At 32.7% G+C, this 60,948-nt stretch overlaps 3 protein-coding genes across 3 annotated transcripts; 1 reads left to right on the top strand and 2 right to left on the bottom strand.

Moving 5' to 3' along the window:
* Positions 1-1,058: 1,058 nt before the first annotated feature.
* Positions 1,059-2,873, bottom strand: LOC129899773 (uncharacterized). Its single transcript, XM_055974792.1, has 2 exons — positions 2,723-2,873; positions 1,059-1,435 (listed from the first exon to the last, which is right to left on the bottom strand). The coding sequence occupies exons 1-2, from the start codon at positions 2,871-2,873 to the stop codon at positions 1,059-1,061; spliced, it is 528 nt and encodes a 175-aa protein (XP_055830767.1).
* Positions 2,874-22,050: 19,177 nt separating this feature from the next.
* On the top strand, positions 22,051-23,381 carry LOC129899772 (uncharacterized). Its single transcript, XM_055974791.1, has 3 exons — positions 22,051-22,397; positions 22,445-22,687; positions 23,270-23,381. The coding sequence occupies exons 1-3, from the start codon at positions 22,051-22,053 to the stop codon at positions 23,379-23,381; spliced, it is 702 nt and encodes a 233-aa protein (XP_055830766.1).
* A 14,749-nt stretch (positions 23,382-38,130) lies between these two features.
* On the bottom strand, positions 38,131-39,876 carry LOC129899316 (transcription factor MYB48-like). Its single transcript, XM_055974241.1, has 3 exons — positions 39,586-39,876; positions 39,361-39,490; positions 38,131-38,973 (listed from the first exon to the last, which is right to left on the bottom strand). Exons 2-3 carry the CDS (start codon positions 39,414-39,416, stop codon positions 38,526-38,528), a joined length of 504 nt encoding a protein of 167 aa, XP_055830216.1. The 5' UTR covers positions 39,417-39,490; positions 39,586-39,876; the 3' UTR covers positions 38,131-38,525.
* Between the last annotated feature and the right edge of the window lie 21,072 nt (positions 39,877-60,948).

Raw genomic sequence — 60,948 nt, 5'->3', positions numbered from 1 at the left:
ACATGATAGTCATTTCATAGTCATTTGGTAGCTCATATTATTTATGTTGTGTCAAATTTAGATCCCTCTAACTAAAGATGTACTAAAGATTCTGATGATCACAATGCATACCATACAAGTAATGATGTCATAGATTTAACACAAATACTACTGCTGCTAATTCTAGATCATGGGTAGGGTAGTTCTTCTCACGAGTCTTCAACTGTCTAGACACATAGGCAACTAACTTTCTTTTTTGCATTAAAACTCCACCCAAACCAATACTGGAAGTATCATAATACACGGTAAAGTCTATACCTTCCTCAAGTAAGGTCAAAATAGGAGCTGAAGTCAACAAGGGCTTGAGCTTTTGAAAGCTCGCCTCACACTCATCGGACAAATAAAAATCTACCACTTTCTGAGTCAGTCTAGTCAATGGGGATGCAATAGTAGAGAACCCCTGCACGAAGCATCGGTAATATCCATCCAAACCCATAAAACTCTAAATCTCGGTAGGGATAGTAGACTTGGGCTAGCCTCTAACTGCCTTAATCTTGGTTGGATCCACCCTAATACCCTCCTTGGACACCACGTGTCTTAGAAATGCCATAGAATCAAGTTAAAACTCACATTTAGAGAACTTTGCATACAACTTCTGCTCCCTCAACTTCTAAACACCAACCTCAAATGATCATCATGATCTTCCTCTGTCATGGATCATATCAAGATATCATCAATGGAAGCAATCATACAGAAGTCCAGATACAGCCTAAATACCCCATTTATCAACTCCATAAATGTTGTTGGGGCGTTGGTCAACCCAAATAACATAACCAGAAACTCATAATGGCCATAACGAATCCAAAAATCAGTCTTAGGAATATCTGATGGTCTAATCCTCAACTGATGGTACCCAAATCAGAATTTGATCTTAGAGAACAAGGCCGCTCCCTGAAGATAATCAAGCAAATCATCAATACGAGGAAAAGTATATTTGTTCTTGACCGTCACCTTATTTAATTGCCTATAATCGATATACATCCTCATAGACCCATTATTCTTTTTCACAAGCAGAAACCCTAAGGTGACACACTAGGGCGAATAAACCCCTTACTCAACAGATCCTGCAACTGGTCCTTTAATTCCTTCAACTCTGCCGAGGTCATGCGATAAGGTGGAATAGAAATGGGCTTAGTGCCTGGCTTTAAGTCAATAGCAAAATCAATATCCCTATTCGAAGGAACTCCCGAAAGATCATTAGAAAACACATCGGCGAACTCCTTTACTATGAGAATAGACTCCATGGGAGGTAACTCAACACTCGTATCCCGAATAAAAGCCAAATAGGACATACACACTATATCAATCAATCTCTGAGCATGTATATAGGAGATAGACTTACTAGGATAGGAACCATTAGTGCCCATCCAATCGATCCTTGGAACACCCGGTATCGCTAAAGTCACAGTTTTAGCATAACAATCAAGAATAGCACAATAAGGAGAAAGTCAATCCATACCCAATATCACATCAAAGTTTACTATCCCTAATATAATCATGTCTACCCAAGTATCATATCCAACTAAGGAAACAAGACAGGATCGATACACTCGATCTACCACTAAAGGCTTACCCACCGGTGTAATGACATGATTAGGCATAAGCATGTGATCATAAGTCAAATCAAATCCAGATGTAAAATAGGTAGACATGTAGGAGAATGTAGATCCAGGGTCAAATAACATAGATGTAAGTCGATGGAAAACTGGAACGATACCTGTAATAACTGCATCGGAAGCCTTAACCTTGGGTCTTCCCGGAAAAGCATAACACTGAGATCATTTACCACCACCTAATTAAACCATACCCTACCTCGCGGAACCACAATACCACCATCTCTAACTATCTGAGCTTTACACCAACCTCTAGTCGGAGGTACCGAATCTCTCTCTAGAGCTGCTAAATAAGTGCGCTGGGGCCTTAAATAAGTCTATAATGGGCACTTGTGCATCAAATAACCTAGATATACATAACTAAAATACGACCTCGGGATAGAAGATTGTTGTGGCAATCCTGATGGAATACCACAACCACCTCGATCCAAACTCTAAGACCGTTGGACTAACTGCCCACTATCTGCACTGGCATAGAAGCGTGAACAGATCTCTGGCGCTGAAACTAACTGCCGCCTCTAAATGAACCTCTACCTCCAGAAGAGGTACCCAAAAAATGACCACTAGCACAGGCCCTCTTGGGGTCCCCAAACTCCTTTCTGACCATCAATTCCGCCTCCTTGAAGGTACACATAATGGACTGGAAGGAAGCCCCCTTACGAGCCGATCTAAACACAAAAGATCGAATAGAGAAGGTCAAACCCTTCACAAACCTATGGACTTTCATTGCCTCATATGGGATCAATGCTGTAGCATCCTCGACAACAGGCAAAAATAGGCCTCATATTTGGCAATGGACATGTCACCCAGATTCAAACTCTCAAATCTCAATCTACTATTCTCCCATATGCTACATGGGATGAAGCGATCCTCAAAAGCACTAGCAAAAAATCCCCTCTTAACTGAAGGGGATCCAACTGGTCTGGACCTCATGAATGTCCTCCACCATTCCTTGGCCAACCCACGGAGCTAGAGTATAATGAATCGAACACATCGGGCATCAACCATGCTCACTGCCTCCAACATCTCATGGCAAAATATCAAAAACTCATGTGCATCCTTAATCTTACCACCTTGGAACTGGAGTGGTTTCATCTTCTGAAACCTCTTATAGAACTGCTGATCTGCTATAGTCATAACCATATTTGGGCAATCTGCGCATCGACTACTGGTGGGGGAATTAATGGTAGCTAGCCCACCTGATCCTGAAGCACTGGACATGATATTGCTCTAGAGTCTATACACCTACTCTAGTCTATGAACCTTGTGGCATGCCTGCAGCATCTTGAGTAAAACTCTCCAACATACTCAGCATCCTCAATAAGGTCTTCAGAAGCAAATGGGATGTGGGCTCTGGAGGAACCTGGTCCTCAGCAATCTCAACCAGTGGCTCTGGGGAGGCCTCTCTAGCACGACCTTGGGCAGGTGCCACTTCTTGGGCATGGCCTCTACTGGCAACTGCTCCACGGCCTCAGCCTCTCACTCGACCCCTACCTTTACCCCTAGCAGGGGGTCTCAACAACTACCTCAGAGACTGTCTCTCCTCTACCAATAAATGTAAATTTGGTCCTCGGTATCTGCCAAAATAACACGCGAAACTTACCACTAGCGATAATGGCTTGGCACGATAAGAAATAATGAATAAAGGGAGTTTTCTAATGGTCTTCACAGCTTCTTGAAAATAAGTACAGACGTCTCTATACCGATCCTCGTAACTCTACTTAGACTTGACTTGTACATGTAAAACCTATAAACCTAGAGCTCTGATACCAATTTTTCACGACCCGAATTTGAGTATGATGACAACTATCCTTTTCCACTAGACAAGTTAGCCTAAGACCCAACGTTTTGATAAATAAAGAGGCAATAATCTTAACAAGTAAATAATAAACAAATGCGGAAGTCTGTCAACTTAAATACCCTAAAGATTGGTTGTCACATGTACAAGCCACTAAAATAATAAGATAAAAATAAAAGTACAAGTCTCAATATGTCTTCAACTCTCAAACAGAGTAAATTATGAAAATATGGGAAGTGCGAGTGTCCGCTGGATATCAATAACTATCTCTCTCAAACTCCCAAAAGTATCGAATGATCAGAAAAGACAATGATCAAAGTCCAATCTCAAAACCTACATAAGTGTAGAAGCAAGTGTGAGTACCAAATAATATGGTGCCCAGCAAGCTAACTAGTTAACTAGAAAAACTAAGTAAATCTAATAGAATTCACGAACTCCTTTTCCAACCCAACCGAACCTCCAAACTACAACCTGCACATAAAATCAGCTCAACGTAACAGTTCATTCTAAACAGTTCAATAAGGTTCAGATCACAATTCAATATCACAAGGTATGTCATACAAATAATCACAAGTCACAATTAGGCATCAAAACTGTCACACACAGATATGCAGAATAAGTATATGCACACTCAATGGTCATACATGTGTGCAATTACCGGTAAAGACCTCGATAGGATAACTCTGATCAGAAATAACCTCAATCTCATAATCTCTAACTAAAAATGATCTTGTTTGCTCAACCTCGCCGAAAATGACCTTGGCCATTTAACACCAATGCAAATAACCTTAACAAATAATTTGTTGGAAATAACCTCGGTAATATAATCCCATAAACAATGACCTCGACAATATAATTCCACCAAAAATGACCTCTACCTATCAATCTGTCGCCAAAAATAGCCTCAATAATATCATATCTCAGACCAGAAATAACCTCGGTCTCATAATTGTATGCTTCTCATCACAGTATTTCAGAACTAATGTAACTATCATGCTCACAAAAGTAATGGGGAATAATTAATTTAGATGAACCGTAATCATAATTAGACTATCAAGTATTTCATCAAATACACATATATAACTAGATTACGACATGCACAATTCAATTTTTAACAATAGCACACATCATCTTTTATTACCTTCGTAGATTCACTTTAAATTAGTTCATATTACAATTAAATCCATAACCTCATCCACATTATGCCTAACATATATACAACGAAATACTTGGGATTCTAAGAGATTCACAGAGTTTTAAGAGTCCACTTGTCTTATCCAATATGTGATTGATCAATACAAGTAGGCCTTTTCCTTTTGAATGCACTAGAAATCACCACAATATATGCAAATTCAAGTTCCCAATCAAAATACTGAACCAGCGATATCCAAATCATATGAAAACTGTGCCGAAACTAACCCAAAATGCCCAAAAAACCCAATTTCAAAAATGAGCAGAAAATTTCAAAATATCCTATATGAATAACCTCCTCAAGGTATTTGGGATTTTCTAGTAAAAACAAAAGTGGATTCGGACTTAAAACGAGCTCACAATCATCAAAACATTGAGAACATATTTTCTTGAAAACGCCCAAACTTCTGGACTCAAAACCACAAATCAAAGATGAAATCACTTTGTAATCAATGAGAAATGAATTAAATGGGTTAAAATCATTTACCCACACATTTTCACGCAAAACCCCCTTGAATCGCTTGCCCCCGAGCTCTCAAAGTCTAAAGATTAGGGAAAATGGTCTAATTCTCGTCTTTTATAAAGAACACTATCCATGAACATTTTACTCTTTGCGATCATGATAACTTGTCCCTCGCTATCGTGATGAGTCAGAGGGTTAACTCATTAATTGACCCTCGCAATTGCAGAGTAGGCCTCGCGATCGCGATGACTTACCCACTATAATGATCTAACCCATCGTTACTAAAAATATCTATGATAAAGGTATATAAATCTCTTTCATCATAATATTAGGATCAATTCCTTGATATGCGAGTACATTAATTGTAAAATACGATTGTACTATGCTCCTATCTCAAAGTTGAGTTGAAAGTGTCTTTTTGATTTAGTTTAGGACTTGAGTTCAAAGTAGGGTCAACTTCAAATGACCATGTATCTCAACCTAAAATGAATTAGGTATCTCACGACCTATCAAATTTAAAGTCTATGAGTCTTCTTTACAACGCTACCAAATCTGCCTCATTTAGAGTTTGAAGTAAAACATTATGTCTATTTTACTGGACACTATCCGGACTAGGCCGCTAGAGCGAGATTGAGGCCGTTGTAGCAGAATCCGATCAGCCAGAACTTAAAAATAACGTATTTTGATTATCCCCTTATTTTCTTAAGTGTTAAAATAGATGAGAGTTACCTTACAAATCCCCAAAAGGTTGCTTAAGGATTGGAGAGAAAGAAAAAAGGGAATTTTAACGTGAGGAAGGCTATAACCCATGGATTTCAGGTCCGTCTCCATAGATTCTCCTTCTAAAAGTCAAAGATCGTTCTATAATCCTTCTACAATTGCTTGACACCCAAGTAGGATAGGGTTTCTCAATTGAGTAGTTATAAATTCATTCTTATTGCTTAATAAAATATAGATTGACGGGAGATTATATGCCTAAGCCTTCGGACACGGAGTCTGAATGGTTAAATGATTGTCAATTGATGCTTAGAGTGGGAATGTATATTATGGATCATGTTTATTATGTAACTAGTGATAAAGGTCCAATCTTTAAATGTTAACCTTGGATAAAACTATTTAGAAGGTCAATGATCCTTGTGGGATTAAATGTAGACTATTATTGGATTGTTAAGAGATCTTGAGACTTGTGGGTTATGAAAATATGATGTATATAGAGGGATGTGATTATACAAATAATTATTCGTGTTCATGTTGTTTATTCCTTATGAATTACTTGAGTAATGTGAATCATAAAATAAAAGGTGAATGTGAATAACTTAGGGTCGATAAATCTCATGCCATGAACTATGTAATTACCTATGGTTGTGGATTATAGTTTAGTTTATATCATAAAGGGACTTTTATAGTGATGGAGTAATGTTGTGAAGTTTTCTATGCATTTACTATTGTAGTTGGGTGATTGATGTATTGTAGTGATTGGTCTACAATTCCAAGACCGCGAAATCCACAATCTTAAACTTATTTTACTAAAAATGAAGTCTTGAATAAAGAATGCTTGATGAAATATTGTTAATGAAGGAAAAGATAGAATGAAACCAATGAAATGACTATTTGTGAACAATTGCATGCAATGAACTTGTTACTTGATTGTGCAAGTACGTGAACTATTCGTTGTAGACTGTGATTATGGTTGTGATTGTGATATTGGATTAGGTGTCATGTTCTGACATATATGTTGGATCCAATGTCATATTTCGATACATATATTGGATCAAATGTCACGTTCCAACACATATATAGGATCAGGTGTCATGTTTTGACACATATATTGGATTGAGTGTCATATTCCGACACATATATATCTTGGGTATGGGTTCCATGAGAGAACCATTGTGTAGCTATCATATGTGAATTGATCTTGACTATATGTGTGATGAAAGATAAATTGACTCGATTATAATTGAGCATGCCCATCTTGTGTAATAATTGATATGAAAGGACCAAATATCTAAGTGTTACTATGTTGACTATTATATCTGAGATTTACAATGTGAAAAAATATATTACTCTGAAATAATGAATTGATAATGTGTTCATGTATATGCCCGTTCAGATTATTTTATGATTGCTAGACTTGTCCGCATCATAGACATGGGGTCGTGGGTAAATAAGTGGAGAGTAATCGATACATTGTTAAATGAAATTAGTGACTTAAAGTCAAATATTGCTGATGTCCTGTGGGCATATGTGTTAAATAGGGGATTTGAAGAGAATTCGGAGCTTTTATCTCTGAATAGGCCGCTCTAGCGAGAGGAATCCCGCTGTAGCAAGGCCTCCAGAGTGGAATAGGTCCCACCACAATGGGCCAGTGTGGTTAGAATATGAGCCTTAGACCACTTAAATATTTTCCTCTTTCGAGTGAGATGTTAATTATTCTAGGGTCAGGTGTTGGTGTGAAAGATAAAGGTAGTATACTAGTTAGACAAAGTTAATGAGCCCGTAGTTCAGAAACTCATCTACGTGTTAAATGGTCAGGCCTTGATCTGGATTAGAGTTGATGGCGGACCAACTAGAAGGGATGAGAGTGAGGCTTGAATGACTTTAATGAGGTTAATAGGAATGATGAGAGTTTGTGCATAAAGATTTGGTGGTGTATTTCCTCAAGAGCATGTTTTCTTCTTGTCGATTTCTTTATATTATGCGGTGGTATCAGAATGATCGACGATGCCTACCAGTATATGTTGTTTGTACTGATACTACTCTTGCTTTGCTACTTGGCATAGTCTAGTTGCAGGGTCAATCATGTTTCATAGGTGAAGACGAAGATGAGTCTTCGGTAGCTTTTACTCTTCATTCTTATAGTGGAAACTGTTTCTTGTTTTTATTTATACTTTGTATCTTTAGAAGCTCTTGTACCTGTTTAGACTAGAATCCTTGGGGTGTTAAAGTATTTTGTAATAAATTCTAGAATTTTGATAATTCAATTATGATGTATTTAGGACTCATAAGGCTATTGTTGGTATTTTGTTAAACTTCCGCATGTTATTTCTACAAGGGCTCTCTTATCTAGGTGTTAGAATAGGTGCCCGCATGACCCGATGGGTTAGGTCATGACACCCACCTAGTGATTCATGATCGTGACTAGGCCTACACGATCATGAAGAATAATTATCCCTGCACCAAATTGCAGATACACAACAGATTCCTCTAAGTTTCAAATTCTCGGAATTAACCCTCAGGATTTGTTCGGATCTCGTATATCAAAATCATATGTGCAACCCTACTAATTTTGATGTTTCAGACTCAATGAAACCATCAGAACTCAATTTTGAGGTCTCTTTGACCCAAAAACTAAAAAGTCGCAACTAAACCAACTTTATACCTCAAAAGACCAAAATGCCCTCGGAACTTTCAAAAAATATACAACAACTCTCTCTAGACCTAAAATCTCCCTCTGAATCTAATGGAGTTATCGAAATTCAATTCTGAGCATCCGATCCCCAAATATTACCAAAGTCAAACCTATGGTCAAAAACTCAAGTATTTCCTTAACAACTCAAATCCATGATATGACCCCAAATATGATTCCGTCAATTCTCCTAGACCAATTTCAACGTTTTAGAACTGATGAAATTGATGCAATTTTATTCTGAGACTCAAAACTCCGAATGAACTCAAATACCATCTTTGAGTCATTATAAACATCTATAACTCAAAATTTACCAAAAGTCTCAATTTTTCAAGAGAACTACGGAACTGACATCAGATATCAATTAAATATGACCTAAAAAAAACTATCGACAGGGGTAAAATGGTATTTTTATGAAAATTTTCAAAAATGACCTTTAGGGTCATTACAACTATAAAAATGCTTAGAATATTTCAAGTTTAAGTCTGAAAAAAATATTTATCACGTTTGATTAACGATATAAATTTATCATCAGATAAATTTATACCGTCAATTAAATACAGTATTAATTTTTCTCTTAATTAATCATGGAATATTTTACCTTGATGTAAAATCTATAAACTTTAAATTATTAATCCGCCTTTATATATTAGATATCTCAATAATATGTTTTTAAAAGTAACCCTATTTCGTTCAATTTTTTTTTGATTTCTTATCTAGTGTCCGGTATTCGCATTGGAATTTGACTAATCTAGATTCGTGCGGCTCCATTTTGTGGAAATCACTCCCTATTAAGGAGTTTTCATACCCAGAGTTAGAACCCATAATCTCCTATTAAGAAAGAAATAATCACATTCACTGCACCACAATCTTTCGTGATCCTTCAAATATATTTATAATGATCCTGAAAGTTATTTTTGAAATTTTTTGTAGAATAACCATTTTCCCCCCTCTAGATAGATGCCTCAATTCATATTCGATCAATTTTTTAAATTGATTTTGGAATTTCTTTGAAGAGTTAAGATTTTTGGAACTTTTTAGTTTTCAAAAGACTTAAGTTGGTTAGAAGTGGTTTTTGGTACCAATTGCAGCTATGAGCCTTGAAATGGAATTCCATTAGTTTTATCAGCTTTGAAATATGGAATTTGGTCTACGAGATTTGTCGATTTCAGTTTTGGAGTCGTATTGTGGAATTGAGGTGTTATCTTGGAAGTTTGAGGAAATTTAAACTTAGTATTGACTTTGGTCAACATTCGGAGATCGGATATTCGGAATAGACTTCTGAAGATTCCGTTGAATTTAGGGGGTGATTTTAGGCGTAGGGGAGGTCTTGGTTGAATTTTTAGAGGTCCCGAGCTTGATTTGATATCTTCGAGCCTAACGTTAGTTTACTTGCGACTAACTGAATTTCGGGACAAGGAGACCTGAAATTTGAATCTAACGATTTCATTGAGTCCTGAACAGCTAATTTAGTAGGTTAGCATATATAATTTGTGTGCACGGGGTTTTAAACGAATACCGAGGGTCCATTTTGTGATTTTTGAGGTAAGTGTGTTTGTTGTGTCTGGTGCCTGAGTTCCCTTCTCCGCGTTCGCGGAAGCTGAGGAGGGAGATCTTCGCGTTCACGACATAGCCCCTGCCTTCGTGAAGACTTTGTTGGTCAATACTTTGCATTCGCAAAGCTGTGTCTGCATTCACGGAGGGTAAAAATTATTTGTACAATAATTAATTCCCCAAAAGATAGGAAATGGTTACTTTCCACCATTTTTGAGTTTCTAAGCTCGAAATAGGCAATTTCTTAAGAGATTTTCAAGATTCTTCATTTGGGTAAGTGATTTTAACGAAGATTCTTCAATACCCATTGATTATGTGATGATTTCAACCTCTAATTTCTTGATTTTGATTCAAAAATGGGGAATTTTGCTCAAGAACTTGGGTTTTACTAAAATGGTGATTATGAGTTGATTTTAACTCCATTTTCAAAATGGTTTCCACCTTTAATTTTTTAAATATTTTGAGTAATGTATTTATGTATTAGTTTCTTAGAATTACCCTTCACTTTTGAAATCGGATTTTTGGGTTGATTTTGACCCCGTTTTTCAAAATATTGATATAGGTCTTGATGGTCTCGTATTCAAAAATGGGGGAATTTTTCACCTTTTCCAAACTAAACCCAAGCTATTTTGGAATTAAAATTAGTCCTTTTTAGTACAAAATGTGTCTTTTCTCTCATTATTAATTAGAATATTTTGAGAGCAAGGACTGGGAGAAGAGGAGAAGCCAGGGTTCAATCATTCTTTTCAAAACCTTCGAGTTTCGATCAAACATTCTTCATTCTAGGTATGTAAGGTTATTCATAATGTTGAATTGAGTCCGTCCAAGCGTCCTACATTTAAATTCCATCATTAGAAGTTTCAAGTTGAGTTTTTTCCCTAATGCCATTGAGTTTCAACTGAATTAATTATTCCTTCGTTGAATTCTATGTAAATGTTTTGAGATTAAAATTGTTCCTACATAATTCAATTGTCAAATTTATTATTCATGCTTACATTCACATGAACCTGCACTGAGTTGATGCTCATTGCTTTTATTCAAGGGACATGAGCTTCCCAAATACATATATTATATTGAACCATGAGTATTGATGTTTCCTGAGTTAAGCATGACTTTTCTACAACTTGATGAGTTTTAAAGAGATAGCATAAATGATTGAGAAAGAGCTTGAGTTAATTGATGTAAAGTCCAATGAGACTAGATGAGATGTATTTTGAGTAATTTACTTAATTGATGTATATGAGAATAATAAGTATTTTTGGGAGTAGTATTGAGCACAGGTTTGGATAAGAGTCTAGATAACTCAAATCCCATAAACTACATAGCTAGCGTAGGATAGGATCGTGCCGTTGATTCGAACGTCTCCTCACTTGTCCCAAAATAGGACTTTTTATATGGATCCATGAGATGATGTGATATTTCTTACCCTGGCAAGGTATCAGACAGTTGTGGCAGCGACAACGCTTCGTTGCATCATCATGTAGCTCATAAGTGATGATTGTCGATTAGAGAAACTCCCTAGAAGTAAATATTATTTTTCACCGAGTTGCATTGCATATCATATTTTATAAAGCATTGTCTTACTTTATATTGCATGTTTTATCCAGAGTTGGGTTCCTTCGGTATTTACGTCTTTGAGTATTCATGAGTATGTTTTCCTTCAGCTATTATACGTATCGTACATTCCATGTACTAACGTCATTAGACTTGTATCATTTTATGATTGAGATACATGTGTTAGAGATCATCAACAGGCGCCGTTAATGATCTATCTTCTCTAGCTTTTGGTGATACCTCTTTGCATTCAGAGGAGCTCCTTCTTTATCAGTTTTCTCTTATTTTATTAGTTCTTTTAAGATAGTCGTGGGTTTGCCTCGGCACCTTCTTAGTAGTTAGTTAGAGATTTCATAGACTGAGTGGAGTGGAGTTAGTATGAGTCTTTCAGAGTTTGTTTTAAACTATAATTTTTATTATTGAGTTATGACATTGAGTTATATTTTTAAATTGAGCACTTCAAATTATTTTTAAAGATTGATGAGAATATGTTATAAACGCCCACTTGAGTTACTCTTTTCATGAGTTGAGTCTTCCGCTGAGTGAGTTAGCCAGGACAATGATTCACTTGGGACCAATAATGATTTTCGAGTGTCGGCCACGTCCAGGGAATAGGCTCGGGGCATGACAGTGAGTTTGAGTTCTTTTTTGTTCATCCGAGGCTTCGAGGAGAATTTGAGAGGTAGATGATTGACGTTCAACAATCTCTGTTGTCCCTTTACGTATGCTTTATTCTATTTGAGAAACAAAGACGTCTTGAGATTTATATTTAACTTTCACTTTCATTTTAATAGAGGCTCGTACATATGATAACCAGATTTTTGGGGTTAGTTGAGATGATTTAAGTCTTTCGCATTTGTATATAATTTCTGTTTAGTTACTTATGCTTTATTATCCGTATTTATTGGGTTAGGTTGACTTGTTCCGATGGAAAAGGACAAGTGACATCACACCCGATTTTGGATCGTGACAATATTAGTGTCGCATTGATTAGAAGAAGGAATGTCGGCCTTATATCTTGCATACTCATGAAAGTCACAAATGAAAGTAATGGAAGAGATAACATAGCATCTCCGAATGAATCTTGTAATGTGCGATTCAAATTTAATTAGAGCTTCAATGTAGACTCTGGAGATTGGATGGAAAACTAATTTTAAAAAAAGAACATAGTTAATTAAGGACTTATGCATGAACGTACAAAAACACCATAAAGTAGAATTGCTAGAAGATTTATTTTTTTAACTATGATAAAATGAGCAGTATCCATGGGGCGCACACATACCAACCGGGAACGGCTCAATAACGTTAGAGGTCTAAAGTCAAATTCTAGTTGACAATATATATATTAAATATCAATAACAATAATACTATATCTAGCATAATTTTATAAGTGAGATTTGAAGAAGATAGGATTTATGCAGATTTTATGAAGTAAGAATGTTAAATATGTAAATTTTCAAAGAAGAAATATAAAATATAACTAGAATGATAAAATTTGACTCAAAAATTTGAAAAGTTTATATATTGATATCAAAATAGTGTTGCGCTGAATTTGATAAGTTAATATAATGATATTGAAATAGTATTGCGCTCCTTTAATGTAATGATAACTTGTTGCAATGCATAAAATTTTGAAAAAGACATCAAAAAGTAAATTTTGATCTTTCTATAAACAAACAACAATGGATTTTGCATAATGCAGAAGATTGATATCGTTCAAGAAACTTTAGTATAATCAATAATAAAGAAATAAAAAATGTAAAGGGAGAATCAAAAAAGCTAAATATGAAAATAATAATGTGCGTTCATGTTAGTTGTCTAAATATAAATGAGACAGTAAAATACGTAGACACATCATAAAAAAAAATACTACAGTTAACTAAAAACTATTTAAATTTCAATTATTATAACAATCTCCACATTAAAAGGTAAAATGATATTATATTTTTTATAAATATTATAAAAAAGAATTTTATATATTACTAAATTTGAAAAGAAATTGCTTTAGTTAATGATTTTTAGTGGTTTAAAAGTTCCTTTCAGAAGGTCACCCAAGCAATGGTCAGAAATAAGTGGATCCCCTTCATGTTTTATCAACTTTTTTCACTTTGGCAACTTTTTTCAGTAAGTATATAAGATATTTTTCTTTAATTAAAGATTTTGAATTTAATTTTCTAGAGTAAATTTTCTTTAAAGAAGTGTGTGTTTTTTACAATAAGTTTTAAATATATTACAAATTAAAATTAATCGAGATTTTAAAATAGATGTAAAACATAGCGTAAACAAAGATAAATAAAAGAAAAATTATTTAAATATACAACTTCTATTAATCATATTCTCTAAAATTCTCTATCATTTGAAAAAAATTACAAAAATTTCTACTCTCTCCTATCATCGGATACATCACTCTTACGCGTTGTATCGGAATGCGATATATTGGGGACAAGTGTGTCTTGTATCAACAAAGATAATGTATCGGGATGTTGAGCGTATCGGGATGTTGAACGACTTATCGAGACATGTGTGTCTTGTATCAACAAAGGTAATGTGTCGAGACGCGATGTATTGCGACTTTAAGTGATGTATTTGAAATCCTAAATTTTAAAAGAATTTTGTAATTTTAAAAAAAATAGAAATAAAATGTTACTAACTCTTAATACTATGACATTTGTGTAAAATTACCATAAAATAAAAAACTAGTTTACTTGCTACTTAACTTGTCGACTACATAGAGACAGAGATTAAAGCATCACCCTAGCAAAATATGTTCATTATTTTTGCTTTTGGAGTTTGAAAAAAACTTAATTAAATATATTTCAAATAATTAAATTACCAATTCTCAATGTTTTTTCAATTAATTAAACTAATAAATTAAAAAAATATTGATTATTTGGGAAATTAAACTCCAATTAATTACTTAAATCAACAAATTCAGATATAAATTTTTTTATATTGATACTTTCTTAAAGTAATTTAGAAATTCAACGGTTTCCACTACTTTTCTTGGAAAAAAATAAAGTAGTGTTCTCACAGATAAAATATTTGGTGTGGAAATGTTTTAAAACTTTTTAGGAAAAAAGAAGTTGTGGAAAACTTTAAACAACCACCCCAAGTAAACTTCTTGAGAAAAGTTTATAGAGAAAGTTAACATGGCTAGTCGCCTCTTTAATATATATATATAGGACCTGTCTATTTAAAGATAATTTTTTGTGTAAATATGTAGTAATTATATAAAGTGGTTGGACTTAAAAATGTATTATGTGAGACAATCATCACAGTTGCTTTTTGATTGAGATTAATTCACGACTAAAGAAATCATTATTTTCTTGTTGAATTTTTTGATGGAAAAATATTCAGTGACTATTTTTATAAATATTTTAGTTAAATCGGTGTAAAAGAAAAAATACAATAATGTTTTCATACGGAAAAGTTTTTTATTATTTAATTGAGAATCTATTTTCTAGCATGCATGTTTCTAATGATCGAGTTGGTTCAGTGGAAAATGAATGAAAAAATCATGTTTTATTACACTATTTTCATTAATTCGTGGAAACCTTTCATTTTTAGTACTGATTAAAGAGATGATTATAGGTTTGAATCATTCGGCCGTTTAATTTAGAATATATATACAAAATATATAGTATATACATATATATATAAAACATATACATTAATATTGTATATATTAAATGTATATTTCAATTATATTGATAAACTAGTTGGTGGAATGAGATATATTAAATTTGTAATGAGGGGATAAAAAGCAAACTAATTATTTCATTATTTTGCTTTTGAAAAAAAAAGACTTTTTTATTTCGATTCACCAATGACCAAAAGATTAAAAAACGAAAAAAGAATAATGTTAAATGGTATGTCATAATCATCTGTGGTGGGGACTTTGAGCCTTTAAGGAAGTACTTAGCCAGTAACTAGGAAATGGTCTTTTATTGTCCGGTTTGTGCAGACAGAGAAAAAGAATTTACTCCTACTTAGTTAGTTATGGCTTAGTGGCGAAGTCAGAATTTTCAATGAGTTTTTGAATCTAATAAATTAGTGAATTCAAATCTTATATTTTAGAGTCTATAAATTTTGGATTAGGCCTAATATTTGAACTTGAAATTTTAATGTGGATTTTGAACTCGCTGAACTATTTAGTTAACATCGATCTAATTTTATGTTTAGGAGATCTAAAATTGAGTGAACACCCTTGTCCCTCTCTTATGTTTTTTATTGGAAATTCCAAGATAACCTGTAGCTATTACAATTGCTGCCACAACTTCTGCTCTTCGGGTGAGCATTCTATGGCGAGTATTTTGTGTGCACTGGATAAACTCTCTACTGTGTAATAGCCTGCAAATCACATAAAAATTATAAATTACACTAGACAAGTTTTGTGCGACTCAATTTCTTCATATGAATGACCACCCTCTAAACCAACTGAGCCATCCCGAAAATTAGGATAAATTGAGTCATTGGCATGCGGCTTGCGTGCACCTCCCTTAGGACACTTGTCATCAAGGCCGTGTCTCATTGCACATGCTCCTTTGTGCTTGCTAGCAATGGCATTGTAAGTAGGAATTTTTAGGTAGCACGTGCTTTACACATGTATTGAAATTTTGGCCTCCTTTTGGCCTTGTCTTGAAAAATATGACTTCACTACACGTTGGGTCCTATATTTTGTTGCTGGTCCAACTGTGGACCAAGTTGGTGGTTACCATTTCATACTCATATCTCAATTGTATTACTACTCAAAAAGTATTTATGCATCAAAACGATTATGATAGAGTGATAAATATTTGTTTATTGTTGATCAGAGGTTTCAGAATGAAGTCCTCTTGAGTACGAAGTTGTCTTTGTTAGGAAGTCCAACGCAAATTTAAATTTGATCGATCTCCAATATAAATATTGAATAAAGAATGAAAAGTTTTAAAAAAGAAAGAAAAGTATTTATGCAAATTGAAATATATATAATTAAATGTTTGAATGAATAATTGGTAACTTAAAAAGAAAGTAAATTAATAAATTATATGTTACATATATGTGAAGGACTAGTATTCAAGCTTTGGTTTAGGGCAGAGTTAGAGATCAAAATATAGTTTGACGGAATCTAATAACTTTGATCAAAATATTATATTTGCCTTAAGAAATTTATAAATTTTAAATTCTAATTATATCTTGCTCCATTATATATGTTCTTCATTAAGTTATTTGAATGTTAGAATATTATGAAGGAAACGTAGAAAGCACTATTTAACGATTTATGTTAATTTCATTTAGTTACTATTTAACGATTAATTATATAAAAAATTCAATTAGCTAAAAGCTATTTAACGACGAATTAACTAAAAATTATCGATAAATTTCATATTTTGTAGTAGCGGTCCATAACGGGAAATTAATTTCTTGTGCTGTAGGGAAAACACAATTATAGGTCCACGATTTCCCACTTCATTAAATGATGTCTTATAGCAAAGGGAATGATAATGTACTACTTGGTGATGGAGTAAATTCCTTAATTAATATTACGAACTTTAAAAAGGAAATTATTTTTAATAATATCATATAGTATTTTAACATGCAATAATGTAATTACATTTTTTGTATAACGAAAAGTTATAAATTAATTAGCATATAGTCACACACAAAATATTAAAAAGAAGAAATATACAAGAAGCAAAGAATGTTTAATTTCTATTATATGAATTACAAGAATAATATAAAGATCTTCGATTACGATCCAAGTAACAATAATTTCGATAATGATTTTTTCAAACAAACAATATTTTTTATTTTCTTTTTGACAAAATTCAAATTTATGGAATTATTTAAGACACACACGTAGTTTAATTACATTCTCCTAAGTTTTGATATTCACTATCTCTCCCTTTGCTTATTTATTCTTCTAATTAGTCTTCAAATCTCATATAGTTTTTTTTAATGATGAAATTCATTTGCTTAAAGCAAAATGCATAATTTAATTTAATTAACAGCCCAGACAGTCATTATTTTTTAGAATCTAGAAAAGTTTTCTACTAGTACTACTTTCCAATTTTTACCTTTGGGATATATGTTGGAAAAAAGTTGATTAATGATACCATAATTGACTTAAGTAAAACCGCGTTATCATGATTTGGTAAGCAAGCAAAAGTCTTCTTCACGCAAAACTAAATTGTCTCAAATAATGAAAATGTTGCCATTTTAAGAAACAAACATTATTGTTCTCTAACTACACAATTAAAGGGCATTGTAGTGAGATGAATACGATTTATTTATTCTTAAGTAATTAATAATTAGGTCTTGAATTTAAATTATAAGAACAAAAGAGATTCTGAATCGTACAAAATGTAAATTTGAATTACTCAGGCTAGTTGGATGTCGAATACTAAATGATTACATACAAAGGCAGATGAGATGTTGATTGCTTGAACCTCGGTTCATCTGATTCTGTACTTTCAATGCTGAGTATAAATTTAAATGTAAAAATTCACAAAATTGGAATAAAATAGTATATATATAACCCCATAATTTAAAAGCATAATGAATTCAATGCTTAAAATCTTAAAAGTTGAATTCATAAAACTTAATTCTGAATTCGCATCACATTATATCATAATAGAAATTGTTAAACTATGCGTCATAGGATACCCTAATCAAGTACTCTAGATCCCCATTTAGGCATTAACCCCCTTCCTTCTTTCTAACAACTTTTAAAGAAGAACAAAAAAGCAAATAGAGAAAAGTTAACAAGCTAAAAAAGGTTACTATTAGGCCATAACTAACTATAGACAAGACTACTTACAAAAAGTACATCTCTTTTCTTTTTAGTTTTATATCATATTGTATTATATTACTAATAATTACTAGCCAAAACAGGTGAAAACGGTATATCCATTATAATTGCCTCCAATGGTATAAGATCCTGCATCCAATCAAGATATTTAAATTATCTGTACATGGAAATTAAACTCACACACTATAATAATTAACTGATTTCGCGATAATAATATGGGTCTTTATATTATATTTTTAGCGATAATAATAAATAAGAATACTTATAATCAACAATCCATATAAATATCGTTAAAGAATTTACCGACTTTGACTGCAATGACATTAACTCAATTATTGCTAAGTGTTTTGCAGCAATAAATATTAGAGCTAAAAAAAATTCTATTGGCACTTAATGTCTCTTTTATTATAATGACATTTTAATAGTATTGAATTGGACCATTAATTAACGTGCAATCCTGCATCAAATTTAATCTAACTAGTTCATTTAACAACTACGACTAGGTAAACTATTTCTTTCTCAATTAACCAAAAGAGAAATTCCAATTTCCAGATGAGAGCAGGGGTATAAATAGGGATTTTTTTTAATGGAATTTTTGGATATCTCAAAATAAGGCCACCAATTCTATATTATATCCTTCATGCTCTCGATCTAACGGTCCTCCATCGCTAGTAAGCTTAGCTTCTAGAAGTAAAAAGGCTAGGAGGTCTCCTAAGTTATTGGTATATAGAGGCTTCAAATTATCCTATCGATCATTGATAGTTCCTTTGTTTTTATTTGTCACTTTTCATTTATTAAGAGTTAAACTGTATGAATTTTGATTAATATTTTAAAATGTATTTTTTTTATTATATTAATATGAAAATGATTGCAACTTATAGTTTTTTTTATAATTTTCAAAAATCTAAATTTAAATATTAAATTAAATTAATGTAATTTAACTTTAAACATAGTTAAATTTATGATTATATACACCAAGTGTTTGGTGCATAAGTAGGTGTATGACGGCAAAAATTGAAAAGGAAATCTTTATATAATATGGTCAAAGATTGACTTTATGTATGAAAAAGTGATCTTCTTTGTCTTTGCAACAAGAACTTGTGGGACATTAATTAAAAACTAGATATTTTCATGTATCCCATCAAAGATTATTTTTTTTCTAAAAAGAAAAGAAGTTAATTAGAAGACTACCTAGAGTTATATAAAAGGGAAAAGTAGATGGAAAGAGACTCAACAAAGTTAATATAAGTCAGCAAATAGTCAAAGTATAAACCTTTCATCAGAATTATTGCATACCACCAACATTAATCATGTTTACATTTTGTAGTGCTTTGGGATTAGCAATAATCCCAAGTTGGAAAATTTTGGTATGGTCATTGTTATGATGAAGAAATGTTGTTATAAAGCAATAATTTTTGGCATAATTTTTTTTTTTGGCAAGTTAAGTTCTTGTGTCTTTTTTGCACAAGTTGAAAATTATTACTTCTTTTTTTTTTCCAGCACTGCTCCATGTGAGGGTGGGAAGAAATTAAGATTAAATATTTTGTTCATCTTTTTTTTTAGAACTTTTGGGTTATCACTTATTTTGCTTTTGTCCGGAAGAATTTACATTGCTCTTTGTTTTAGCCGCTATGCTATATTTATTTTTTTCTTTTACTTGAGGCCAATACATTTGAGTCGATGATCTTTCAGAAACAACATATCTATCTCGATGAGGTAGTGTTAAGATCTGCGTACACTTTATCCTCTCTAGACCCTATTGGGTTTAAGTGAGGCGTGAATGGAAAATAAGAATTGAAAAATGTAGGGGAACCAAGTGAAGGAAAAATAAAAAGTCATTTCTCCCTCATTAGTAGAAGAAAGGAAAAATTTTGTTCTTATATTAGGAAACACTTCCTTTAGCTCTTAAAGGGTTAAGTAGAGGGTGTCCCTCGCGCCGTCATCGTTGTCGCTCTCTCGGCTCAGCCTCGACTTCGGTTCGACTTTGACAAATGATGTGATTGATTGACAAATTATTAATTCATTGAATTATTTATTAATTAATTAATTCATAGAATTAATTTGAATTAATTAATTAACGGAATGAAATTAATTTAAAATTCAAAATTCAAAAAGGACATGTTCCTTCCAAATAAATATTTCTTTTCCCAAAAGACACCATGTCTGATCTGAACAGATGAGACTGTTCTAAACAGGTGAGTTCACACCCTTTGTTGGCTATAAATAGAGAGACTTCCTCTCAGTTTTTGACATCAAAATTTCTCCCTCTTCTGCATATATTTTCTTACAAACAAAGTTGTGTCTTTGTGTGATTTTGTTCCTGACTTTTGAGTTCGCTGGAATTATCAAAGTTTGAGGTACCACTATTTTTTTACTGGTTTATTCATTTTATCTTCGGAGAAAATAATCCACAACATTGGGTATAACAAAGGGATTAAATTCTTTAAGGACACACATTGAATTCTGTAGACTCGAATACTACTTTTCTTTTCATTTGTATTATTTCTGGTTTGCTAACTTTAATATAGGAGATAACAAGTTTCGGAAATTTAATATTTTTTTCCTGTATCTGAGGTTTCTAGAGATTAAAACCTTTCTAGTTTTCTAATCTATTTGAATCTGATAATGATTCAAAGAATATAAAAACTTCGTCGGTATTCAAGATTTATTTGGTTAACGATTGGAAGAATATAAAAACTTCATCGTTAAACTAGAAACAAGTTGTATAAAGATTGAATCTTTATTGTTAGTATTCTGAAATACTAAATAATCTGCCTATTTTATTTGTATTTCTGCTTCATCTTATATTCTGTTTGAGGGTTGGAGATTAAAATCGAAAGACTTTCTATTCCAGTTATGAATTTGGTTCGAAGTACTAAAATCTTTATCAAGTTAATTAAGTTTTTGTTTCTCTCGGTTCGAAGACTATAAAAACTTCATCAAGTTGAACAAAAATTCCTATTTGGTCATGTTGTTGTTTAATACTACTTTTATTTTGTCAAATAAAATGGGAGATACAAATATATCTAGTTTTGAAGCAAATACAATGCCTTCATCTAGTCGAACACCAGTTTCGATAACAATGGCTACTATAAAAAAACCTAGAAAGTTCACCGCTATTGACTTCAAATGGTGGCAGCGAAAGATGTTCTTCTATCTGACTACCCTCAGTCTACAATGTTTTATCAATGAAGATGTTACTGTGTTGGAGGAAAGAACTTCTGAAAATAAATTTTTTATTGTGATTGAGGCATGGAAACATTCTAATTTCCTTTGCATGAATTACATACTCACTGGATTGGAAGATAGCTTATATAACGTCTTCAGTAATTGGAAGATAGCTTATATAACTTCTTTAGTATTTTTAAAACCTCTAAAAAAAACTCTGGTATGCTCTTGAGAAATAATACAAAATCGAAGTGCAGGCTTAAAGAAGTTTGTAGCTGCAAAATATTTGGACTTTAAGATGATTGATAACAAGATTCTCATATCTCAAGTCCAAGACCTACAAGTCATTAATCATAATCTCCTGGCAGAAGGTATGATCATAAAAGAGACATTTCAAGTAGCAACATTGATCAAGAAACTGTCTCCTTTATGGAAAGACTTCAAAATTATTTAAAGCACAAGCGAAAAGAGATGACTCTCGAGGACTTGATTGTTTGTCTAAGGATCAAGGAAGAAAATAAGGCTGCCGAGAAGGCTAAAGGAAACTCAATAACTTTGGGAGCAAATATTGTTGAGGCTGGTCCAACAAAATCAAAAAAAGGAAGAAATCTTCTGGACCGAAGAACTATCCTAGTAAAAAAAAAGTTCAAGGCAGACTACCGCAACTGTGGAAAAACTGGACATAAGGCTTTAAAATGTCGTGCTCCCAAGAAGAAAAAGAAGAAAGGTCAAGACAACATGGTTAATACAAATGGAGACTTTGAAAATGTGTGTGCTACGTTGACTGATTGCAACCTAGTAGAAAATCCCAAGGAGAGGTGGCTTGATTCTGGAGGCACCTTACATGTTTGTGTTGTTCGAAAAGCCTTGCAACTTATGCCCCTGCTGCACCTGATGAGACTATCTACATGAAAAATTCTGCAACAGCAAAAGTTGAAGGCTATGGAAATGTATTTCTAAAGATGACCTCTGGCAAGGTTGTGACTCTGAACAACATTTGTCATGTTTCAAAAATGAGGAAGAACTTGGTTTTGGCTGGTCTTTTAATCAAGAATGAATTTAAGTACGTTGTTGTTTCTGATAAAGTTGTAATTAGTAAGAATGAAATGTACTTAGGAAAATGTTATTTCACTAAGGGCCTTTTCAAACAGAATGTAATGGTTGTCGATAATAATAAAGTTCAAGCTTATTCTTACTTACTTGAGTAAAATAATTTATGGCATTCATGATCAGGACATGTCAGTTATAAAACCTTGTAAAAACTGATCAACTTAAAAGTATTGCCTAACTTTGAGTGCAATAAATCAAAATGTCAAGTATGTGTTGAATCTAAGTATGCTAAGCATTCTTATAAATTTGTTGAAAGGAATTTCAGTCCCTTAAAATTGATTCACACTGACATTTGTGATATGAAGTCAATACCAACTCGTGGTAGAAAAAAATATTTTATAACTTTTATTGAGATTGCACTAGATATTGTTATGTCTATTTGTTAAATAGTAAGGATGAAGCAATAAAAATATTTAGGTAATACAAAACTGAAGTTGAAAATCAGTTGGATAAAAAGATAGAAATGATAATAAGTAATAGAGGTGGAGAGTTTGAATCTCCTTTTTCAGAAATAAGTTTGAAAAATGAATCATCCATCAAACTACTGCTCCTTACTCATCTCAATCTAATGAAATTGTAGAAAGGATAAGCCGAACTTTAAAGGAAATGATGAATACCTTACTTATAAGTTCAGGTTTACCACAAAAATTGTGAGGAAAAACCATCCTTACAGCAAATCGAATACTCAATAGAGCGCCCCACTACAAAACACAGTCTATTTCCTATGAGAAATGAAAAACCTAATTTGAAATATATCAAAGTGTGGGAGTGTCTAGCCAAAGTCCAAGTTCTTAAACCTAAGAGGGTCGTAATAGGACCTAAGACCGTGAACTGTGTTTTCATTGAATATGCTACAAACAGTAAAGCATGTCGATTTTTAGTTTATAAGTCCGAACGTTCGAATATTCATAAAAATACGGTAATTGAATTAGATAACGACGAGTTCTTTAAGCAATATATCCATATAGAACTAGACTTGAATTGTCTAATGTAGGGTCTAAACGACCTCGAGAAAAACCAAAGGATAATGTACCTAATAAAGAGATTATAAGGCATAATAAACGTTAAAGGACATATACTTCCTTTGTATCTGATTTTGTAACATTTCTTCTTAAACATGAGCCTCAAACTTTCAAAGAAGCTATGTTTGCTTGGATCGTCCTTTTGAAAAGAGGTTGTCAATAGTGACATTGATTGAATCTTGAGCAACCATCCCTGGGAATTGGTTGATATTCCTCTAGGAAATAAACCTTTGGATTCAAAATGGATGTTCAAAAGAAAAATGAAAGCTGATAGAACTATTGAAAGATACAAGAAAAGATTTGTCGTCAAAGGCTTTAAATAGAAAGAAGACCTTGATTATTTTGATACATACTCACTTGTAACTAGGATTACATCCATTCGGATGGTAAATGCACTAGTTGCGGTATATGGTCTTGAAATCCATCAAATGAATGTAATAACAACTTTTTTAAATAGAGAATTGGAGGATGAAATTTACATGGAACAATCCAAGGTATTTGTGATCTCTGATAAAGAAAAGAAAGTGTGCAAACTTGTTAAGTCACTTTATTGAATAAAACAAGCACCCAAATAATGACATGCGAAGTTTGACCAAACCACGTTGGAAAATGAATTTAAGATTAATGAGTTTGATAAATGTGTTTACATTAAAGATACTCCAAACAAAGTTGTCATTATTTATTTATATGTGGATGATATGCTAATAATGAGTACGACATTACTAACATAAATGCTACTAAATGTATGCTTGCTAGTAAGTTCAATATGAAAGACCTAGGAGTTGTCAATTTGATATTGGGATTAAAAAACTCCTCAAGGTCTAGCATTGTCTCAATCTCATTATATCCAAAAGGTACTTGAAAAATACAAGTACTTAAATATCAAAAGTGTAAAAACACCAATTGATGTGAACCTTGATCTTGTTTAGAATAAAGGTGAAAGTCAGGCTCAATTGGATTATACTAGAGAGTTGGGAAGTTTGATATTCATCATGAACTATACATGACCAGACATAGCTTGTGCTATAAGTAAATTGAGTCGATACACAAGTTATCCTAATCAAAATCATTGAATGGCAATAAAATGAGTTTTGAGATATTTAGAACACACTCAAAATTTTGTTTTGCATTATAACATGTATCAAGCAGTTGTTGAAGGATATAGTGATGCAAATTGGATTGCTAGATTAACTGAAACTAAGCCCACAAATGGATATGTTTTCATCATTAGTGGAGGAGCAATATCTTGTAAATCATCCAAATAAATATGTGTAGCTCTCTGCACAATACAGTCTAAGTTCATAGCCTTAGGCTAGAACGGTGACGAAGCTGAATGGCTCCAAAATTTCTTAGAAGATATTCAATTTTGGCCCAAACCAATGGCTCCTATATGCATACATTGTGATAGTCAAGCTGCAATAGAAAGAACTGAGAGCATTATGTATAACGATAAGTTTCATCACATACGATGAAGACACAATACCATTAGACAACTACTCTCTAATGAAATTATCATAATTGACTACATAAAGTTAAAGGATAATGTGTCAAATCCACTTACAAATGGCCTAACTAGAGAGGAAGTTGAGAGATCATCAAAGGAAATGGGTCGATGGCCGAGGACAAATCATCATAGCGGTAACTTTACCTGGAAGACTGGAGATCTCAAAATCTAGGTTCAAAGAGATCAAGCAAAGTCATTGATGACGGTTCAACATTGTCAAAATATTTTTTATGATCTATTCTCATGATGGGATAATGTTTAGTAACATGGATAAGACATTAAGACCTATTAATGATTTTTAAATTTGATACAGAGTATATCAAATGGTGTTTCTATGGGATGACACATTTAGAAATCACCTATGTAAACGTGAAGTGTAAGCCGCTCCAAGGAGAATCCAGTAAGGCTAGTTTTCTACGCACTTATGAATCAAGAAGTGTTCATGGCTGAAATGAATAAAAAACGAGAACAAAAAATAGTTAAAAGGTTAATTGTGTGACTTATGTTGTCTAGGTATATACCAAAGCTCGACAGTTCAAAAAAATAAAATCTATCGACTGACCGAGTATATCCGATATATGTTCACTATGTAAAGTTCAAAAGGAAACCTACTTATCCACATGCAATTAATCCTTACTTACGAATCACACAATTTTTCATGCATATGTTTTAAACAATAGTCATTCCCCATTCAGGTGGGGAAGGGGGGGGGATTGTTGGGTTTATGTGAATGTGAATGAAAAATAAGAATTGAGAAATGTGGGGGAACCAAGTGAATGAAAAATGAAGAATCATTTCTCCCTCATTGGCAGAAGAAAGGAAAAATTTGTCCTTATATTATGAAACACTTCCTTTAGCTCTTAAAGGGTTAAGTAGAGGATGCCCCTCGCGTCGTCATTGTCGTCGTTGTTCGCTCGACTTTGGCTTCGGCATCGGCAAGTGATTGATTGATAATTTTTTAGACAAAATTTATTTATCAATCTCAATAATTAATTTCCTTTTTTTTAATATTAATTATTAATCTGCTAAATTATTTATTAATTAATTCATAGAATTAATTTGAATTAATTAAATTGCGAAATTAATTAACGAAATTAACTAATTATATCGCGAAATAAAATTAATTTGAAATTCGCAGATTCGGAAAGGACCTGTTCCTTTCGAACAAATATTTCTTTTCCCAAAAGACACCATGCTTGTTCTGAGCAGATGAGATTATTCTGAACAGGTGAATTCGCACCCTTTGTTAGCTATAAATATAGACGCTTCCTCTCAGTTTTCGACATCAAAATTTCTCCCTCTTCTTCATATATTTTCTTACAAACAAAGTTGTGTCTTTGTGTGGTTTCGTCGCTAACTTTTAAGTTCGCTAGAATTATCGATGTTTGAGGTACCACTACTGTTTTAATGATTTATCCATTTTATCGTAGGAGGAAATAATCCATAACCTCAGGTACAGTGAGGGAATTAAATTCTTTAAGAACACACAATGAATTCTGTGGACTCGTATACTATTTTTCTTTTCATCTTTATTGTTTTTGGTTTGCTAACTTTAATATTAAAAATAACAGCCCACACTTGTGAGATTTCACTGAGTATGTTGTTGTTATAACAAAAATATGATGGTAGCACTATAACAAATAGATAAAGAATTTTGTGGTAATTATTTAACGATAATAGTATAATATATTATTACTTATATTTAATGGTAATAATATAATATGAGTATTTATAACCATCACGCTATATTGATGTTGCTTAAGACTTTAACGACTTTGAATGCAATGACATTAATTCAATTATCGCTAAATATTCTTATGATAATATTAAAAAAAGATATTATCACTAAATATCTCTTTTCCTATAGAACATGTATTCATACCAATACTACAATATTTGCGCAAAGCTTTAATTTTCTTGCTTAAATGTTTGATTTATGAGAGGAGGGTGGCCAAGTTTATACCATTTGAATAATAAAAACACGTTCACAACGGTGCCATTTTAATTAAGATTATTTTATATTGTATAGTTGTTCATCAAAATAGTATTCGGTAAATCTGTTTGTTTTATATGTGATAACATTCATAATTAGTGTTATTTTTTTGTATATTGACTAGTGATGGTAATTATTTTTTATCAGGCATCAAATATATTAAAAATCTTTTAATTTAAGAGAAATTGACCTAGATAGTAGTTCATCAAAATAATGTAAATAATTTTTTGTATATTAATATATAATGTACATATTATATATATAATATTATATATATTGACTAGCTAGCGATTATAACTTTTTTTATGGATCAACCAAATGTGTAAATTGAACTTTAATTAATGGGATGGGTTGATAGTAGTGTAATAGGAACATGTGTTAATTAAGCCTGCTATTTTAGAACAAAGTTTGATTTATTTCCTCTCCATGGTTCACGTGCTATTGGATATATAGTCAAATATAATTAGTTGCTTTTAAAAGCAGCAAAAGTGGGGATGGAATATTTTTTTATTTATTTTATCTTTTTTTCTGGTGTTTGATATCTACTCTCTTGTTCACTTTTATTTATCACTTATTTCTAAAATAAATTTTTATTTCTTATTTGTGACTTTTGACATATTAAGAAAAAGTATTTTTTTTTTCATGTTTTACCCTTTACATTAAATGTTATTCTCCAAATCATTCTCCAAAACCTAATAATAAACATTAATTAATAGAAATAGTGTGGTAAAATACTTTAATCAATAATTGTTTTCTAAATAAGCGTGTCAAATTAAAAAGTGTCAAATAAAAACGAACAAAGAGATTATATTGAAGTTTGACTAATTTTGATTCACGTGCATATAATCCATTGAAAAGAAATATTACTTATAAAAAAATTTATATCCAAAATTCAAAATTGTGACTTTTGATTAAGAAAAAAATAACGCCATTTTTTGGTGGTGGGGTGGAAAAACTGGTCAAAGATACACTCCTTTAAAAGAGATGGCATTAAATTTTGTAGACCATCTTCACTCTCTCACACATCTAATTCAGTTTACCGTCCCATAGAGGGAATGGGTGCTTTTATTAATTTCCTTCTCTTGACTACTACTATAATTAATTTGGGATTTCTAAGAAAATAAATTAATGAAAATGAATTCCTTTTCTATTTAAAAACTATAAGTTATGTTAAGAGAAAGTTTGAATATATCTCGACTAGTTTAGTGAATATTTGTGTTCTTTCACCCCTCACTAGAGTAAATTAAATATCTATAGACTATAGTCAGACGGCTATAGTAGCATAGTTTTATTAAAATATTTCTCTCAAAATGCAAAATTAGACTAGTCACGATTAGGGGTGTACATGGACCGGGTTGGTTCGGATTTTTTACAAATCAAACCAAACCATTTGTGTCGGGTTATTAAATCTATAAACCAAACCAAACCAATAAAAGTCGGGTTTTTCGATATTATTTTTTCTCGGGTTTTTCGGGTTTTTCGGGGTTTCTCGGGTTTTTTGGGTTTTTTCGGATTTTTTCGGGTTTCTCATAGTATCAAATAAAAAGCACAGAGCAGTGCTTCATAAAAAGAGTTCTAGTACAAAATATCAACATATAAGATGGAGGCACAACACTGTTTGAAGTTTTAACTTTATAATATAACTTTATAAGATAAGTTTTTTTTGTCTATTATTTAGATGGGCTACTCAAGTCCAAATCTAAATGTAAGAAAGAAAACAAAAATTATGAAAAAAAATTTAAAAATATTTATAAATTACATTTTAATAAATATTTTTACGTATAACATAATTTAAAAGTGGTATATCTATAATCGGGTCGGTTTGGGTTCGGTTTGATTTGTTTTAGTTAAAACCAAACCAACCCTATAATGGTCGGGTTTTTTTTCCAAACACCAAATCAAGTCAAACCAAACCACTAGTCGGGTTTTTTTTCCGGTTTGATTCGGTTTGTCGGTTTGGTGCGGTTTATCGGTTTGTCCTGTACAACCCTAGTCACGACATGTATCTCAGATCCTCTCAATAATGTCCATAAGTAACCAACGCTATGATAATTTTTATGTGAATTCTGGTGCTTGCAACCATATAGTAAAATCTATAAATATTATTATGAACCTTTCTTCATTTAAAGGGATATATTATACAATAATAGGCAATTGTAATAGACTTCATATCACAAACGTAGAACACAAAAAATTGGGAAAAGTCTACTCTTAAAAGATTAGAGTATCCACATTAAGAAAATATTAGTTAATTTCTTACATAGCAATAAGATGATTGATGGTAAAAGTTGAAAATAAAAACTCCTCAGTACTTGCTAGTTGTGAAATTTATAAAAATTGAAGTTATCTTACAACGTCATGTCAGATAATTATCTTTTGAGTTCCTTTTATAAAATATTTACTGCTTTTAAATATATTTTTATTTGTTATTTAAATATAACATATTTAGAAAATATTTATCATCTATAGAAACTGTATTATGTATTAAAAGTGAATTATATATGCAATATATATGTATTATAAATGTATTATACTTGTTTTGATAAAAAAAATTGCAATATGTATTAAAAACGAATTATGCATGTAATATAAATATATTACACTATGTATAAAAATAATTTTGCATATAATATAGATGTATGATAAATGTATTAAAATGTATTAGGCTTATTTTGATAAAATAAATCTATATTATGTATGAAAAATGAATTATAGATGCAATATAAATATATTAAAGTTATATAGCTATAATTGATAAATATTTTATAAATATGTTATATTTAGATAGGTTTCCCAAGAAATGAGAACTTTTTTTTTTTTCCGGGAATAGACCCTACACGAGGCTCCCACCTTTCGTGCGCGGCCAGGGGTTAAGCCGCTCACCCCCAAGCTGTATTATACATAAAACAGAAAAAAAAATACAAGGAGGGGGCATAGACCTAACCTCCAATCCTATGGTGGTTCATAAGCCGGCCATCCTACTAAGGTCAGCCAACTCATTCCCGATACATGCACACGAAAAGAAAACCTAGAAACTATGCACCTAAAGGAGAGGACTCCTCTCGACACAAAGAAACTAGGAAAGCATAAATAAGGGGGGGGGACACTGTAATTGGGTGCTCAATTCAAGGGTGCAAAATGAAATAGTAAATCATGGAGGCTTTTTAATCCGTTTGGTCTTCCTCCGTCTGAAGCTGGGCAGGCCGACTCTATCTAGCATGTAGTATCCTCGAGTACTAGGAGGTAGCTGCTGGAGGGTGGTGTAGTGGCCTGGAGTGGTAAGAGTGTGACTGTGCTTGGAGAGAGCATCCGCAGTGAAGTATCCCTCCCTGTATACATGCCTGCAAGAAAAGAAAGAAAATAATTTGGAAATAACAACAAGGTCATGAGTTACCTGGTGAAGGCTCCACGGAGGTTTCGTTTGATGATTGATCCATTTAGTGAGCAACTCCGAGTCAACTTCTAGGATAACGTGCTGAAAGCCCTTTTGAATGCACCATTTAAGCCCATAAACTGCCGCCTCTAGTTCGGCTTGATTGTTGGTTCCCTCCCCTAACGGTATGGCATAGGCGAAGATGAATTTACCCATGTGATCTCTTAAGATTCCACCCCCCCCCAGTTGGCCCCGGATTACCCAACGCACTGCCGTCAGTGTTCAGCTTGACGAAACCTAGTTGTGGCTTAATCCACGAGACTTGGGTGATCTTCATCTCATGAGTACACTTATCTATACAGGAGATGGTGTGGATCCAGTTCGAGGGCCAATGGATATAGGGGTACGCGACTCTAAGGAGATTTGAGATGTCCTTAAAAATTGCAAATTTCACTCTCGCCAAACTAGAACTCTTCCCCCCGTATTTGCTCGCGCACCTATTCTTTCACAAATTCCAACATATAAATATTGGGGTGGAGTGAAGGATAAGTTTGTGAGCTTCTGTGCGGTACTTGCGAAGCCACCAACTCATAACAAGAGGTTTGAGGGGTGTGGCTTCATGCCTTATGCCTAGGGAATCTGAGAAGTAGAGCCAAATATTCCTAGCGAATTGGCCAGTGCTGAAAATGTGCTCTATGGTATCCGGACCTGGAATATGGCAGCAACAACATGGAGTGGAATCATAGCCGAATGCAGTTAGCTTTTCCTCCGTTGGCAGCTTGCCTCTAAAAGCCCTCCACAACAAAAAAGAGCATTTAAAGGGGATGTTTTTGTGCCAAGTGTAATAGTCGGAAAATGTCTTGGTCCGGTGTTCCCTGACAACCTGCCATGCCGAGGAACATGTGAAGTTACCATTGGTGTTAGGCTTCCAAATGGCCTGATCGGGTGTGTTTCCTTGCATCTGAATTGTGGAAGAAGTAATGAGAGGGACGAGTTGCACTGGTGCCAACTGATTTAGCATATCGATGTTCCATTGCCCATTTATAAGAAAATCAGCCACCCTCGCGTTGCTTGCGTTTCCCAATTTCTGCCTATAGTTGGTTAAGGGGCCGATACCTAGCCAATCGTCCCACCAAAAATAACACGAACCCGAGTGAAGCCTCCATTGAATGTGAGGTTCAGCAATGTGTTTGTTGTGCATCATGTGTTTCCATACAAGCGACTGGCCAGAATGGAATTTTTTTCTGATGGGGTTGGCTCTCTGACAGTATTTGGCTCTAAGGAACTCACCCACAACGTTGGTTTAGCTCCAAAGATCCACCATTGCTTGAGCTGTAGAGATTTACACACATCTGTAGTTCTCCTCAACCCAATACCTCCTTCGTCATATGGATAACAAAGTTTTTTCCATGAAGCCCAATGGTATTTTTTCTTGTTATCCTTCCACCCCCAGAAAAAATTAGCGGTGACTCTCTCAATCTGTTTGAGAGTAGTACGGGGGGGAGTAATGGCCGAAAGAAGGTGAATGGGGAGCGACTGAAGTACGTATTTCACGAGTGTAGCTCTACCGCCGTAGCTGAGGATTTTGGAGTGCCACCCTCTAATTCTGTTGACAACCTTAGAGACCATGTTCGTGTAGTACATGACTCTTTGCCTGCCAATGTACAGAGGACATCCTAAGTAGGTGATGGGACTATGCTTCTGAGTGAAACCCATAACCTGTTTCACCGTTTCCACATTGTCTTGGAGTGCATTGGGATGCATCATGAAGTGGCTCTTATTTTTGTTTATAAGCTGCCCCGATGTCTTTTCATACAGAGTCAAGGTCTTCATGATAATTTGAAGAATTTCCCTCCTTCCGGAGGAAAAGATGATAACGTCATCCGCAAAACTCAAATGGTTAATTTGTGAGCCTCTTTTCTTCATATAAAAACCATGATTGAAGTGGTAATTATGAAGACTATTCACCATTCTGGAAAGCACCTCCGCTCCCAAAATGAATAAAGCGGGAGCAAGAGGATCACCTTGTTTGAGCCCTCTGGTGGAATGGAAAAAACCATGTCTAGATCCATTAATAATAACAGAGTACCAATTGTTAGACATGATTCGCCAAATCATATCAATAAAGGTCTCACCGAAGCCCATCCTTCTCAGTACCAGACAAGTATAAGACCAGGAGACTCTATCATATGCTTTGGCCATGTCTAACTTGATAACCACGTTGTCACCAATAACGGGCTTTCTGATATCGTGGATAATCTCCTGTGCTAGCATGATATTTTCGGAGATGCTTCTTCCTTTTACAAATCCAGATTGATTGGGAGAAATAAGAACGGGGAGAATCGGTGCAAGCCTGAGGCTAATGAGTTTTGATATGATCTTATTGGTGAAGTTACTGAGACTAATGGGTTTATAGTCAGAGAGTGTGTTGGGGTGATTTACCTTAGGGAGCAAGACCAAACAAGCATGAGAAAAGAATTTAGGCATAGCATAACCTCCGAAGAAAGAAGTAATGACTGCTAGTAGGTCCTCCGAAATAATCTCCCAGCAAGTTTGGAAGAATTTTCCATTCATACCATCTGGACCAGCTGCAGAGTTAGGATTCATGGAGAAGACCACATGTTTCAATTCTTCAATGGTAGGCGTGGCTTGAAGGATTTCATTTTGAGCATCTGTGATTATTCTAGGAATGTAATTCAAGATGTTCTCCGGAATCGGAGATTGATCACCTGTGAATATTTGCTGAAAATGATCGCAAGCTGCTCTAGCAATGTGCTCGTCGCCCTGAATCCAATCCCCTTCTTCGTTAGTAACCTTGTGAATGAAAAGTCGCCTTCTCCTACCACGGATTAAAGAATGGAAATACTTAGTGTTAGCATCTCCATCCTTGAACCAATGTAGCTGAGTTTTTTGTTTGAGAATGTTTTCTTCAATTTTAAGAAATCTGATGTATTCGGAGTTGAGAGCATGCAATTGCATCCTATTCTCTTCATTATTGGATACTATCAGATTTTCTTCGGCAATTTTCACTAGTTCTTCATATTTCCTAACCTTGGCAAAAATGTCGCCGAATTCCACTCGCGACCATTTGCTAAGTGTGGAGGAAAGCCTTTTCATTTTTTGGTGAAAGGACCACATTGGGTTCCCTGTCATGGGTCTGTCCCAACAGGACTCTACAGTTTTGAGAAAAGTAGGGTTATCCACCCAACAGTTCAAGAATTTAAAATATTTAATAGTGGAATCCTGTCTTTCATTCATTTCTATAAGTAGAGGGTTATGGTCAGAACCAGTAGAGGGGAGATGGGTGACTGAAGTGTGAGGCATAGCGGCTAGTAGACCAAGTGGCCCATTTACTTGATCTAGGCTAGTTATTAATTTGGGCTTTTGTTTTGTTTTAGGAAAATTTAGGAAAACTTACATAAATATACAATATTAAGAAAATATTTATCATCTATAGCAATAAAAAAAATAATTCACTGAACACTTATAATACATTTATAATATAGTTTTAATATATATTGCAGAGAACTATTTATAAAATATATATAATACAAGTTTAATAGATAGATAATACATTTATCACATACTTTAATAGATTTATAATACATTATGTCAATTTCTTACTACACAAACATAATATATATTTTAAAACACTTATAATACATTTATATTGTATGCATAATTCACTTTTAATACAAGTGTAGATTTATCATAATATTGCTATATATTGCTATAAATTGTAATAAATAAAAAATATCGCTAAAATCAGTAATTAATTTTTAAAAAGCACTCAATTAAGTAATTTTTCCGAAAATTTATGCGAGGAAAAAATTACATAATTACACAAACATTACTAATATAGTTACTCACCCTAAACATAATTTTAAAAAGGAAAAAGTAGTGAAAATATCCATTGGGTCAATTTTTTTAAGAGATAATTACGCCACATGATCATTCGGCAAAGTAATTACCAAAAGAATGACCATTCATTGTATAGACATGTATAGTCAATGCATATTTCATGTATAGTCAATCTATATTCAGTTTTTGAGTGTATCATAATGTATATTCAGTGGATAATTCATGTATAAGTAATGTAAATAAAACATGACTATATTTATTATAAACTAATTAATTTATTATATATATTTGAAATTGTCCCTTTTTTAATTCAAAATATCTCAATTATCATTTATTGCGCAAAATGATGATTTAACCACTTTCATTACCAATGAAGTGTATTTCGACTTTCCTTCCTCCTCCTCCTCCTCCTCCTTCTTCTCCTCCTTCTTCTTCTTCTTCTTCAGCCCACTGCTTTTACCTTCCATCTTATTTCCTTTTCTCATTTCTGGGAGAATTCATATGTTTTATTTTTCTCAAGTATCATTAATTAGAAAAAAATAGAATCTTGGAATTTCACATAAAAGGAAAATGGAGAAACAATAATGTTTACAAACTAAGAAGAAAAGAGATTTCACAAATAATAATAATAATAATAAAGATCAGTTCATTGAAGAAAATAAATAGCTGCAATATATAAATATTATATAAACAGCGTATGTATATATATATATTCCTGATACATAGTTATACATTATACAAATATAGATATACATTATTTATACAATATCAATGCATACATTTAACTTAATTTTAATGATCGATAACAATCAGATGGTTTTCGATCATTATTAACTTATAGAGATCAAATTTAGATATTTAATGATTGATTTTTTCCTGACCTTTCACTAAAAGCCATTTTTCTTGTTGTGATTATTGACACAAATCTTGAAATACATATAGATATAATCATTATATACATGATTTTAAATCATTTTTTAAGAGATGGATAATTCGATGAATTGAAGGAAGGAAAAACAAGAATAAGATGAACCACTTGATTTGTAGATTGAAATTGGAATTACTAGAGTACAACTTCATTTTTGTAAATTAGTTAAAGATACAAATTACCCATGCTACTCATTTAAAAGATTACATATGATATATTGCAAGAACCGTTGGAATATTAGGTGGGCCTTCATAATATCATATGATTCAAAGAGAATTAAAGGGAGAGACACATTAAACTCAATCATGTTGTAAAATTAAAATAAATATAATTTACATAAATCTCATAGTGTTAAGAGTCAATTATATTCTATACTTATTCTTTTTTAAATTATAAAAATCTTTTTTTGAGAAACTCGGATACATAAGTCATCTTCTCTGATACATAGTGATGCCTTTAATGCTGTTGTAGTAAAAAAAAAATAACGAAAGATCTGTTAATTGAATATTTTATTACGTTTAAAAAGGAAAAAAGTAAATAAAGAAAGCATAAATTTTGGGAAAACTTTATTGGGAATCAGATTCAATCCCTGGCAAATTGAAACATACTAGTACAATTCAAAATTCAAAATTCTTCTTCTTCTCATTCTTCCCAAAAAACTCTCAATTTTTGAATTAAAATCGTCAATAAATTGTACTGATACAACATGAATATGTTGATCTTGTTGATACATTTCAAAATCTAAAAAAGTGAGGTGAGGTATGAACGATATAAAAGTGATGGGTGATGGAATTGTTATTGGTCAAAATACGGGAGTTGGTGGTGGCTCCGATAACGGCTTTGAGTCAAGATCCGTGGATGGAGCCATTGTTGAAAGTGAAAAAAAGTTACGGGAGTTGGTGGTGGCACCGATAAGGGCTACGAGTCAAGATCAATGGATAGCGCCATTGTTGAAAGTGAAAAAAAGTTATGGGAGTTGGTACAGAGCAAAGAAGAATGTGTAGAAGGATTTCGTCATCACTTTTTTTGCTTTCAACAAATCAGATTGTTGATTTATTTTTGAATTTTTGTTGCTCATCTTTTTGTGATACATATAGGTTCAGATTTTTAATGTATCTAATTTTTTTTCTTAAATTAATGTATCATACCTTCGTTTCAATATTATGATACATTACATTTTTATCATGCACAATATATTGTGTTCAAAATATTAGTTTTGATACATAACCTTAATTTATTAAAACACAAAATTAGTATGTATCATGTTCATAGTTATTTATTTGATACATAACTAATATAAATTTTGTTATTTTTTACTACCAGATACATACACCTTAACTTATTCAACTATAATGTTATGTATCTGTAGACAATATCAAATATAATTGCTAATATATAAACACTAATATTTTTATAACAATATCAGTTTGTATCATATTCAAAGTTATGTATATGACACATCATTGATAGAACAACTGGTTGAGAGTTCTGAACATGATACATAAATTTGAATTTATAATAAATGTATCTGATACATAACGACTATCAGTAATGTATCTATCTCAAATATAACATCTTATGGGCAACAATTACCTATTTAATGTATCTAGTAGAAAAAATATACTTAACAATTCAAACAAGGTCTATAAATAATAATGTATCATGATAAATTTATCCATTTCGAAAATATAATTCATATAATGTATCATAATGTTGAAACGAAGACATTATACATTAATTTTAAAAATAAAAATATTTAAATATATTAAAAATGTGAACCTATATATATCACAAAAAGATGAACAAAATCGACCTTCATCATATGTATCAACAATTTTTTAAGATGAAAAAACTAAAAAAAATTGAAGTAATGGAAATAAATCTACCTCTTGAATAACTTGAAATCATAAATTGGAAAGAGAAAATATTTAAAATTCTAAAATAGATTAATTGATGTAACTGTGGAGAATTTGTGGAGTGAAAAAAAGAAAGAAAATTTTGAATTGATGTATCCGAAAAAAGAGATGATGGGAGCAAAAAAAGGGATTTTTGATATTTTTTGAAATGGTAGGAAAAGTAACAAAAATATGGTAAAAAGGAGTGTGATTGAAAATTAGGAGTGGAAAATTTTATTTTTTAATTGAAGTTGTTTTTCTTTAATTTTTTGTGAGTAATTTGGAATGAAAAAAGTGAATATACCTTTTTATTATTTTTCAGAATTTTAAAACTTAATTCAACTTCAGGTTGGAAGTTGAATTTCAACAGTTTATGGCCAAATGTGTTTTTCGAAGTTCAACTCTGAAAAAAATAAAAAAATTTCATGACCAACTTTAGTTACATAGATTTTTCCTCTCTTTTTTTTAGTTAGAAATTACGAACTAATAAGGTAAAATTGTCAAAAGTATTTCTACGTTTACATTGCTAAAAAGTAACTATTTTCCCATTAAAATTTTTCACTTAAAAGTGTTTCGTGATTATTCCCATATATGTTTTAATTGAAACACTGAAAAAATAATAATAATATTTTCATACGAAAAAATTAAAAAGTTTTCTAAAGTTTCAATGATAATATGTTTTTCACCATGTGTTTACCCAGTGAGCTGATACGATGGAAATTTGGTAAACTTTTCTAACACAAATTTTTTCATTAATTTTCACTAAAAAAAAACTTTTAATTTTGCCAATTTTGTGGTAAATATTGGAATAGTAGTAATTGGTAACATAACATATGTTACATGAACTAAACAGAAATTGACTTAATTACTAAATATAAACTCTAATTAACATAGCATTAGATGATACAAAATATGTGGCTTCCAATAAACACAACATATCTTAACATAGACTGCCTTCTTATTTAGAAATTTTTACCATTTCTATTCACAAAGTCAGAGCTAATTAAAACTTTACTCATAAACCCTACACCAACTCTAAAACAAATTTACCTCCACATATGAGGATTTAAGTCATATTCATTGATAATATAAAGAGTATTTTACACTATCAGGTAAATTTAATCTAACTGTAACAAGTAAAACATCAAGTAATAACCTGTTATAGTTGGTTAAATTAAACCTGTATGTAAAAAATCTTTAAATTGTCAGCGTATATGATTTAACCCCTTCAAAAATATATATATAGTAACTAACCCTTTGTTAGCCGGCAAAAAATGTGTTATCTTGGTAAAATTGAGGAAACATTTTAGTTTCTTCTTCATTAGTCATCCATAGTGTGTTTGGGCAATAATTCCATATAGGTGATGGCATAATTGGTTTAATATTATTCATTGTTTCAGTTTCTTCTGATAATTCAATATCTTTCCATATTTGATCCATGGAGTACACCATTTTGTCACCATCATTCTTTTTCTCAAGTCCTCCCGTATCGTAGAAGTTCCTTTCATTATTTTTCTTAATGGGCGTGAAATCTACATTAGGACTGTTAGATGAGAAAGATGAAGAGTTGGAGAAGGACGAAGATGGAGAAAAAATAGAAGCGTTATTTTTCCTCTCATCATGAGCCTTTTTCCTCGTATAGGTTCTCCAGTAATTCTTGATTTCATTGTCAGTTCTTCCTGATAATTTTATTGCAATTCTTGACCATCTGAACATTAAGGAATTTAAATCATATGTTAATTCAATTGATAGTATATAATATTAAGAATTAATATCGTTGAACAGAGCGAGAAATTCTAAAAAGATATTCAATAATATATATATCATACTTTGAATTTGAAGGTACGTATTACTCCATTTGTTTCAAAATGACTTAATTTTACTTGAAACAGAATTTAAGAAAATAAAGAAAGACTTTTCAATCTTGTGATCTAAAATTAAAGTTATGTTAAATGTACCAAAATACCCTTTAATCTTGTGGTTTGACACATGACTAGTGGAAAGTTGAAATTAAAGTTTTGTCAAAAAAGGAAATGAAATCATTTTTTTTAAAGAGACTAAAAACGAAAATAGGTTATTCTTTTTGAAACTTAACCTATTTCCCCATTTGGAGTGGAGTTCAAGAATAAGGCGTTCTTCTTGAGGAGTCATCTTTCCTCGTTTAAGACCAGGATGCAAGTAATTCACCCAACGTAATCTACAACTTTTTCCTGTTCTTCTCAAACCTATTTATACAACAAAAAACAAAAAATTGTATATAGAAAAAAGGAGTTAGAAATTGTTCTATAAAAATAAGATTTCATGTCCAAGACAAGCCTACCTAATTTATATGTCTCCCTCCAACCTTAAAAACCTGAAACTTTGGCCAAGAAATCCCATCGTCGATCGCCAAATAAGTTCACATAAAATGCCAATTGAAGATCCTCTTGTTCTGTCCATGGTCCTTTTCTCATTTCTTCTTGTGCCATCTTTTTGTTCTTTCCTCTTTTGCCTTTTTTCTTGACTCACCTTATAATTTGTTGGTGCAAGTTGTCTACATGGGTGATATTTATACTTGGAATAATTGGTTTGATGTCCTTGAAAGGAAGGGATTTTTACTAAATTATAGGAGTTTCAAAATATAAAAAGTATAACTACAAAGAAGTCAAAAGGGATTCAATACTATCTATATATAAAAATATATTTTAATCATATATAAATAATTTTCCTAGCTAAACAACAAAATCTATCGTTAATCTTATTTGACTATAAATTATTAAATAATTATGTTGTGAAGAATTTAGCGACAAAGTTATTAACTTATTTTAATTTATTTTTTTTTGAAAAAAGTGAATTAAGGGTATATAACTCACAATCATTCCATTCGCACGATTATTTATTAGTGAGCATTTCTTTTATTTAACTTTTATACATTAAAAGTGTTGTGTGTGTGTGTATTAGCGCAATTTGATATAATCTCTTTCCATGTTCTATCTCCACTTTATAAGTGGTGTGCGCATGCTCATTATATTGTGGTGGAAAGAAGCCAATGTTGCATATGTGATGTAAGCCACTAAGAAAAAATTGTAGATAAGAGGTTGATATGTTGATGCAACTTTCATAACCTGCTTGCCATTTCACTGTTGGATGCCTTGTTGGAGTTTGTCTTCATCTCTACGAAAATTTAAACAAATAAGTAGACGTGTGGAATACACAAGTTATGGCTACTTTAGTGTTTTTTAAAAATAGTATATGAATCCACTAATTAATAAAGGTACAAGTGCAATGAGCCATCAAATTTGAAAGGATGAATGTGTTTAGCTATAAAATTGTACCCTTCACTAAATTTTTCTATTTAACTCATTGGATTTTGTTATTTGATCATCTAACTTGACTCAATAATTTAACGAGTCATTTCAAGTTTTACCCTCGCATCAAGTAAACAAATTGAGCAAGTTCTAAGAATATGGAAAATGGATCGTGTTACAGGTCGATCTTGGAAAATAGTCTCAATCTTCTATCTTTGACTAAGTCTGGGTTTAAAAAATCGAAAACTTTATTATTGAATCAAATTTTTTAGTTATTGGTAATTGGTATTTGGTAATTCGATATTCGGTATGATATTCGGGAGTAAAATTTTAAAATTATGATATTCGGATATGAGAGTTTTGTAACACCTCAGAATTCCCTAAATACAGATTTTGGTTGAATAGTTCAGAAATCTAAAATCTAATTTTTTTTGACATTTACGGGTACCTTCTATGGATCGTAAATGAAACCACGAGCCATAGATGGGATCCGTATATCAAACTTCAAAAATCAGAAAAAAAAACCAAGTATGAGATTGACAAGCTAGATTTATGGCTCGTAAAACTTTTTACGGGTTGTATAAAGGGTTTATGGATCTAGATTCAGAAAGTTGGAAAATTTGACCTTGGACAAGACGAGAGGAAATCACGGATCGTGGAAGTGTTTACGGATCGTGGATGGACCTCGTAAATCAAAAGTCCCGAAACTCAAAAATCTTCTCTGATCTTTACGAACCCTTCTTTTGCGGATCGTAGATTGATCTATGGACGTAGATGGGTCTTGTAGATCAATCATCAAAGCCTTGGTATTTCTGTATAATTTTCCTACGAGCTCACAAGACTGATTATAATTGGAACTATGAACCATAAAAAGGGTCTCGTGGATTGAATCTTCCTCTAATTTCTACGGACAAGGTTCTACGACCCAGAAATGAAACCACGGGACCGTACATGTTGTACATGGATATTTCAGACAACTTTTTAAGCAGGAGCTTTTCAGTCCCTTTAATCTCTATACTACGTCATTTAGATCTATTATAAGTGGGATTAGGGAATTCTTATGATTCTAAGTCTCTCATTCTCTCCTAACTCACCCAATTAAGATTCTCTCTCAAATTTCCTCCCAAGGCAAGAGCTAGGGTTCCAAGCTTAAAGCCTTCATTGAAGGAATTGATCCAAAGGTTTCTATTCCAGGTATGTGGAATTTCATCAATGAGTTTCCTTCTATCCATTGAGTCCCAAAGAAAACCCTCAATTCTTAAGTTTATGGATTCACCCAACCTTAGGTTTTTATGATTTTCATGGGTTCTTATTGAATTTTAATTATTCCTCAAGAATGATATCTAATTGCATGATTTCAAGTAAATTTTCATAATTTCAATTATAATTCCGTGTATTCAATGGTAATTTTCATGAATCCATAACGTACAAGTATTTTCATTTGTTATTTCACATGCACGTCTATGATTACTAGATTTTCATGATTTTATATGCTTTCAGATAAAGTATCTTTCAATATTTATCAGTTATCATGATTTACGATACTTTCAGATAAAGTATCCTCAGTTATTATCAGTTTTTAAATCATGATTTAAGAGCTACTCAATATTATCAGTAATACAGTTTTATCAGATTATTATTGTAGCAGTATGCATGTTTTCCATGGGAGTAATACTTAGCATCGAGCGGACTTAAGGATGAAGGATTCTGGTTAGCATCCATGGTCCTTTAATAGCAATTCATACTTACCAGAACTACGTGTCATCGTAGGTTTGTCCCAATTGGACATTAACTTAGTGGATTCACGTTATCTCATTAGACTCACGCCTGTATACCTTCGCAAGTATATTGGGTCCTTTTTGATGGAGAAATACACCATACTCCATGTTGTAGCTCACATGGTTATATATCGATTAATGGTACTTCCATATTCAGTTATCCGTTATTAATTACATGATCAAGTGTTTCAGTTATATGTTATTTACTAAATCATTGCATCAACATGTTTACAAATTTAGTATGTTCCAATATCATGTTCATTATGCATATTTCCCATACTCAGTACATTCAAAGTACTGACCGCATACTTTCTACTTATATTATTTTATAATATAGATTTTGACGCTCCATAGTACATATCTCTGATCAGCACTTGAATCAGTTGGAGAGTCCTCATTCTTTAAGGGAAGTCTTATGTTTCTTTCAGTCTCTAGATTTTGGAGTTAGCAAGGGTTTTTCCTAGAAAATCATTTACGTAGTAGAGGCTTCCAGAAAAATAGTTAGATTCCACCTATGTTGTTTACATATATTGTCTATTTTGATGTTAGACTCTCTTTTAGTCTTCATGATATTTTTCGCATTTCGGTTATTACTTATTAATGATTTGTAAATCTTAGTATCAAGACTTTCCATGAGGTTAGCTTGGGGTCACATGTGGCTTTAAGCACCGTGTCGCGTTTAGGGGGTAGTCTCAGGTCGTGACAAACTTAGTATCAGAGCTTAATGTTCAATATTAGAGTGTCTGAAAGCTGTAATTAGAGTCTTGTTTATGAGTTTGAAGCACGCCACATCTATGAATGAGAGACTATGAAATCATTTAGAAAATAATTCACTTCTTTCATACTTTCAGTCATGCGATAGAGTGCTACTCTATGTAATCTCTTTCTAATAATTACCGAATTATTAAACTCGAAATTTAGAATTTCCGAACTGAATATCGTAGGTTCTCTGATGAGTTCCTTTGGTAATGTTGCTTTATGTGTTCCTTCTTTGCTGATCTGTGAGGACCTGGTTCTTAATATTTATATCTTTTTTCTTTCGTATGTGAATGTCGCTTGTATACATTTTATCAATGGAAAAAGGTCCAAAAATGTGAAATGAACAACAATGCAAGGACATTTTTGGACCAAACTATCAATGATAACATTTTTGGACTGAAGTATGACGACAAAGACATATTTGGACAAAACTATAAATAGAGGTCATTTTTGTTCATTTCACATAGCTTAAGAGTATTTTTAACCCTTTTTCGTTTTATCAATCATCAAACATCAACATATACTTTCACAAGATCTAGAATGTAGAATTAGAGATCATTGGATTTCAATAAATTAATTAATCTTGAATATAGATTCCAAGATCATTGAGTACGTACTTGATATGTACTAATTCTTTCCCATTCCAACTTAATTTTCAATTTCCTTAAAAAGGTTCATGACCTACTACCCATTTGTGCATAATAATGAGAGGGAAAAAATCAAATCAACAACTTATCACTAAATTGATGATAATTGAGATGATTGATATATCAAATCATTGCATGGTGTGATTTTTCAAATTAATCACTCAAATATAGACACAAACACAAAAAAGGAGAGTCATGCTTGGATTATTTTGGGAAAAGTCATCATGTACTTTGATGAGATCTTGACAATTTTGTGTCCTTTGATTTCAGCAAAGGCCATTGATCACCCTGTGATTTTTTTTTTTTATTATAGGAGAAAAGAGGGTTCCGGAAGTGGGAAATCAATAGCAGGAAACTATGCATAAGTCAAGGCTTATAGTATAATTATAACTAACACTATTATAATTCTTTTTGAAATTAGTGACGGACAAACTTTGCATTTACAATAACAACATATTTAGTGTCGTCTCACAAAGTGAGATTTGGAGAGAATAGAGTATATGCAGATATAAATTTTACCTCATAGGTAGAATAATTATTTTTGATAGACCTACGGTTGATCAAGATAAACATAATCTAGAAAAAGAAGTAATAGAAATAACAAAAATAATATACACTAATAAAACAATAAGTAGTAGCATATCAATACTAAACAAAATAATACTATAATCGATGAAGGTTTAAAGCCTCTTTCCTTCAAGACCATAAAACTAGTAATTTTATTTCTTGAGCGAGTGAAGTGCTTCACGGATGTGGAGCATGAAGGCATAAAACTTTTGCTTTTCCTTTCCCTTCCGATCCCCGCTTATAGTTACTTCCAATTCCAATCAATTTCTAGTTAATTACCCATAAGAACCCGCAATCCCCAGTATGGAGCCACCATCGTTTCGTCTGACATGTACTCTCGGAGGTTCAAATTATACGAAACAACATATAATAGCAGAAATCGAAGAATAAGAAATAAGAATAATACAATAACTACGTACTAAAATAAACAACAAATTAATACACTTCTACCTACTAATATGAACATCCTTCTACCTTAATTCTTGTTGTTCATACGTTCCTATTATAATAAAACAACAAAATTTAAATTAATTTTGTTGGGTCAATGAGCTCACCTTGCCTACCACCAAAACATAATAAACATGTCTAAACAGAAGACTATAGCCTTTCTCTTTGTTTGGTTACCCACTCTGCACTTCCGTCATTCAAAAAAGACAAAAAGGAAAACATAAAATCTACTTTTTGTGCATTCATTTTAAATGATCCAGCTATGTCAATCTAAATTGGTGTTTTAAAAGGCGGGGGCGTAAGACGAAGTGTAGGCCTCGAGACATGAGGCGTAAGTCCTATGAATCTTTAAAATTTTAATTTGCAATATGATATAATAATATAATAACACAAAATTATAAAAATATATCAATAGTTTGAAATAATTACAAATATGATTAAGGAAACTCATAGAAAATAAAACTTCTAACACAACTATATAAGTATAAATAATCTAATATCTTAAATTTCTAATAATAAAAGAATCATTATTTCTGAAAATATTTTTTTATCATACCGTACAATTTTCCCCCTTAAAAGAAAATAATCAATAAAACTTACTAGAATTATAATAAAAACATCACTCCATCATGAATAAAAATAAAATTACTTTCAAATAGCTAAATAAAATATGATAATTTTGAGACATGACAAAATCACGAAGACCAATAATAGGTGAAAAAGTAAAATTTCGCTACGTATTTTTAAAAGAAATGTTATGTAATATATAATCACATTCACAGTGTTACCAAATAGTAAAGATATGATACTAACACTTGTTATTTGAGTTACTCTCAATCTTCTTATCTCTATAAATTAAAAAATATTAAGTATAATTCATTTATTCAAGAATTATGAAGGTCAACAATGTTAACTAAAGATTTTAACATATAATTTGTATAAGATCTTTTAGGCGAGCGTTGGACGTTGGACGTCCTTAAGACGTACATTCGGACGCTTAGGGCGTAAGCCTTACAGAACTAAGTCCCACGATTGAGTCTTGGGGCATTTTACTAGAACCCCACCCCAGGGTGAGCCCCGAGACAAGTCCCATTAGAGTTTTTAAAACTCTGACCAAAACACATATTTTCCACTTTTAATTTGTTTGTTTTATTTTTTTAATTTATTAGTAATTAATTTTTTCTTTTTTAATAATTTTTAATTTCAACTTTCTAATGATATTTTAATATCACAATTTTTTTTAATACACACTAAATGTCTTCAGTTTAAGATAATTATAAGATTTTAAAATCTTTTACTTTCTTAAACTCTATTCAAATCAAAATCACACAAACAAATTGAAACGAATACAATATTACTTTATCGAAGAAAAATCAATGAAGAATCTAATTAAACATACACTTTGCAAAATCATTGAATTCGTTTCACTAGTCTAATAATACAATCACATATATATAAATACAAACTATATCAAAAATTACAACCTATGAAAATAGTACCTTGTCACAGAATTATTTCACTGCTTTTAGAAGGAAAAATCTTCACCAAAACTTTACAAAAATTGAAGAAGAAGAAATTTAATCTGTTATTTTTGTTATGACAAAACAGTTGTCGTCCTTTTTATTTAAGCAATGAATCCCAATATATTTAATTTTTTCTTGGTAAAATGGATTAGCTGTAATCTGAATTGCAGATTCACTATTTGTGAAGATGTTGACAAGATGATTCTTCTTAACTCCAAGTTCCTTCATTAGTCCAACAAACCAAATAAGTTTAGCAACGAAAGAAGCAATTCTTTATATTCTGCTTTCACATAACTTTTGTACACAATTAGTTATTGTTTTGACTTACATGATGTCACGCTCCGAGTCTAAATTCTGGGTGTGGTTGCCATACATAAATCATTGTTGTTCCCACGCGAACTCTTGGTCGGACTGACTACAGAGCGGAAGACTAAACATACATGCAGAAGCTTTATAAACTGAGCATTTAAAACAATTTAAAGATATCTCATGCAAAAGTCTGAAATAAATCTGAATATAAATAATAAAGTTTAAAAACATCTGAATACCAAGACTTAACTAATTCACTATCCTGTCTATGAAGCATCTAGTAACTGAAGATAGGTACCGTGACAAGACCCACTACTACCTCAATAATGAACTAAATGCCTACCAAAATTGAAATACATAAGTAGGACGAACCCTCCGAAAGTAAGGAGGTCTCACCAAAATTGACAAAGTGATGATCTCAACGAAGCGCCTGTTGACGATCCTGAACCCATGTGTCTGCATCATAAAATGGTGTAGCGTTGAATGACGTCAGTATATAAAATGTATAATATGTAATAAGACTGAATGAAAGTGTAACACCCCAGAAAAAAATTCACAAAGACTCGAACATTTCTTCACGTGTGTGTAGCCTCGAACCGAAGGACTTGTAATTATATATATACGTTAGGATTAATTCCTAAGTATTTTGAGTGTGTTAGATCTGTTTAGGGGTCATAAGGGATCTCCAACGCCAAATCGAGTCCAAAGATTTCCAATCGATTAAGTTTTCAGATGAGTTAGTATAAGGTTCAACTTCGAATGACCATATATCCTAGGTTATAATGAAATGGGTGGACCACGACCTACCAAATTAAAGGTCTTTGCGTCTTCTTTCCAACTCCACCAAGATTACAATTTTTGGAGTTCGGAGTCAAAAGTTATGACCATTTTACTACAAACTAGTACTGCAGGAATTTCAGGCCTGGGCGACCACTACAGGAAATTTAGGCTTGGCGCCCCAGTGGCGCGACGCGCCACTATAGCACCAGAAAACAGCCTCAGTAGGTTGGTCCTTGGTGCGATGCGCCACTATTATATGTGCAGGGTTTTAAGCCTATTTTGGCTTGGCGCTGCAGTGGCGCGACGCGCCACTATAGCGCCAGCAAGATTTTTGCCCAGTTTTCTAGATTTTTGAAGAGGGGCAACTTGGACTTTTTCCCTAATTATATATACCCAACTTGGGACATTTTGGGATGATATTTTCAACCTCCTCACCTCCCAAAAACCCTAATCTTCATCCCCTCTTCTCTTCCAAACATTTCCAACAAGATTTGCCCTAAAGAATTCAAGGATTCAAGCTTCCCATTGAAGACCCAACAACAAGGTTTCCTCAAAAGCTACTCTAATGTATGTAAGGCTAACCTAAAATATAGATTGAGTTCTTCCATATGCCTATAGATGTGTTAGGTAGAAGTTGTGAAAGATTTGAACCTTTTATGAAGATCTTTCTTGAAATTTTCCTAAACTCTAGAATATTTTTATGTACTAAAGAATGATTGGCGATTTTCATGACTTGAATGAATAAATAGTTATATTTCATATTGTTGAATACAAATGAATTTTGTATATAAATTCATATGTATTGATGGTGTTCTTGAGTTGAGTTTTGTTGAGAGTATAGATTCATGTATTCATTAACATGAACCCAAGATGAGATTTTTTTTGGTCATAATTTGTCTTGAGTTTGAGATGGATGGTTTGTGTATGTGTATTGATTGGAATGAAAAGAATTAAATGAAATAGTTACGATGTGATGATGATATCTGATGATGATGCGATGATGATGTGAATGAAGAGGTTATGTTGATGAGGATGTTGTGTGATGAAGTAGATTGGAGTCTATTGTGATTATGTGATATGTGATTTGCATAAATTGATTTGATTGGAGTCTTATGAGCATTTTGAAAATAAATGATCTTTTGAGAAGGAGTTTTAAATAAATGATTGTGAGCATTTTCGTATAAACTACTTATACACTATTTTGAATTTTAAAGAATGATTATTTTTATCTTTGATTTAAAAAGGAGTTTAAGTATGAGTTGGGTTTGATGAGCCTCTAAATTATTATTTTTGAACATGAATATTTTGAGTATAAATGAGTTGAGTATTTTTACATTAAATATCTATTTTGAGTTTGAGTTGAGGAGTTGGAATTATATTTTAAATGCATAACATTTTCTACATCCATTGAGTTGAGATGGTATCAAATTTGAAGAGAAGAGTTTGATGATTGAGATGCGTTGATTTGAAAGAAGGTCCAATGAGACCAGATTGATTGAGTTTTGAAAAGATTCCAGTGAGACTAAATGAGTTGATTTGAAATTAAGTCCTAAGAGATTAAATGAGTATTTTGAATATTTTACTCACTTAATAGCTATTTGTGTATTGAGTCTTGTGAGGAGTATTGAGCACCGAATTGGGTAAGAGTATAGTCCATACTCGAATCCCATAAACTACGCCGCCAACGTAGGAAGGGATTGTACCGTGTCGGATATTTCCCTATTTCATTGTCCTGAAATGATAGGACTTGATTGATTGACGGATCCATGATTGGTTTGAGTCGTTCATACCCTGGCAAGTATGAATGGACGGAGCAATGGCGTGAATCGTTGTGCATCACCTATATATAGGTGATGGGATTGTTGTCGGTTAGAGAAACTCCCAAATTGAGTGGATTGTGCATGATATGATTGGTTTGATTGTGATTGTAGCTGATTGAGTTGAATCGTAAAACATTGCATAATTTAATTTGCATATTTATTGAGTTGAGTCCTTTGAGTTGATTGTCGAGTTGATTGTATATGATTGGATTGGATTAGATGATAGGTGATTGGATTGTGTACCATTGGATCGGATTAGATGATGTGTAATGGATTGGATTAGGTGATATGTGATTGGATTGAATAGAAATGTATATGATTGGATTTGAAATGTATTGTACATGATTGTATTGGATTAGATTGTATGGTGTGTGATTGGTCGTTGTCTGAAATGTATTCTTACTTTGGACTTATGATACTTTGATTGAGTCTCTCTTATTTTTCTGAAGTGAGATATTTGAACCAACGTTATTCTTCCTTGAGGTATGTTTCATTTTGCCATATTACATACTCGTACATTCCATATACTGACGTTCATTTGGACCTGCATCGTTTTATGATGCAGAAACAAGTTTAAGAGATCGTCAATAGGAGCACCATTGAGGATCTATTCACACTCAGCGTATTGACGAGTCCTCCCCTACATTCGAAGGACACCTTTTATGTTATTTTTGCGTCGAGTTAGCCTTTTTCATTTTGATTTGAGGTAGCCATGAACATGTCATTGTCACCAATTAGATAGTAGTGATAGAGGCTTCATAGACTAGATAGTGATGGGTCAATTGAGTATTTTAATTCCTTGAATTATTTTTGTCAAACTATTTTTATGACAAAGATTAGAGTTTGATTTGTTGGCCCATGACCTTTGTTTCTTGAGTTAGATCGTTGATTTGGATTGCCCACCAAATTATTTCTTTATTTTAAACTTTTCGCTGACTGAATGAATGAACGGATGTGTGATCAGGCTATGTGGTTCGCTTGGGAGCCAGAAATGGTTCTTGAGTGCCGGTCACGTCTAGGATACCCTCTTGGAGCGTGACAGAAAACACAGAGCTAAATTGAAGATAAATGTTGAAAGTAACTCATTGAAAGTAAAACATGAAAGTATAATGGAAACATTAAAGTCTTACAATGAGATGTGGAATAATAGCAATTACTAAAAATAGTGTACTTTACTTTTATTGGAGAGTTTCTCTAACCGACAATCATCACTATAAGCCTCGTGATACTACAAGTCTTGCCCACGTTGTCATAGACATCCAATACATTACCATGGTAAAGGATGAATTGAAACTTATGTGTCCATATCTAAGCCTGGGTGAGGAGTTGCCGGAATCAACGACTTTCGTATGCTGGCGGCGCAATTTATAGAATATGAGTTATTTAAACTATTATCCAAATCGGTGCTCAATACTAGTCCCAAAATATGAAATAATGCTCATATTAATGTGTGTTGAGTTAATATTCAAAAGTATTTCTTTGAAATCATACTGAACTTTACTTTAGCTGAGTGAAACTTCTTTCTCAACTGATTATATTTTCTTTATAAATAGCCATGCTTTTCTCAAGACAAAATAATGCATTTGGAAAAATTCAAGTTCCATTAAAACTCCTTTCAAATGATAGCTTAAATTACTCGAACTTTGATTCTGAAATCAATACATGAAAACAATTATGTACAAGCTTTAAAATAATTCTTTGATACATAATGTTCATGTGATGACATAGGCATGAACAATTAATTCAAGGATTAGAAATATATGAAGAAATACAATCTCAATGATAATAATCAGAGTTCAATAATAATGAATCAAGACAAGTTCAAAATTCATGAAATGTGGAGTAAAAACCCTAGGTTTAGATCTTACTCTCTGAATTCTAGATTTAGGGCGTGAGAAAAAACTTAGTCCATCACTATGATAAACTTAGATACCTGAAAAAATAAAGTTCTTGAAGAAACTTGAAGGAGATGCTTGAAACCCTAGTTTGCTCTTGTTGATTCTTGCTCTTAAATCTTGGGAGTGATTATGAGAGTTATTTGATCGAACTAAATTGATAAAGTCCTTAATTAAGTGTAAAACAATTGGAGTTTAGGCTTAGAAGGAGTGGGAAAAGAAGCCCTTCAAAAACACTAACAGAAGCCGTCTATGGGACCATGCATGGTTCGTAGAAGTCTTTCATAGAAAGTAGGTTGGATTTTTGAGTTTCTGAACTTTTGATTTATGGATTCTTTTATGGGTTGTAAACCTTTTTATGGACCATTCTTGTACCTCCATAGAAATCATACTTGAATATGGTTTCAGATTTACTTTCACAAGACAATCTATGGTTTGTAAATACTTCTATGGGCCATATAATGGTCCATGAAAGTAATACTTCAATCATTTTTTCATGACTTCGTTTCACGATTTGTTCTACAGTCTGTAAAGAGATTTACGACACAAAATTTGGACTCATGAAACTCAGGTCTAACCCAAGTCTTAGAAATCTGAATCCACAAGCCTATCTACGGTTCGTGGTTACTTTTACAAGCCATAGATAGTGTTTGTAAAGGTCAGATTTTCTGTAGACTTGAATTTTTTTCTGGGCTTTCCTATTCTGATATGACTTAGAAATTTTATGGTGTTACAATATCTCCACCTTGAAATTATTCATTCTCAAATGATGTAAAATCTAGGAAATTACACAAGGCATGAATACAATGTAGAAACGTAAACATTCAAGCATATGAATATATACTAAATCTAAATTATGGAAAGGATTGTTACCATCGATATCAACACTAGGAGGAACGAATATATGAGGGTATTTAACTTTCATATCCTGTTCGTCTTCTCATGTAGCCTCTTTAATAAAGTGATTCCTCCATAGAACTTGATTGAAACAACCGCTTTGGTCCTCAACTTGTAAACCTGACGATCAAGAATTTAAACCAGAATATTTTCATAGGACAAGTTATCCTTTACACCAATACTTTCTACGAGCACAATAAGTGAAGCATCACCTAAGCACTTCTTAAGTATAGAGATGTAAAACACTGGATGGGCCATCGCTAACTCTAGTGGTAGCTCCAACTCATAAGCTACATTATCAACTCTCTTTGAAATTTGGTAGGGACCAATATAGAGGGGGCTGAACTTCCCTTTTTTCCAAAATCTCATGACATATTTAATGAGTGAAACCTTTAAGTAAACCTAATCATTCACTTCGAACTCTAAGTCTCTTCGCCAAACATAAGTATAGGACTTTTGACGACTCTACGCAGTTTTCAACCTCTATTGTATAATCTTAACTTTCTCCATAGACCGGTGAACTAAGTTTGTCCCTATCAAATTTTCTTCACCAACAAACCAACCAATCGGATATCTACTCCTCCACCCATAAAGAGCCTCCTAAGGAGCCATCTGAATACTCGAGTGATAACTATTGTTGTACCCAACTCTACAGAAGGCAAATGATCAATCCAATTTCATTTAAAGTCAATAACACTAGCCTCAACATGTATTCTAGAGTCTAAATTGTACATTCTTTCTGGCCATCTATATGAGGATGAAAAAAAGTACTAAGGTTCATATTTGGACCCAAGCTTCTCTGAAATGACTTCCAAAACTGGGTAGTGAACTGAGCACCTTGTCTGAAAGAATCGACAGTGAAATTCCTTGAAGTCTGACTATCCCACGGATGTACAATATCACATAGTCCTTTGCTGAATCAGTAGTCTTTACTGGCAAGAAATGGACCAACTTAGTCATTCGATAGACAATTATCCAAATCAAATCATATTGTCGGTGAGATCGCGGTAAGCTCATAATAAAATTCATATTGATCATCTCCCATTTCCATTATAGAAGAGCTATGTTCTGAGCCATGACACTTGGCTTCTGGTGCTCAACTTTGATTTGTTGACAATTTGAGTACCTGGAAATGAAGTCGGCATACTCCTCTTCATGTCATTCCACCAGTAGAATTCTCTCAAGTCATGAAACATTTTGGTGAAACCTAGATAAATTGAATATCTGAAAATGTGTGCCTCAGCCATGACCATACCTCGTAAATCATCGACATCCTGAACACATAGTATGCCTTGGTACTTCAACACACCATCTCCCCTTTGTTCAAAAGTCATCTCTTTCTACTTATGAACTTTTTCCTTTAACTGTAGTAGAATGGGATCCTTGCTTTACTTTTTCTTTAGCCACTAAAGATGATTCAGCCCTATTCTAAACAAGATCATCACCTTCATCAGAGTCTTCAAGTCAAACTTCCAAATGTGGAAGTCTATGCATTTTTTGCCAACTCTTTCTTCCCCTACTCTACATGAGTGGTACTCCCCATGGATAATCAGCTAAGAGTATCAACAACAACATTAGCCTTACCTAGGTAATAGAGAATACTCATATCATAGTCCTTAAGTAGTTCAAGCCATCGACTCTCCCTAAGGTTTAACTCTTTCTGACTGAAAATATACTAAAGACTCTTATGATAAGTGAACACATCCACATACACAGTATAAAGATAGTAAAACTATATCGTTAATGCAAATACCATTGTGTAGGGTAATTCCTCTCGTGGATTTTATGTTGTCTTGCAGCATAGGCTATAACCTTTAAGTTTTGCATCAGAACACAGTCAAGTCTCACTCTGGATGCATCATAATACACGATGAAAACTTTTGTATCCTCTGGTAAGGTCAACACCGAAGCAAAAATCAAGCGCGTTTTCAATTCCTGAAAGCTTTTCTCACAAGCTTTAGAACATTGAAACTTAGTCTTTTCTGGGTCAACGTAGTCAATGGAGAATAAATAGATGAAAATCCTTCTATAAACCTTCTATAGTAACCAATCAAACCCAACAAACTCATTATCTCATTTGGGGATGTGGGTCTGGGTCAATTCTTCATTACCTCTATTTTCTGCGAGTCAACTGGGATACCTTCACAGGAAATAATGTAGCCTAAGAACGCCACAGTCTTAAGCCAAAACACACACTTTGAAAACTTGACGAATAATTCTCGATTCTTGAGTGTCTGGAGAATTATTCTGAGGTGACTAGCATAATCCTCCTTGCTTCTAGAGTATATCAAGATGTCGTCGATGAACACAGTTACAAACATATCTATATAGTGCTTAAAGACTTTGTTCATGAAATTCATAAATGTTGCAGAAGTGTTAGCCAAACCAAAAGACATAACAAGAAATTTATAATGACCATAACGAGTCCTAAAGACTATCTTCGGGATGTCACTTTCTCTCACTCTCAAATGATGATAGATGGCTCTGAGTTCTATCTTAAAGAAATAAGTGTCACCCTAAAGCTAGTCGAATAGGTCATCAATTCTAGAAAGGGGATACTTATTCCTTATGGTGACCTTGTTCAACTAGCGATAATCGATACATATTCTAAGGGAACCACCTTTATTTCATACGAAAAGGACAGAAACACCCAAAGGCGAGACACTCGATCCGATGAAACCTTTATAAAAAAGATCCTTTAATTTTGAAGTGTCATGTAAAAATATTTCTAAGATCAATCATATCTAAGCAACAATAGCATATTGCAAATTTTCTTCTTAGATATAGGATTCCAAATCTGAAAAGTTGAAACTCACTGTGAGTTCCCATGAACATAGATCAAAAGTTTAAATTTTAGTGAAAGGTTTTCATCAGACATTAATGAATTAGAAATAGAGGCATAAATAGATTTTTCTCATGGCTCTCCCACAACTTAAGGCTGGGAATAGACCTTCTTGGCTATAGAGGACTAAAAATCCATAAGAGTTGCTAGGTGAGAGAAGAGGCCAACTTTACATCAATTCACTTATTTTTAAAACGGTCAAAATCATTTTCATCCGAAGTTTGATTTAAAATTCAACCTCCTCAACTTTCAACAATAATAATTTATCCCCATTTATCTCATGAAATATCTATTTTGCCCTTGATTTTCTATTTTCCATCACCTATTTATATAAATAAAAATAATAGGTAATATAATAGCTTTTAAATATATTTCAAAAATAATACAAAAATATTAATAAAAATAAAGGTATATCCTATAAAAAAATTAAAAGATTATCTATTTATATTGTAATTATTTTTTTATTTTAAAAAATACATTATTATTGACAAACAAAAATCGCTTATCTATGCAAACATCTAAGAATAAGAGAGAATTGAAGCATGTATTTATATACATCATCAACAACAACAACAACAATCCAGTGAAATCCCACAATGTGGGGTCTGGGGAGGATAACGTGTACGCAGACCTGACTCCTACCAAGGTAGGACGACTATTTTTAAGAGATCCTCGACTCAATAAAAGCATAAAAGAAGTCAGAGACGAAAAGAAATACAAAGCAATACGAGAAAAGCAAATAATGTAAGTGAAACAGATAAAATAAAATACTGAAAGTACAAAGGGTAATAACTAATAACAGAAATGATAGCACAAAAGATTCACATTGCGCTAAAGCGACTACTAATAAGGGAGGGTAACGAGACTTTGTATTAGCCTTCTACCCTAATATGGGCTCTCCATACCCTCCTATCTAAGGTCATGTCCTCGGTTAGCTGTAACTGCGCCATGTCCTGTCTAATCACCTCTCCCCAATACTTCTTCGGTCTACCTCTACCTCTTCTGAAACCATCCATGGCCAACCTCTCACACCTCCGCACTAGGGCATCTGTGTCTCTCCTCTTTACATGCCCAAACCATCTTAGTCGCACTTTCCACATCTTGTCTTCCACCGAGGCCACTCCTACCTTGTCCTGAATAGCCTCATTTCTAATCCTGTCGCTCCTAGTATGCCCACACATCCATCTCAACATTCTCATCTCGGCAACTTTCATCTTTTGAACGTGAGAGACCTTAACCGGCCAACACTCAACCCCATATAGCATAGCCGGTCTAACCACCACTTTATAGAACTTATCCTTAAGTTGTGGTGGCACCTTCTTGTCACATAGCACACTGGTAGCGAGCCTCCATTTCATCCACCCTGCCCCAATACGATGTGTGACATCATCATCAATCTCCCCGCTGCCTTGCATTATAGACCCAAGGTACTTGACACTACTTTTCTTTTGGATGGCCTGGTCACCAAGGCAAACTTCCGCGCCAACCTCCTGAGGTGTCTCGCCGAACTTGCACTCTAAGTAATCTGTCTTGGACCTACTCAGTTTAAACCCTCTAGACTCCAAGGTATGCCTCCAATCTTCTAGCTTAGCATTAACTCGGCTACGAGTCTCATCAGTCAGGACTATGTCATCCGCGAAAAGCATACACCATGACACCTCACCTTGAATTTGTCGCATCAATCCATCCATCACCAAGGCAAATAAAAACAGACTAAGAGCTGATCCTTGATACAACCCCATCACAACTGGAAAGTGCTCTGTGTCCCCTCCTACTGTCCTTACCCTGGTTCTGGCACCCTCATACATGTCCTTGGTCACCCTAATGTACTCCATAGGTACACCTTTAGCCTCCAAACATCTCCATAATATCTCTCGTGGAACTTTGTCGTAAGCCTTTTCTAGGTCGATGAATACATATACATATTAAATGCATGTAATATTAAAATAATAATCATAAATAATAACATAAATTTTAATGACAAACTGATAAAAAAATTATTTTACTTATAATTTTATTGTGCTTAAATAAAAATCTATAAATTCTTATATTAAGAAAGATAAATAGTATACATTAGAGTTTTGATTATTATTAAAATATTTCCTTTATTTCATTATAGAACGTCAATAATTTATATATTCAATTAGAATTTTTTTAATTCAATTTTTTCGAATAGAAAAAATAATTTTTGTTTTTAATTGAAAATTTGTTACCTAGAATAAATAATAAAAATTCACAATTTTAAAGAAGTAAAAAATACAAAGGTTGATAATACAAAGGGTAAAATAGGCATTTTGAAAAATTAATTAGGATAAAGGAAAAAAATGATTATTATTGAGGGGGGGGGGGGGAATTTGATTTTTAAACCAAACTTCGGAGGGGGGGAGGGAATGATTTTGACCCATTAATTTTAAAAGCAATTTTTATTAAATGAAAAAGGGTAAAAAATGGCCATAAACTATGTAAAATGAACGAAAATATTATCTGTTTATAGTTTAGTTCAAAATGCCCTTCTCGTCAAATGTCAATACTTTGGTTTAAAAATGCTCTTAATGTTACTTAATGAGTTAAAAATATCTTTTTTCTAAATATATATATTTTTTCTGAACACATTCTTTTCCTAATTATATATTTTTATTAGCAAATATTTATCCTACTTTAATTTGGAAAAAAGTTCTTATTTTATTATAATTATTTTTTTATCATTATCTAAATGAAAACTAATGATGAGTTTACTATGATCATTATATATATGACATATATTATCTATTAAAAGTGTACATTAAGTTATTTTATTTTAATTGACAAAATGATGTTAAGAAGAAAAAAATCATCACCTACTTTTTAATTAATTAAAGTGATTTTAAAAGATAGAAAAGCAAGAACAGAGTTCATTTAAAGTAATATGCTTATTAGATGTGTTTTAAAAAAATATATTTATTTGAAAAAGGATCATTTTGACTCATTTAATAATAATAAAGGCATTGTTGGACCAAACTATTAACAACAAGAGTATTTTTGAACTAAAATACTTACGATAAGGACGTTTTTGAACCAATTTATATACGGAAGACATTTTATTTATTTCACCTAATTTAAGAATATTTTTAATTTTTTTCCGATTTAGAAAAAGTACATTTTTCGTTAATTGGAAAAAGAAGAAGCTTTCTTTAATAGAACCGTAAAGAAGTGATTTATCAGCCTCAACGTACTATTACATGTTAGACACCAAACATGCTCACGTTACACATATATTTTAAAAATTCCACTAAGAAACAAAATGATATACTATTGGATATGTGAAAGTGGAATATAACATCATTAAATCCATTTGTGAAAACAACGTTGAAAACATTTTTTTTCTCAAATAGTGCAATACACAAATATATTTTTTTTTAAAAAAAAAACAGTGTGATGCATAAAATATTTTATATTCATACAGGATTTAAAGAAAAATCATACTATTTAATAGATAATTTACCTTATACAAATATTAATAGCTATTTTATGGCTGAAACTCCTAATTACTTATAAATCATAGGGAGATAATTTATTATCAATAGACAAATATAATAAAATTCAAATAAATGGTCTCTTTTTAGTGGTAAAAATTAGAGGTGGTCGCTCTTTCAAGAAACCTTGGCCAGGAAAAGATGAACCACGTACTGACGTGGATGTCACCACTTTTATGGTTTTCCACTTATCTTTTGTATATTGAATTGCTGGGTCACCTCTTTCTTGAATTTCAGATATACAAAGCATTAATCTATTATTTGCGACTTTTCAACTTGTTTTCTTTCTTTTTTTACAACACAACATATCATAATTTTCCCCTCAAATCCACGACCTTTAAATTGAAAATGAGAGATGCTTACTTTACTATTTGAGTAACTCTCTCTCCGGATTTTTTGATTTCTTATATAGATTGTCACCACAAGAAATGATAATTTTTAAGATTATCATCTTAATTAGATAAATAGGGTATGGTAATATTGCATGTCATATTTAAGACCTCGTACTAAGAATCGTTAGGTTACAAAGATAATAGTAATTAGGAAGCCTATTTGCATTCTACATGGCATATATATATATATGAACGTGCTTTGCACGTTACTTTCTATTAGTTATCATACAAAAAAAGAACCCTGACGACTAATACAGAGTTTCATTCAAATATCCGACACTCAATACTCGACACTAATTAGGGACCCGACTTTCGATACCAACTTTTGACCTAGGACCCGATTCGAATTCTAGATCAGAATCTGACTTCCAACTTGAGATTCGACCCTGTATCCGACTTTCGAACGGGGATCTGACCCCACCCTACCCTGACATTCGACATGAGACTTGACCCCGACTTCCAACTCCTGACCCGACCCAACTTCTGACATGACCCCGACATCAGACTTTAGACCTGACTTGCGAATCAAGATTTGACCCAGACACCCGACCTCGACTTTTGACCTAGGATCAGATCTCGACTTCCGACCTAGGACTTGACTCCAACTCTCAATTCGGGATCCGACTTCCAAATCAAGACCCGACAATGAGATCCAACTTTTGAATTAGGATCCAATCCCGACACCCGACCCCGATGATCTATTAAGGATCCAAACTGATACTTGATCAGGGACCCGACCTCGACTCTCGATCTAAAACCTGACTTCGACACCGGACACGAAACACCACCCTGACACCTAACTTGGGACCTAACCCCAACAACCCATCTGGGGCCTTACCTCGATTTCTGACTTGGGATCCGACACTCAAATTGAGATTCGACCCCGATCTGATTCGGATCCAGGAGTAGGGTCTCGAATCATCTTAAATTTAGGAAAAAAGGTTAATGAAGGAAGGTTGTATCTCATTGAATTGTTGATTGAATATTTTGCTTCTACCTAAAGGTGATTAGTTACCAATGAAGACATGAATCATTGAATTAGATCTGTACAATTTTTCCTTTATTGAAAGATTCTATAATAGATGAAATTATCATTTACTATTTTTCTACAATAGACAAAATTGTCATTTACTATTTCTTTAAATGATTGTTATTTAATTATTATATAGTTAAAGTTATAACTATTAAATATTTACTCATTAAAGCTATAAAAGTCGTTCAATATTTAATGGATATTTTGGTCAACCAATATTAAAAATTATCACAAGTATCAATGCAATGCAATAAATTATGATGATGCAATGGTATGATGATAAAGTGGAATACCCTCCGAGAATGCAGACTCACTCTGCGAATGCAGAGAAGGAAGATATTGCACACCGCAAATATAGAAACACTCCATTAACATGGGGAAAGGAAGAATCATGCTCCGCAAATGCTGAAACACTCTGTGAACACGGAGAAGGAATTATGACTGCACCAGATAGCAGTCCAACTCTTTAGAAAATTCTCCGATCGGACCCTCAGGATTCGTTTGGAATCCCGTACAGATAAACCATATATGCACTCCTACTAAATTCGATGTTCCAGACTCAATGGAACCATCAAAATTTGAATTTGAGATCTCCTTGATCCAAAATCCATTAAGTCACAACTAAACTAGTTTCGATACTTGAAATATCCAAAATACCCTCGGAACCTCTAAAAATTACAACAAAGCCATTCCTAGCTTTAGAATCACCCCCGAAACCATTAGATTCATCAGAAATCTAATACGAGTGTCCGAACTCGATTTGTTGACCAAAGTCAAACTAACTCATTTAAAATTTACTTTTCAACTTAAGACCTCCAATTTATATCAATCCCAAATCTATTTTCGATGACTCTCCTAGACCAATTTTGATATTCTGAAGCTGATGGAACTGATGGAATTCTGTTCTGAGACTCGTAGCTCTGTTTGGTACTAAAAACTACTTTTTCATTTCTTAACTCTATAAAATTCAAGAATTTGCCATTTCATTATCTATTAAGACTTTAACACATTCAACCACACAAACTGAATAAATAATACTCGCGAGCACTAATGATAGGGGTAAAATGGTAATTTCACATAAATTTCTAAAAATAACCCTCAAGGTATTACAATATCCACTATTTAAAAGGTTGTTCATCCTTGAACATAAGATAAGACAAAGTACCTAGAGTATCAAAGAGTTGAGGGTACCAGG

This window comes from Solanum dulcamara, chromosome 8 (genome assembly GCF_947179165.1).
Source record: "Solanum dulcamara chromosome 8, daSolDulc1.2, whole genome shotgun sequence".
Lineage (NCBI taxonomy): Eukaryota > Viridiplantae > Streptophyta > Magnoliopsida > Solanales > Solanaceae > Solanum > Solanum dulcamara.
The sequence above is the reverse complement of the archived record's forward strand: the minus strand, read 5'-3'. Positions and strand labels throughout refer to the sequence as shown.

Excerpts from the sequence above, each read along its gene's own strand:
- LOC129899772 (XM_055974791.1), top strand. The coding sequence starts at position 22,051 with ATGACTCTCGAGGACTTGATTGTTTGTCTAAGGATCAAGGAAGAAAAT. Across the intron at positions 22,398-22,444 it reads GTAGAAAATCCCAAGGAGAG|CCTTGCAACTTATGCCCCTG; the intron begins GTGGCTTGATTC and ends TTGTTCGAAAAG. Across the intron at positions 22,688-23,269 it reads GTAATTAGTAAGAATGAAAT|AAAGGATAAGCCGAACTTTA; the intron begins GTACTTAGGAAA and ends ATGAAATTGTAG.
- LOC129899773 (XM_055974792.1), bottom strand. The coding sequence starts at position 2,873 with ATGTCCAGTGCTTCAGGATCAGGTGGGCTAGCTACCATTAATTCCCCC. Across the intron at positions 1,436-2,722 it reads ACCACTCCAGTTCCAAGGTG|CGATACCGGGTGTTCCAAGG; the intron begins GTAAGATTAAGG and ends CTGTGACTTTAG.
- LOC129899316 (XM_055974241.1), bottom strand. The coding sequence starts at position 39,416 with ATGACTCCTCAAGAAGAACGCCTTATTCTTGAACTCCACTCCAAATGG. Across the intron at positions 38,974-39,360 it reads CACTCCAAATGGGGAAATAG|ATGGTCAAGAATTGCAATAA; the intron begins GTTAAGTTTCAA and ends CTTAATGTTCAG.